The sequence below is a fragment of the Lathyrus oleraceus genome, chromosome 7 (assembly GCF_024323335.1).
Source record: "Lathyrus oleraceus cultivar Zhongwan6 chromosome 7, CAAS_Psat_ZW6_1.0, whole genome shotgun sequence".
NCBI lineage: Eukaryota > Viridiplantae > Streptophyta > Magnoliopsida > Fabales > Fabaceae > Lathyrus > Lathyrus oleraceus.
In genome coordinates, this window is record NC_066585.1 from 222,551,237 (window position 1) to 222,623,325 (window position 72,089).

The 72,089-nt window shown below is 35.7% G+C and overlaps 4 protein-coding genes, 1 long non-coding RNA gene and 3 pseudogenes across 5 annotated transcripts; 3 read left to right on the top strand and 5 right to left on the bottom strand.

The window, feature by feature from the left end:
- The first annotated feature begins 2,495 nt into the window (after nt 1–2,495).
- On the top strand, nt 2,496–18,315 carry LOC127106461 (uncharacterized). Its single transcript, XR_007795397.1, has 4 exons — nt 2,496–3,308; nt 3,422–3,997; nt 4,152–4,233; nt 18,264–18,315. It is a non-coding gene; the product is annotated as an uncharacterized LOC127106461 (long non-coding RNA).
- On the bottom strand, nt 4,709–5,652 carry LOC127106460 (gamma carbonic anhydrase 1, mitochondrial). Its single transcript, XM_051043752.1, has one exon. The coding sequence runs from the start codon at nt 5,243–5,245 to the stop codon at nt 4,838–4,840; it is 408 nt and encodes a 135-aa protein (XP_050899709.1). The 5' UTR covers nt 5,246–5,652; the 3' UTR covers nt 4,709–4,837.
- Nucleotides 18,316–18,654: 339 nt separating the features above from the next.
- Nucleotides 18,655–19,343, bottom strand: LOC127103030 (gamma carbonic anhydrase 1, mitochondrial-like). Its single transcript, XM_051040329.1, is given in 2 exon segments — nt 18,655–19,208; nt 19,313–19,343. Coding segments are annotated over 2 exon segments (585 nt in total).
- Nucleotides 19,344–32,412: 13,069 nt separating this feature from the next.
- LOC127106459 (gamma carbonic anhydrase 1, mitochondrial-like) lies at nt 32,413–32,964 on the bottom strand (annotated as a pseudogene).
- A 9,804-nt stretch (nt 32,965–42,768) lies between these two features.
- Nucleotides 42,769–43,356, bottom strand: LOC127103031 (uncharacterized; annotated as a pseudogene).
- Nucleotides 43,357–44,738: 1,382 nt separating this feature from the next.
- Nucleotides 44,739–49,446, top strand: LOC127103032 (uncharacterized). Its single transcript, XM_051040331.1, has 3 exons — nt 44,739–44,768; nt 48,439–49,275; nt 49,390–49,446. The coding sequence occupies exons 1-3, from the start codon at nt 44,739–44,741 to the stop codon at nt 49,444–49,446; spliced, it is 924 nt and encodes a 307-aa protein (XP_050896288.1).
- A 9,330-nt stretch (nt 49,447–58,776) lies between these two features.
- On the bottom strand, nt 58,777–61,005 carry LOC127103033 (uncharacterized; annotated as a pseudogene).
- A 388-nt stretch (nt 61,006–61,393) lies between these two features.
- On the top strand, nt 61,394–65,284 carry LOC127103034 (uncharacterized). Its single transcript, XM_051040332.1, has 2 exons — nt 61,394–61,408; nt 64,442–65,284. The coding sequence occupies exons 1-2, from the start codon at nt 61,394–61,396 to the stop codon at nt 65,282–65,284; spliced, it is 858 nt and encodes a 285-aa protein (XP_050896289.1).
- Nucleotides 65,285–72,089: the final 6,805 nt, after the last annotated feature.

The following is a 72,089-nucleotide window of genomic DNA, read 5'->3' on the forward strand; positions in this document are numbered from 1 at the left end:
CCCTCGCGATAGGACGCAGAAAAAATGTTGTTCGAAACAGAGTCGCCACCGAACTTTATTTATTCCTAATGAAGGAATAGGAAAATATCGAGAAAACCTTTAGAAATAAGAATAATGATCGTCGCAACCATATTCGGGTTCGGGAGTCGATTACGCAAGGGGAAGGTATTAGCACCCCTCAAGTTCGTTGTACTCAACGGGAGCCTCTTAGTCTAATTTTGCTATTTGACTGTTAGTTGAATGTTATTCGCTAGCTTCGAGTGATTAGAATTGATGATAGATATGGATGAAGACCTCAGGAGGGGGAAATGAGAGGTTTTTTATTAGTGTGCTCGCGAAGATACAACAATCTCCTGCCTACGTATCCTTATGGTGCAATAAGGAAATCAGAGCATTCGTAGTTCGGGCTACTACGAATATTTGGTGTGTTTTGTTTTGATGAACGACTGTGTAGGTCGGCGTTCTAACGGCTAAACGCTGGCTTGTCTACTCTCAGTGGAGGCTCTAGCACTGGTTTGTTGGGCGCATTAGAAAGGATTTACAGTGTTCTTTTTGAAAGGGTTTTGGTCACGTGGGGGTGACAAGTTAAATTGATGTGTTTCGGTGTTTTGGTTTGGTTTCGATCGCTCGGGGGCGAGAAGTTAGGTTTGATTTGTTGGAGATGTTTTTTGGAGAACGACGAAAGATTAAGCAATGTGGTGTACACCAATCGTTCAATTCTTTTGAGGAATAATAAGGCGACAGCCTCCTACTCCCTTTTCGTTTGAATTATTTTGAAAGTTTGTTTGTGGATGTTGAATACGCACGGTAGTGAGGCATACGCCCCCTACTTGCTTATTCAAGGAATAATAAGGCGTACGTCATTTATTCCTTTATCCAAGTTTATTTAGCGTGTTTTAGTCGGAAGTCGATAATTTGAGCAATGTGGCGTACGCCAATTATTCAAATAATCAAGAGATGGCGAGGCGAACGCCTCCCATCTTTTATCATCCAAGGTTTAAATTGTAAAAGATATGTTTAGATGTTTGTATTTGATTTGTGAAAATAGTTTGAATTTTAAATTGGTAGGTTTTGATCGATGATTTGAGCAATGTGGCGTACGCCAATTATTCAAATAATCAAGGGATGGTGAGGTGTATGCCTCCCATTCTCTATTGAAGTTTAAGTTGTTTATTTTGCAATTTTGTGTTTGATATAAAAGATGATTTGAGTTTATTAGATTGTGGTTTTAAATTTGATGACGAAAATTCGAGCAATGTGACGTACGCCAATTATTCGAATAATCGAAAGATAGTGAGGCGTACGCCTCCTATCCTTTTATTATCGGAAATTTAGAATTAAATGGTTGTAGAATTTGTAATTGATTTAGAAAATGTGATTTGAATGTGTATGATTAAGATTTAATCGGGTGACAAGAACTCGAGCAATGTGGCGTACGCCAATTATTCAAGTGCTTGAGAAATAGTGAAGCGTACGCTCCCTATATCTTTTTCATCCCAAAATTTATGTTTGAAAGAGAAAATTCTTTTGAAGTTAAATGGTTTGGAAAAAGGTTTGAATACGTGTTTATGAATGAAATGAATTTTATTTAGTGTATTATTCATTTACTCGATTAATCAATAACCAAATAGGTCTCATTGTAAGAAAGCCCAAGAGTAAGCTATGTGAGGTTGACGGCGATGCGAAGAGCAATCGACTTACAAGGGTGTTTAAAAAAATGGGCTCGATGTTTGAATCGAGAATTGTGGTTTGTGCTTTTTTGAAATTGGTTTGAATTGATGATGAATTGAAATTGAATTTATCAATAGATATTTAATTAATCAAATTAATTACTTAAGATTTTAATTGAATCGATTAATTAACTTAATTAAACTTAATTATCAAAATTATTTGTTTAAACTCAATAATCATGTTAATTAAAATTAATTAATGGTAATTAAGTAGTCAAACAAAACTTAAATTAATTGACTTATTTAATTAAAAGAGTAGAAATATGTGATAATGTTGATTGAATCGGAGTCGGTTACGAAATGTGCTCAAGAACCGGTTCATACATAGCAACAATGAATTGGAATGTCGTATGTGAGATAGAAACGCGGTGGAAAATGTACAATTAATGTATAGAAATTTTTGGTGGCATAACGACATTGAATTACCGAATCCATGGATTTAATCCGATTTGATCGCAATGAAAATGAAATAAAAACTCAATATTATATTGCATATTTACAACATTCACCTCATCACAGTATCAAAATCAAATACAAACAGATCTCAGTAGAATCAAAATCTACATACACTACAATACTTCAACCAACAACTAGAGAGATAATTACATTAGTATATTTAACATAAACTAGACATAAACTGAATTTCCAGTATGACATGTTCTAGTAACTAATTAGAACTACATACCAATTAATAAGTAATAATATAAAAGAAATTGAAGTTATACATATGTAAAAAAAATAATAATAATAATGTTTTGATGAATATGTATAAAGTATCAAAACGTTTGCCTTTACATTAGGAGGAAATTCGAAAAAGTTCAAGAAAACACAAACCTCAAGCCTCTCCAAATCTAGCCATTGAAATCCACGTTTCCAAGGTGGTGGTGGAAGTCTTACTGCAGTGATTCTCGGTTGAAATTTGAAGATCGTCAGGAGGCGGAGATGCTGGTTAGACAGACGTTGTATTCGCGTTTGTTCTTAGTGTTGGTGCCGAGTACGGGTTTTGATCAAGGGACCATCACATGGATCTCATCTCCAACAGTGGATATCCTTTTTCCATCAAAAACAATCAAAGACACAATAACAAAACACAGACTATCCCCAATCGATTTCCCTTCTTTCCTCTTTCTTAACAACTTTTCAAGAATAAAAGAAACCGGATCTGACGGATTCTTCGTGTACACAGGAAGTCGAAGAGGACGAACAATCCGGTGAGATATTCTTCTTGGGGTGGCGTCGCGGTCGGAGAGTGATGGAAGATTTTGAGGGTGGTGGTTAGATTTGGGTAGATCGTTATTGTGGTGGACGGTGTGGGTGGTTGTTGAGGTCGAAGAGGGTTGTTTTAGGTGAAGAAGATGAAGGTGTGAGGTGAGGTAGGGTTAGTGGAGACGGAGGCATGGTTGAAGTGGGATTTCGGCAAGGTAACGGTACCTTTCTTCCTTTTTTTCCCAATGATTCGACGCATCCTTTTATAGGCAAAGTCTGTGGTCCCTCTGAGTATGAGCTGGCTCAGATTGCATAATCAGTCGGTTAGAATTGGATCATTCCCAGATTTGGTGGGGACCAAATACGTGACAAGTAAGAATCTCTCTCTCTATAGTGTAATCTCAAATCCTTCTAGAACATGTGATCCCATAGGAGAAAATCTCACTGCTAGTTGTCATGTTATGCTTGTTGTTTGTTGAATGCAGGATCTCATTGGCGGCATGACAAGTCCTTATTCTCTGCCTTGGTTGTGAAGCGGCTTACGTTTTTGAATTGAGATTAGAGTGTGAGCATCTAAGAAGGGTGAAAACGATGGTGGACGTTAGCATTCGTCCACTTTCCGAGGCTTGGATTTGTTTTTGAGAAGAATTTCGGTTGAATTTCCCCTGTGAACCTTTACTTGTTAGCTTCTTGATTTTGGTTGAAAATCCAACTTTCTGTATGCATTGCCGGTGTTTGTTTTTATTGACTTTGGCTTGATCTCTTGGCTCTCATCAAGTCAATTGTTCATGCTGCTGGATTGTACATGTTTGTGTGTATGAATTACTATGATGTAACCTTTACTCACACACTTGATTTTGCAGGTTGCACTTGTGAAATTAGTTTGCAGGTTAAACAGTACTAAATGGATCTCCTCTTGCAAGCTTAAGTTTATTTTTGAAAGTGGTATTTGAGAAGAGTGAACTTATTAGCTCATTATGCATTCCTGTTCTTCGGATAACTTGCAGGCAAGGCCCCCATTAGGTTGAAGCAATTTCGTCTGCTATTTGGATGAGTCAGAGGTACCTATTTAAAAACTGCACAACCTAAATGTTCCTGTACTTTCGGAATCCATGTACATTTGTAGCATGAATTTGTGTTGTTGCTTGGTACTTTTGAGTTTGATCTGGTATACGACTTACCGCATGTTTTGCTGTGACCACTGATGTGTTGCAGAGTATTGATTATCTCATTCCTATTGGTAAGCCTGTGGTACTATCTGGCGGCAATCCTCCAAGAAGATTGACAAATGATGCAGGTATCATCGCCTACAGAGTTTAAACCATGTATTTGATTGTTTTGTATGATGATGTTACCGGTGTATTCAATCCGTGTTGGTAACCTGCTGCAGGTTTTGGTTGCATTTACTCTGCACATGGTTTAGACCTTGCAATTGGTTTTTTAACAAGATGAAAGGCAAGGGCCAGATGCTTCACACCACTACAGTTTGATAATTTGGATAAATTATTGCTAAAAGCATGGAAGACGCTAGTGTCGTCCTGTCACGGTCGGAGCGTGTTGAGTTTGGCTTCCATAGCCCTTGCTCCAATGTTATGGTCAAAGGATTCATTATAAAGCCGGAAATCTTGCAACTGCGGCGAATGTCCTGTGGCCACCTGTTGGCTTATGATAGTAGGTTGTTCCCTGATTTGAACTCCTTACCTTGGTGATAATCAGTTGTATCTCGTGTGTAATGAACTTTTGGTTGATTTCGTGTGATATAGGTTGAAACTTGCTAAAAATCAAGGTGTGCTTATGATGCTGCGGACCTGTGCAAGGTTACTGTAACTGATAACTGATTGGGAGATAAATGATATCTCTTCAGCAATGAGCTTTCTCAGGAATTTTGCTGGATTCCTTGCCTAAATCTCTCCAGATGGAATCCGTGAATTCTGTTTCACAAGAGCACCAGCAGCAACCATGGAATGTTTCTCAACAACAACACCATCAAGTAGTGTTGCACCCATACCAACAAAAGCCTCATCCTCAACAGTGCAACCATGTAAAACTGAACTATAACCTACAGTAACATTATCCCCAATAACAGTAGGCAACATCTTCCCACTTAATTTTGACTTTGCAACACGCAGCAAGGAGTTGTCCTGAATGTTTGTTCCGCTTCCAACACTAATGTTGTTCATGTCACCTCTCATGACACATCCATACCAAATAGACGATCCTCTGCCAATGTGAACATTACCAATTATGGAGGCACTTGGGGCAATAAATGCATCTTTATCAACAACAAGAGCCTTATCAAATACGTTCATCAGAGTTTGATGCCTGGACAGCTGTTCTTTTCACTTGCATACGCATACTCGCGTTTCATGTTGTTGACATTTAGCTTGAATTTCCACTGCAGCTTGACGCTTGTTTTTAGATGCAGCAGCTGAGCGGTGCGTCTTGGCTCCACGTGTTTGGTTAGCAACATCTTGAATGCTTGTGTTCTTTCCACTTGCAGCTGGCTTTGTAGCAGCTTTTGGAGTTGTACTGCTATGCTTGGTTTTTGTAGCCTGAATGTTGTTGTTTCGACTTTGGCGCAGCAGTCTTGTCTTGCAGCCGGAAGGTGTTTCTCCATGATTCCAACCGTTTTTGTAAACAACATCATTTTTCTTATGTCGAACCAATGTGGTTACACTACGGATTGTTCTTGCTTCACGGTTTTCATTGAATGGTTTTAGGATTTTCTTATTGAAACTTTGTGAATGATTAAAATCCATATTTGTAATGGGTATGATTACGAATTGTAATTGTGGAAATTAACAAGGATGCATGTTGTAATGAAATGAAAATGGGGTTATCATTTGAGTTAATTATGGATTTTGGATGTAATAACTATGTATGTATGGGAATGTTGTTGTAATTGTGTGATTTGGATATGTAGGTATAAAATTAAAAAAAATGCAGAATATGGTTATGATTTTGTGAAAATGTAGAACCTGGTTATGATTTTGTAATGTGGATGGTGAGTGTAATAGTGAATCAAGGGTTATGATTTTAAAAGGCAAGATGATTCATGATTTAAAAAAGTGAAAGATGATTTTGATTTTGAAATTGGTTTACCAATTTGAACATGAATCACAAAGAGTGAAATTTGATGGACATGATGAAAAGACGAATCAAAGATCATGCATTAAACTTAGAGGTAAATGGTGGGTTTTGGTCAATTGGTCGACCCATCAGTCGGCCCAAGTAACAGTGCCTATTTTCTCATGGGCGATCGAATATGGACAATAATATCCTAAATCAAATGACCCAAGCTAGTGATTATGAACCAAAACTGGATAAATGTCAACCAAACGACAGTTTGTACATAAGGCCTTTTAACTAGCAAAGTCATGAATCCAAGACACTTGTCTCCTTGAGTTGAGCCATGCATGTGCAGATGAAGTGAATGCTTATGATGCAGATTAAAAATGAAATCAATTTTATGAAAATTTAAATATGCCAGGACAAAATTGGGGTATGACAGCTGCCCCTATTTAATTATCTTGAACTGGAAAGTAAGAATGACGATAGTCTTCATACATTCGTGGTGGAAGGTAATTAAATACGAAAAGATCCAAATTTTGTCCTTTGGAATGCAATGGGATATACAAAAAGAAAATGCAATGGATTCTAACAGCACCAAGGTAATAAGGGTAGAACGTCCGATTAATGCCAACCCTTGAGTCGACACTCGATCTTGCAAAGGTCGTTTCTGATGTGAGAGCGGAAACCGAACGGGTTCTCTGGCACCAAAAGGATAACAGTAAAATTAATTTCCATCACCAAAAGGATGATAGGAATTCACCATGATTTTCAGGGTCTTCATCACCAAAAGGATGATGGATAAACCGAGCTTCAAAAGTAGTCATCACCAAAAGGATGATGGTTACAGTGGCTATAACAAAGATCACCTTTACCAAAAGGACAATGGTAAGATCAACAACAAATCTCGCTATCACCAAAAGGATGAAAGTTAGACCCAATCCAGATATTTCCCTTACCAAAAGGATGATGTCCGTCACCATAAGGATGATGGTTATTCTGATAAAGTTTCCCATGAACGAGAGTATAATATCAAGGCTATCACCAAAAGGATGATAGTTGACACATCAACTTCAAAGATCACCGTTACCAAAAGGATAAAGGTAAGATCCAACAACAAAACTTGTTATCACCAAAAGGATGATAATAAGTCGACAGTCACCATCACCAAAAGGATGAAGGTACTACAAACAACAGGACTCGTTATCACCAAAAGGATGATAATGAATCAACAATCACCATCACCAAAAGGATGAAGGTAAGATACAAGATAAAACTTATTACCACCAAAAGGATGATAATAAGTCAACAATCACCATCACCAAAAGGATGAAGGTATAATTAAAAGACAAAACTTGTTATCGCCAAAAGGACGATAATAAGTCGACAATCACCATCACCAAAAGGATGAAGGTAAGGTCAAACGATAAAACTTGTTACCACCAAAAGGATGATAATAAGCATACAACGCAATTGATCACCATCACCAAAAGGATGAAGGTAAGATCAAGACAAAAACTTGTTACCACCAAAAGGATGATAATAAGTCAATAACCTTAAATATCACTGACACCAAAAGGATGACAGTAAGATCAAACAAACCGAACTTGTTATCACCAAAAGGATGATAATAAGGACAGAACTTCAAAACTTGTTATCACCAAAAGGATGATAATAAGCTGAAACAGACTCAATGATCGCCATCACCAAAAGGATGAGGGTAAGATCAAAACAAAACTCGTTATCACCAAAAGGATGATAATGAGCCCATAACTCAAATGGTCACCGTTACCAAAAGGATGAAGGTAAGACCAATCAACAAAACTTGTTATCACCAAAAGGATGATAATAAGTCAATAGTCACCATCACCAAAAGTATGAAGGTACTACAAACAACAAAACTCGTTATCACCAAAAGGATGATAATAAGGACAAAACTTCAAAACTTGTTATCACCAAAAGGATGATAATATGTTGAAACAGACTCAATGATCACCATCACCCAAAGGATGAGGGTAAGATCAAAACAAAACTCGTTATCACCAAAAGGATGATAATGAGCCCATAATCCAAATGGTCCCCGTCACAAAAAGGATGAAGGTAGGATTAAACAACAAAACTCGTTACCACCAAAAGGATATTAATAAGTCGATAACTTTTACTAATCACCGTCACCAAAAGGATGAAGGTAGGATCAAACAACAAAACTTGTTATCACCAAAAGGATGATAATAAGCCGACAGTCACCATCACCAAAAGGATGAAGGTATTACAGTCAACAGGATTCGTTATCACCAAAAGGATGATAATGAATCAACAATCACCATCACCAAAAGGATGAAGGTGAGATCATAACTTCGAAACTTGTTACCACCAAAAGGATGATAATAAGTTATAATAACTTCAAATATTGCTGACACCAAAAGGATGACAGTGGGATTGGACTTTCCAAATGTCACCATCACCAAAAGGATGATAGCTTAAACCAAACTTCATAGTCTCTATCACCAAAAGGATGATATTTAGATTGAACTGGACGTCATCACCAAAAGGATGATGATTGAACTAGAATGACAAGGATTTCTTATCACCATAAGGATCGCCGACACCAAAAGGATGACGGTAGGCTGTAATAACTGTAGAGGTCACCATTCACCAAAAGGATGAAGGTTTGACCAAAACTCCAAGGATCTTCGACACCAAAAGGATGACAGTAAGATCACAAATGTCAAGGATTTACCATTACCAAAAGGATAACGGTTACCGTAAACAGGACAATGATCAATATTATTCCTCAATGGACTTTCACCAAAAGGATGATAGTGAGAAAAATATTGGAAAAACTAGGCTGCTGACAAAGTTCAGTAAACCTGACTTGCTGGGTAGTATTGGAACATTGTTGGGTAAGATTTGCTTGGGGTATCAACAACAAAAGGTTGCAAAACCAATATTCTATGGGGAGGTGTAATTTCCATTAACAAAAGGTTATGGGAAACGACTCATTGAGGTACGCTCAACGCGAAACAAGGTAAGTGTTTGGAGAAACATTGTTTGATTAAGCTGAGGATAACATCTTATCAACAAAAGGTTGAAGGATGTAACTCAATGGGGAACGCCCAATAGTAGGGTAAGAACTCACTTAGAGGAAGTGACAATGACTCAACTGAGGGTTGGCCTGGATGCCCACGACTAAACCTTGGATTTTGATTCATGATATATGTGTGAATGTCATGTATACGAAGATGTATGAGGTGATGCATGTGATGCATGTGATGCATGTTTGAATGCGAAGAATGATTGGTTTGATAGGGATTGGCCCCCCTTTCAAAGGCAATGTATTTTGTGGAAACCAGTGTTGGTTGTATCTGTTTTTGTGTGGGTGCCAGCAATATGGACTTTGGCTTTTCTGGTAATCGTCAACGTGACTTGGACTATTGGTGGGTGGAAAGGATCTGACTTCCCGACACTCGGTAGTTGATGATGTGATGAACACACAATAGATGCGGATACTCTTGGTGCCCCGAGTTTGATCTCTTGCTAATATGATGTGTATTTGTCTTTGAGAATAACTCGATTCTTCTTTTGAGATGTCTGGCCAGCCTGTAACTGAGCATAGCGACGTGATTAACGCATGATGATTGTGCTTTTGACATGCCCTAAGGATTCTTGTCAATACATGATGTTGTACTAATATGAACTTTCAATGTTTTTGTTGTGAATTCAAGCAGTTACTAGTGTCTGATGCAATCTGCTTGACTGACTTGAAGATAAGAATGGATTTGCCCCTTGCAACTTGTCTTGCCCCTGACTGTAGGGTACCAAATGGCATTCTCCCTGAAAGGAAGCCTTGGGAGTGGTTATCCAATGACACGGTCTGAGTTTTTTCGATGTCCAAATCTGGCTATGGTCTGCCCCTGATTAGCCTTTGAGGAACCTGCCCCGGACTGCCTGAGTATTTAAGTGTCTTTCCTCCCTGATCAACCGATGCTTGGAGGTTTGTCTTATACTGACTTCTTCTTAGGTCAATATAATCAAAAGATGCCATGCCCCTGATTTATGAGATGGTCTTGATTCGTGTCAGCACCAAAGATCAAGTGCCCCTTGAATTGCCCCTTGTTGGAATTTCCTTGATGTCAAGTACTGACTGACAATTAAGAATTGTTATTCAAGAAATGGTGATTTTAATGCAATAGTTATGCAAGTTTTGAAAACAATATTCACTTGGAGTGTTGTGGGAGTGTGTGGCAAGTGGATCATGAGTCCAAACGCGGTGCTGATTTTAGCTAGTGTGTGAGTGATATGGTGAGAATAGAATATTAGCAAATCTCTAGGAGTCAGTTTAATCAACCTTGCTATAGTATGCTTTCAGAACAAACCTTACTTCAATTAGGTCTTTTGAGGGTTGTAATGTGGCTTGGTTCATGGTTATTGAAACAAAAGGATATAAGGCTCAAAGTTTATTTTAACCCACCCCTTCTTCATGATGATCTCCAATCCTACGTTCAGTTAATTCACACACATTCATCTTTTGCAGGTGTAAGGATAAAGATGGTGATTCAAGGTCTCTTGGAATGGCAACCACCTTATTTCGTTTTTTGGATGTCGGTGACCCTTTGATTTTGGTATGATGGTCACTGAACCTTGTTTTGTTTTGTTGGAGACTTTCATTGTCTCTTTTGATTTTCGTTTTGATCCCTAACTTTTGCATGGACCGATTTGTTTGAAGCTTTAATCCATCGGGATTGCCCCTGTTTTTGCCTAGGTCTCCTTTTTAGGGTGTTTGACTTAGCGGGCTCTTTTTGGTTTGATTTTTTTGAAATTGTGACTGCCAAGTCATTGGTCATTGAAGAACAACCGACATAGATTTTGGATTTGTATGGTTTCTCCGACACTTCAAGATGTGTGCGCAGAATATCATGTGATTCATCCTTGTATGGGATATTTCATCTTGTAAATCTTATGTGTAGTCAGATCAACTGAACACTACCCTGCCCCAGGTTAAGCGTAAGGGTTTGTAGATCCAAAAGAAACTCCTACTTCTAGGCTCGAAGTGGTTGACTAGGGATTAACTCCTTATCTCTCCAGTGTTTGGGGATTTGAAACAATGCCTGTACATCATTAGCAGGATTTTATCCGAAAGCATACAATAAGCAATTATGGGTATTTTGTTTTCGTCATCCTCCTTCCAACATTTACTAACGATAATGTGATGAAGAAAGTGAGGTGAAAAAGTATGTGTTTGTGATTTGCAAATGTGATAATATGAGTGAATATGAAAGATTGATTCAAAGCATGCATAATCATCCCATTAATAAGACCAAATACAAATAACAATGTTTAAAGCATACAGTACTTAAACAATCAAGAACAAATTACGAAAGTGTGAAATGGTAAGAATGGCATAATGATCGCCTTCATTCAAAGCAACGGACTTCATCTCTTGATTCTTCGTCGGAATTGGTTTGCTTGTTTAGGCCGGTGGGAAGCTTTATCTTCGAGCTTCACTCGACTCTGCATGTGCTGGCATGGGATTTGTTACAACGTTTGGTCTCACTGGCGTGAATATAACTGCCTTGCTGTCAATCAAGTCTTGAACCTTGTGCTTGAAGGCTTTACAGTTATCTATTGTGTGTCCTGGATCACCCATGTGATACTCACAGTGAGCATTGGCGTCGTAGCCTGGAGGATATGGTGGAGTTGCAGGTGTTATCTCCTTCAGCATAATTGATCCATCCTTTAGCAGGTAGGGGAGGATCTTGCTATATGACACTGGCAAAGGATCGAAATGTCTTTCTGGCCTCCTTCCCCTATGCTGGTTAGGTGGACGTGGTTGAGCACGTCGTTGTTGATTCTGATGTTGTTGTTGGTGAGCCGATTGTTGATGAGGTTGCTGATATTGTTGTTGATAAGGTGGCTGATATGGTGTCGGGATGACCGCGGAAACCTGATGATAAGGCGTATGAGCATATGGAGGTGCCCTATATCCTCCTCCTCTCATTATGGCGTTGGTATGACCTTCTGGCTTCTTTGGGAGATTAGGATAAGGCTTCTTCATCCCACTTGAAGCATTAGCAACACAAGGTAGTTTTCCTTTCTTGATCTGGCTCTCGATTCGTTCTCCCACGGAGACAACCTCAGCAAAAGTCGGGAAACTGGATCCTACCATCTTCTCCATGTATTGAGTATGAAGAGTTCCCATAAACATGTCAATTAGCTCTTTGTCAAGGAGAGGAGGTTGGACACGAGTTGCTAGCTCTCTCCACCGCTGTGCGTATTCCTTGAATGACTCGTTGTTGCGTTGAGTCATGTCTTGCAGCTGGGTGCGGTTGGGTGCTAAATCAGTATTGTACTGATAATGCCTAAGGAAGGCTTCAGCAAGTTCTCTCCATGACTGGACCTGACCTCTCTCTAGTTGCATGTACCACTCCAAGGATGCCCCACTGAGGCTATCTTGGAAGTAATGAATCAGGAGTTGATCATTACTGATGTGGGCAGCCATCTTGCGGCAGTAAGCTCTGAGGTGTGTTCTTGGGCAGCTGATTCCTTTGTACTTGTCAAAGTCTGGGACTTTGAACTTCTGCGGAATCACGAGGCCTGGCACCAGGCACATATCAACAGCGTCTAAGTCGGGAGTAGTGTGAACCTCCAAGGACTTAAACTTTTCCTCTAAAGCATGGAGTCTATCAACAGATGGGTCTGGGAGACCTCCAACAACAGGTTTGGCGGGTTGTGGCATGAAGAAAGCATCATACGGATCTTCATCACCCATCATGGATCCATGTCGAGCATATGTAGCAGAATGCTCATGAGGGTTTTCATTGACCATTGGGATCGGAATAGGGATCGGTTCTCCTCTAGGCTGGGTGGGGTTACCATCAAGTTCAGTTACTCCAGGGATGCTAATTGATGGCGATCCAAACTGAGCAGTAACTTTCCTGGCTTCGGCGCTAGTCTCTGCATCCTTTTCCTTTTAGGCCAAGAGTAACATGGTCTCAAGCAAACGATCCATCTTTGCCTGCATGGAGTCAATGTTTGTTCTCATCGAAACCTGGTTTGCTTCCAATTGTTCAAGTGTCATCTTGTAGTTGCGGCGTGTCTCGTACCGGTGTCGAGTAGTCAGTGTTACTGGACAAAGGGTAGAATATGGTGTGAGTTTTTTGTTTCTGGACAATGATATGCAATGCATGTCGATGATATGCAAATGCATGAAATTCTGCCATGTTTTTCACAGAGGAATACAGACTCAAAATTATCCACATGTCGAGTACATCAGTATAACTGGAAGAAGCAAAGGTTTCTCTGATCACAAGAAATTCCCCAAAGGTAGGTTCTAAAGTTATGTTTTCAAGGAAGGAACTTAGACTCACGGATCAAGTTCAAAACTTCCTCGCAATGGTGGGCTAGCCACATCGTGATGGGAGTTCTGAAATGATCTAATCTAAGTGGGATTCTCGTATTGTTCGAACAGGGTGTAGACCCTTTGGTTCAATACTACACAATTGCCAATCATGAAAACAAAACTTGGGTTTAAGGCGAGGTCCCTAGAGTCACGGATCGTATTTAGAACCTCCCCACAATGATGGGCTAGCCATATTATGATGGAAACTCTAAACATATCTACTCTAGATGGAGTCTTCGTATTGTCCCAATGAGGTGTACACCCCTCGGTTCAATACTACACAACTCCGGGTTCTAAGTTCTTCTCGAAGCTCGGGTAGAGAGCTTATCTCATAGAATACACCAAGTCCCATATCAAAGTATCAACACATTACATACAACACAAGTAATTAGAATAAAATACAGAGAGATAAACATGGAAAGAAAGAATATCTTCCAACAGTCATAGCAAAATCAGACTAAGTTAGGCTAGACCCTCTCTTGCTTGGAGCAGGGTCCCAACAGAGTCGCCAGTCTGTCGCACCTCAAAAATGCGATCCCTCGCGATAGGACGCGGAAAAAATGTTGTTCGAAACAGAGTCGCCACCGAACTTTATTTATTCCTAATGAAGGAATAGGAAAATATCGAGAAAACCTTTAGAAATAAGAATAATGGTCGTCGCAACCATATTCGGGTTCGGGAGTCGATTACGCAAGGGGAAGGTATTAGCACCCCTCACGTCCATTGTACTCAACGGGAACCTCTTAGTCTGATTTTTCTATTTGACTGTTAGTTGAATGTTATTCGCTAGCTTCGAGTGATTAGAATTGATGATAGATATGGATGAAGACCTCAGGAGGGGGAAATGAGAGGTTTTTTATTAGTGTGCTCGCGAAGATACAGCAATCTCCTGCCTACGTATCCTTATGGTGCAATAAGGAAATCAGAGCATTCGTAGTTCGGGCTACTACGAATATTTGGTGTGTTTTGTTTTGATGAACGACTGTGTAGGTCGGCGTTCTAACGGCTAAACGCTGGCTTGTCTACTCTCGGTGGAGGCTCTAGCACTGGTTTGTTGGGCGCATTAGAAAGGATTTACAATGTTCTTTTTGAAAGGGTTTTGGTCACGTGGGGGTGACAAGTTAAATTGATGTGTTTCGGTGTTTTGGTTTGGTTTCGATCGCTCGGGGGAGAGAAGTTAGGTTTGATTTGTCGGAGATGTTTTTTGGAGAACGACGAAAGATTAAGAAATGTGGTATACACCAATCGTTCAATTCTTTCGAGGAATAATAAGGCGACCGCCTCCTACTCCCTTTTCGTTTGAATTATTTTGAAAGTTTGTTTGTGGATGTTGAATACGCACGGTAGTGAGGCGTACGCCCCCTACTTGCTTATTCAAGGAATAATAAGGCGTACGCCATTTATTCCTTTATCCAAGTTTATTTAGCGTGTTTTAGTCAGAAGTCGATAATTTGAGCAATGTGGCGTACGCCAATTATTCAAATAATCAAGAGATGGCGAGGCGAACGCCTCCCGTCTTTTATCATCCGAGGTTTAAATTGTAAAAGATATGTTTAGATGTTTGTATTTGATTTGTGAAAATAGTTTGAATTTTGAATTGGTAGGTTTTGATCGATGATTTGAGCAATGTGGCGTACGCCAATTATTCAAATAATCAAGGGATGGTGAGGCGTACGCCTCCCATTCTCTATTGAAGTTTAAGTTGTTTATTTTGCATTTTTGTGTTTGATATAAAAGATGATTTGAGTTTATTCGATTGTGGTTTTAAATTTGATGACGAAATTCGAGCAACGTGGCGTACGCCAATTATTCGAATAATCGAAAGATAGTGAGGCGTACGCCTCCTATCCTTTTATTATCGGAAATTTAGAATTAAATGGTTGTAGAATTTGTAATTGATTTAGAAAATGTGATTTGAATGTGTATGATTAAGATTTAATCGGGTGACAAGAACTCGAGCAATGTGGCGTACGCCAATTATTCAAGTGCTTGAGAAATAGTGAAGCGTACGCTCCCTATATCTTTTTCATCCCAAAATTTATGTTTGAAAGAGAAAATTCTTTTGAAGTTAAATGGTTTGGAAAAAGGTTTGAATACGTGTTTATGAATGAAATGAATTTTATTTAGTGTATTATTCATTTACTCGATTAATCAATAACCAAATAGGTCTCATTGTAAGAAAGCCCAAGAGTAAGCTATGTGAGGTTGACGGCGATGCGAAGAGCAATCGACTTACAAGGGTGTTTAAAAAAATGGGCTCGATGTTTGAATCGAGAATTGTGGTTTGTGCTTTTTTGAAATTGGTTTGAATTGATGATGAATTGAAATTGAATTTATCAATAGATATTTAATTAATCAAATTAATTACTTAAGATTTTAATTGAATCGATTAATTAACTTAATTAAACTTAATTATCAAAATTATTTGTTTAAACTCAATAATCATGTTAATTAAAATTAATTAATGGTAATTAAGTAGTCAAACAAAACTTAAATTAATTGACTTATTTAATTAAAAGAGTAGAAATATGTGATAATGTTGATTGAATCGGAGTCGGTTACGAAATGTGCTCAAGAACCGGTTCATACATAGCAACAATGAATTGGAATGTCGTATGTGAGATAGAAACGCGGTGGAAAATGTACAATTAATGTATAGAAATTTTTGGTGGCATAACGGCATTGAATTACCGAATCCATGGATTTAATCCGATTTGATCGCAATGAAAATGAAATAAAAACTCAATATTATATTGCATATTTACAACATTCACCTCATCACAGTATCAAAATCAAATACAAACAGATCTCAGTAGAATCAAAATCTACATACACTACAATACTTCAACCAACAACTAGAGAGATAATTACATTAGTATATTTAACATAAACTAGACATAAACCAAATTTTCAGTATGACATGTTCTAGTAACTAATTAGAACTACATACCAATTAATAAGTAATAATATAAAAGAAATTGAAGTTATACATATGTAAAAAAAATAATAATAATAATGTTTTGATGAATATGTATAAAGTATCAAAACGTTTGCCTTTACATTAGGAGGAAATTCGAAAAAGTTCAAGAAAACACAAACCTCAAGCCTCTCCAAATCTAGCCATCGAAGTCCACGTTTCCAAGGTGGTGGTGGAAGTCTTACTGCAGTGATTCTCGGTTGAAATTTGAAGATTGTCAGGAGGCGGAGATGCTGGTTAGACAGACATTGTATTCGCGTTTGTTCTTAGTGTTGGTGCCGAGTACGGGTTTTGATCAAGGGACTATCACATGGATCTCATCTCCAACAGTGGATATCCTTTTTCCTGCAAAAACAATCAAAGACACAATAACAAAACACATACTATCCCCAATCGATTTCCCTTCTTTCCTCTTTCTTAACTGCTTTTCAAGAATAAAAGAAACCAGATCTGACGGATTCTTCGTGTACACAGGAAGTCGAAGAGGACGAACAATCCGGTGAGATATTCTTCTTGGGGTGGCGTCGCGGTCGGAGAGTGATGGAAGATTTTGAGGGTGGTGGTTAGATTTGGGTAGATCGTTATTGTGGTGGACGGTGTGGGTGGTTGTTGAGGTCGAAGAGGGTTGTTTTAGGTGAAGAAGATGAAGGTGTAAGGTGAGGTAGGGTTAGTGGAGACGGAGGCATGGTTGAAGTGGGATTTCGGCAGGGTAACGGTACCTTTCTTCCTTTTTTCCCAATGATTCGACGCATCCTTTTATAGGCAAAGTCTGTGGTCCCTCTGAGTATGAGCTGGCTCGGATTGCATAATCAGTCGGTTAGAATCGGATCATTCCCAGATTTGATGGGGACCAAATACGTGACAGGTAAGAATCTCTCTCTTTGTAGTGTAATCTCAAATCCTTCTAGAACATGTGGTCCCATAGGAGAAAATCTCACTGCTTGTTGTCATGTTATGCTTGTTGTTTGTTGAATGCAGGATCTCATTGGCGGCATGACAAGTCCTTATTCTCTGCCTTGGTTGTGAAGCGGCTTGCGTTTTTGAATTGAGATTAGAGTGTGAGCATCTAAGAAGGGTGAAAGCGATGGTGGACGTTAGCATTCGTCCGCTTTCCGAGGCTTGGATTTGTTTTTGAGAAGAATTTCGGTTGAATTTCCCCTGTGAACCTTTACTTGTTAGCTTCTTGATTTTGGTTGAAAATCCAACTTTCTGTATGCACTGCTGGTGTTTGTTTTTATTGACTTTGGCTTGATCTCTTGGCTCTCATCAAGTCAATTGTTCATGCTGCTGGATTGTACATGTTTGTGTGTATGAATTACTATGATGTAAACTTTACTCACACACTTGATTTTGCAGGTTGCACTTGTGAAATTAGTTTGCAGGTTAAACAGTACTGAATGGATCTCCTCTTGCAAGCTTAAGTTTATTTTTGAAAGTGGTATTTGAGAAGAGTGAACTTATTAGCTCATTATGCATTCTTGTTCTTCGGATAACTTGCAGGCAAGGCCCCCATTAGGTTGAAGCAATTTCGTCTGCTATTTGGATGAGTCAGAGGTATCTATTTAAAAACTGCACAACCTAAACGTTCCTGTACTTTCGGAATCCGTGTACCTTTTTAGCATGAATTTGTGTTGTTGCTTGGTACTTTTGAGTTTGATCTGGTATACGACTTACCGCAGGTTTTGCTGTGACCACTGATGTGTTGCAGAGTATTGATTATCTCATTCCTATTGGTAAGCCTGTGGTACTATCTGGAGGCAATCCTCCAAGAAGATTGACAAATGCTGCAGGTATCATCGCCTACAGAGTTTAAACCATGTATTTATTGTTTTGTATGATGATGTTACCGGTGTATTCAATCCGTGTTGGTAACCTGCTGCAGGTTTTGGTTGCATTTACTCTGCACATGGTTTAGACCTTGCAACTGGTTTTTTAACAAGATGAAAGGCAAGGGCCAGATGCTTCGCACCACTACAGTTTGATAATTTGGATAAATTATTGCTAAAAGCATGGAAGACGCTAGTGTCGTCCTGTCACGGTCGGAGCTTGTTGAGTTTGGCTTCCATAGCCCTTGCTTCAATGTTATGGTCAAAGGATTCATTATAAAGCCGGAAATCTTGCAACTGCGGCGAATGTCCTGTGGCCACCTGCTGGCTTATGATAGTAGGTTGTTCCCTGATTTGAACTCCTTACCTTGGTGACAATCAGTTGTATCTCGTGTGTAATGAACTTTTGGTTGATTTCGTGTGATATAGGTTGAAACTTGCTAAAAATCAAGGTGTGCTTATGATGGTGCGGACCTGTGCAAGGTTACTGTAACTGATAACTGATTGGGAGATAAATGATATCTCTTCAGCAGTGAGCTTTTTCAGGAATTTTGCTGGATTCCTTGCCCAAATCTCTCCAGATGGAATCCGTGAATTCATTTTCACAAGAGCACCAACAGCAACCATGGAATGTTTCTCAACAACAACACCATCAAGTAGTGTTGCACCCATACCAACAAAAGCCTCATCCTCAACAGTGCAACCATGTAAAACTGAACTATAACCTACAGTAACATTATCTCCAATAACAGTAGGCAACACCTTCCCACTTAATTTTGACTTTGCAACACGCACCAAGGAGTTGTCCTAAATGTTTGTTTAGTTTCCAACACTAATGTTGTTCATGTCACCTCTCATGACACATCCATACCAAATAGACGATCCTCTGCCAATGTGAACATTACTAATTACGGAGGCACTTGGGGCAATAAATGCATCTTTATCAACAACAGGAGCCTTATCAAATACGTTCATCAGAGTTCGATGCCTGGACAACTGTTCTTTTCACTTGCATACGCATACTCGCGTTTCATGTTGTTGACATTTAGCTTGAATTTCCACTGCAGCTTAACGCTTGTTTTTAGATGCAGCAGCTGAGCGGTGCGTCTTGGCTCCACGCGTTTGGTTAGCAACATCTTGAATGCTTGCGTTCTTTCCACTTGCAGCTGGCTTTGTAGCAGCTTTTGGAGTTGTACTGCTATGCTTGGTTTCTGTAGCCTGAATGTTGTTGTTTCGACTTTGGCGCAGCAGTCTTGTCTTGCAGCCGGAAGGTGTTTCTCCATGATTCCGACCGTTTTTGTAAACAACATCATTTTTCTTATGTCGAACCAATGTGGTTACACTACGGATTGTTCTTGCTTCACGGTTTTCATTGAATGGTTTTAGGATTTTCTTATTGAAACTTTGTGAATGATTAAAATCCATATTTGTAATGGGTATGATTACGAATTGTAATTGTGGAAATTAATAAGGATGCATGTTGTAATGAAATGAAAATGGGGTTATCATTTGAGTTAATTATGGATTTTGGATATAATAACTATGTATGTATGGGAATGTTGCTGTAATTGTGTGATTTGGATATGTAGGTATAAAATTAAAAAAAATGCAGAATATGGTTATGATTTTGTGAAAATGTAGAACCTGGTTATGATTTTGTAATGTGGATGGTGAGTGTAATAATGAATCAAGGGTTATGATTTTAAAACGCAAGATGATTCATGATTTAAAAAAGTGAAAGATGATTTTGATTTTGAAATTGGTTTACCGATTTGAACATGAATCACAAAGAGTGAAATTTAATGGACATGATGAAAAGACGAATCAAAGATCATGCATTAAACTTAGAGGTAAATGGTGGGTTTTGGTCAATTGGTCGACCCATCAGTCGACCCAAGTAACAGTGCCTATTTTCTCATGGGCGATCGAATATGGACAATAATATCCTAAATCAAATGACCCAAGCTAGTGATTATGAACCAAGACTGGATAAATGTCAACCAAACGACAGTTTGTACATAAGGCCTTTTAACTAGCAAAGTCATGAATCCAAGACACTTGTCTCCTTGAGTTGAGCCATGCATGTGCAGATGAAGTGAATGCTAATGATGCAGACTAAAAATGAAATCAATTTTATGAAAATTTAAATATGTCCAGACAAAATTGGGGTATGACAGCTGCCCCTATTTAATTATCTTGAACTAGAAAGTAAGAATGACGATAGTCTTCATACATTCGTGGTGGAAGGTAATTAAATACGAAAAGATCCAAATTTTGTCCTTTGGAATGCAATGGGATATGCAGAAAGAAAATGCAATGGATTCTAACAGCACCAAGGTAATAAGGGTAGAACGTCCGATTAATGCCAAACCTCGAGTCGACACTCGATCTTGCAAAGGTCGTTTCTGATGTGAGAGCGGAAACCGAACGGGTTCTCTGGCACCAAAAGGATAACAGTAAAATTAATTTCCATCACCAAAAGGATGATAGGAATTCACCATGATTTTCAGGGTCTTCATCACCAAAAGGATGATGGATAAACCGAGCTTCAAAAGTAGTCATCACCAAAAGGATGATGGTTACAGTGGCTATAACAAAGATCACCTTTACCAAAAGGATAATGGTAAGATCAACAACAAATCTCGCTATCACCAAAAGGATGAAAGTTAGACCCAATCCAAATATTTCCCTTACCAAAAGGATGATAGTTGACTCATCAACTTCAAAGATCACCGTTACCAAAAGGATAAAGGTAAGATCCAACAACAAAACTTGTTATCACCAAAAGGATGATAATAAGTCGACAGTCACCATCACCAAAAGGATGAAGGTACTACAAACAATAGGACTCGTTATCACCAAAAGGATGATAATGAATCAACAATCGCCATCACCAAAAGGATGAAGGTAAGATACAAGATAAAACTTGTTACCACCAAAAGGATGATAATAAGTCAACAATCACCATCACCAAAAGGATGAAGGTATAATTAAAAGACAAAACTTGTTATCGCCAAAAGGACGATAATAAGTCGACAATCACCATCACCAAAAGGATGAAGGTATAATTAAAAGACAAAACTTGTTATCGCCAAAAGGATGATAATAAGTCAACAATCACCATCACCAAAAGGATGAAGGTAAGGTCAAACGATAAAACTTGTTACCACCAAAAGGATGATAATAAGCACACAACGCAATTGATCACCATCACCAAAAGGATGAAGGTAAGATCAAGACAAAAACTTGTTACCACCAAAAGGATGATAATAAGTCAATAACCTTAAATATCACTGACACTAAAAGGATGACAGTAAGATCAAACAAACCGAACTTGTTATCACCAAAAGGATGATAATAAGGACAGAACTTCAAAACTTGTTATCACCAAAAGGATGATAATAAGCTGAAACAGACTCAATGATCGCCATCACCAAAAGGATGAGGGTAAGATCAAAACAAAACTTGTTATCACCAAAAGGATGATAATGAGCCCATAACTCAAACGGTCACCGTCACCAAAAGGATGAAGGTAAGACCAATCAACAAAACTTGTTATCACCAAAAGGATGATAATAAGTCAATAGTCACCATCACCAAAAGGATGAATGTACTACAAACAACAAAACTCGTTATCACCAAAAGGATGATAATAAGGACAAAACTTCAAAACTTGTTATCACCAAAAGGATGATAATAAGCTGAAACAGACTCAATGATCGCCATCACCAAAAAGATGAGGGTAAGATCAAAACAAAACTCGTTATCACCAAAAGGATGATAATGAGCCCATAACCCAAATGGTCCCCGTCACAAAAAGGATGAAGGTAGGATTAAACAACAAAACTCGTTACCACCAAAAGGATGATAATAAGTCGATAACTTTTACTAATCACCGTCACCAAAAGGATGAAGGTAGGATCGAACAACAAAACTTGTTATCACCAAAAGGATGATAATAAGCCGAAGTCACCATTACCAAAAGGATGAAGGTACTACAGTCAATAGGATTCGTTATCACCAAAAGGATGATAATGAATCAACAATCACCATCACCAAAAGGATGAAGGTGAGATCATAGATTCGAAACTTGTTACCACCAAAAGGATGATAATAAGTTATAATAACTTCAAATATTGTTGACACCAAAAGGATGACAGTGGGATTGGACTTTCCAAATGTCACCATCACCAAAAGGATGATAGCTTAAACCAAACTTCATAGTCTCTATCACCAAAAGGATGATATTTAGATTGAACTGGACGTCATCACCAAAAGGATGATGATTGAACCAGAATGACAAGGATTTCTTATCACCATAAGGATCGCCGACACCAAAAGGATGACGGTAGGCTGTAATAACTGTAGAGGTCACCATTCACCAAAAGGATGAAGGTTTGACCAAAACTCCAAGGATCTTCGACACCAAAAGGATGACAGTAAGATCACAAATGTCAAGGATTTACCATTACCAAGAGGATAACGGTTACCGTAAACAGGACAATGATCAATATTATTCCTCAATGGACTTTCACCAAAAGGATCAAAGTGAGAAAAATATTGGAAAAACAAGGCTACTGACAAACTTCAGTAAACCTGACTTGCTGGGTAGTATTGGAACATTGTTGGGTAAGACTTGCTTGGGGTATCAACAACAAAAGGTTGCAAAACCAATATTCTCTGGGGAGGTGTAATTTCCATTAACAAAAGGTTATGGGAAACGACTCATTGAGGTACGCTCAACGCGAAACAAGGTAAGTGTTTGGAGAAACATTGTTTGATTAAGCTGAGGATAACATCTTATCAACAAAAGGTTGAAGGATGTAACTCAATGGGGAACGCCCAATAGTAGGGTAAGAACTCACTTAGAGGAAGTGACAATGACTCAACTGAGGGTTGGCCTAGATGCCCACGACTAAACCTTGGATTTTGATTTGTGATATATGCGTGAATGTCATGTATGCGAAGATGTATAAGGTGATGCATGTGATGCATGTTTGAATGCGAAGAATGATTGGTTTGATAGGGATTGGCCCCTCTTTCAAAGGCAATGTATTTTGTGGAAACCAGTGTTGGTTGTATCTGTTTTTGTGTGGGTGCCAGCAATATGGACTTTGGCTTTTCTGGTAATCGTCAACGTGACTTGGACTATTGGTGGGTGGAAAGGATCTGACTTCCCGACACTCGGTAGTTGATGATGTGATGAACACACAATAGATGCGGATACTCTTGGTGCCCCGAGTTTGATCTCTTGCTAATATGATGTGTATTTGTCTTTGAGAATAACTCGATTTTTCTTTTGAGATGTCTGGCCAGCCTGTAACTGAGCATAGCGACGTGATTAACGCATGATGATTGTGCTTTTGACATGCCCTAAGGATTCTTGTCAATACATGATGTTGTACTAATATGAACTTTCAATGTTTTTGTTGTGAATTCAAGCAGTTACTAGTGTCTGATGCAATCTGCTTGACTGACTTGAAGATAAGAAGGGATTTGCCCCTTGCAACTTGTCTTGCCCCTGACTGTAGGGTACCAAATGGCATTCTCCCTGAAAGGAAGCCTTGGGAGTGGTTATCCAATGACACGGTCTGAGTTTTTTCGATGTCCAAATCTGGCTATGGTCTGCCCCTGATTAGCCTTTGAGGAATCTGCCCCGGACTGCCTTAGTATTTAAGTGTCTTTCCTCCCTGATCAACCGATGCTTAGAGGTTTGTCTTATACTGACTTCTTTTTAGGTCAATATAATCAAAAGATGCCATGCCCCTGATTTATGAGATGGTCTTGATTCGTGTCAGCACCAAAGATCAAGTGTCCCTTGAATTGCCCCTTGTTGGAATTTCCTTGATGTCAAGTACTGACTGACAATTAAGAATTGTTATTCAAGAAATGGTGTTTTTAATGCAATAGTTATGCAAGTTTTGAAAATAATCATTCACTTGGAGTGTTGTGGGAGTGTGTGGCAAGTGGATCATGAGTCCAAACGCGGTGCTGATTTTAGCTAGTGTGTGAGTGATATGGTGAGAATAGAATATTAGCAAATCTCTAGGAGTCAGTTTAATCAACCTTGCTATAGTATGCTTTCAGAACAAACCTTACTTCAATTAGGTCTTTTGAGGGTTGTAATGTGGCTTGGTTCATGGTTATTGAAACAAAAGGATATAAGGCTCAAAGTTTATTTTAACCCACCCCTTCTTCATGATGATCTCCAATCCTACGTTCAGTTAATTCACACACATTCGTCTTTTGCAGGTGTAAGGATAAAGATGGTGATTCAAGGTCTCTTGGAATGGAAGCCACCTTATTTCGTTTTTTGGATGTCGGTGACCCTTTGATTTTGGTATGATGGTCACTGAACCTTGTTTTGTTTTGTTGGAGACTTTCATTGTCTCTTTCGATTTTTGTTTTGATCCCTAACTTTTGCATGGACCGATTTGTTTGAAGCTTTAATCCATCGGGATTGCCCCTGTTTTTGCCTAGGTCTCCTTTTTAGGGTGTTTGACTTAGCGGGCTCTTTTTGGTTTGATTTTTTTGAAATTGTGACTGCCAAGTCATTGGTCATTGAAGAACAACCGACATAGATTTTGGATTTGTATGGTTTCTCCGATACTTCAAGATGTGTGCGCAGAATATCATGTGATTCATCCTTGTATGGGATATTTCATCTTGTAATTCTTATGTGTAGTCAGATCAACTGAACACTACCCTGCCCCAGGTTAAGCGTAAGGGTTTGTAGATCCGAAAGAAACTCCTACTTCTAGGCTCGAAGTGGTTGACTAGGGATTAACTCCTTATCTCTCCAGTGTTTGGGGATTTGAAACAATGCCTGTACATCATTAGCAGGATTTTATCCGAAAGCATACCATAAGCAATTATGGGTATTTTATTTTCGCCATCCTCCTTCCAACATTTACTAACGATAATGTGATGAAGAAAGTGAGGTGAAAAAGTATGTGTTTGTGATTTGCAAATGTGATAATATGAGTGAATATGAAAGATTGATTCAAAGCATGCATAATCATCCCATTAATAAGACCAAATACAAATAACAATGTTTAAAGCATACAGTACTTAAACAATCAAGAACAAATTACGAAAGTGTGAAATGGTAAGAATGGCATAATAATCGCCTTCATTCAAAGCAACGGACTTCATCTCTTGATTCTTCGTCGGAATTGGTTTGCTTGTTTAGGCCGGTGGGAAGCTTTATCTTCGAGCTTCACTCGACTCTGCATGTGCTGGCATGGGATTTGTTGCAACGTTTGGTCTCACTGGCGTGAATATAACTGCCTTGCTGTCAATCAAGTCTTGAACCTTGTGCTTGAAGGCTTTACAGTTCTCTATTGTGTGTCCTGGAGCACCCATGTGATACTCACAGTGAGCATTGGCGTCGTAGCCTGGAGGATATGGTGGAGTTGCAGGTGTTATCTCCTTCAGCATAATTGATCCATCCTTTAGCAAGTAGGGCTCATCTTGCTATATGACACTGGCAAAGGATCGAAATGTCTTTTTGGCCTCCTTGCCCTATGCTGGTTAGGTGGACGTGGTTGAGCACGTCGCTGTTGATTCTGATGTTGTTGTTGGTGAGCCGGCTGTTGATGAGGCTGCTGATATTGTTGTTGATAAGGTGGCTGATATGGTGTCGGGATGACCGCGGAAACCTGATGATAAGGCGTATGAGCATATGGAGGTGCCCTATATCCTCCTCCTCTCATTATGGCGTTGGTATGACCTTCTGGCTTCTTTGGGAGATTAGGATAAGGCTTCTTCATCCCACTTGAAGCATTAGCAACACAAGGTAGTTTTCCTCTCTTGATCTGGCTCTCGATTCGTTCTCCCACGGAGACAACCTCAGCAAAAGTCGGGAAACTGGATCCTACCATCTTCTCCACGTATTGAGTATGAAGAGTTCCCATAAACATGTCAATTAGCTCTTTGTCAAGGAGAGGAGGTTGGACACGAGCTGCTAGCTCTCTCCACCGCTGTGCGTATTCCTTGAATGACTCGTTGTTGCGTTGAGTCATGTCTTGCAGCTGGGTGCGGTTGGGTGCTAAATCAGTATTGTACTGATAATGCCTAAGGAAGGCTTCAGCAAGTTCTCTCCATGACTGGACCTGACCTCTCTCTAGTTGCATGTACCACTCCAAGGATGCCCCACTGAGGCTATCTTGGAAGTAATGAATCAGGAGTTGATCATTACTGATGTGGGCAGCCAGCTTGCGGCAATAAGCTCTGAGGTGTGTTCTTGGGCAACCGATTCCTTTGTACTTGTCAAAGTCTGGGACTTTGAACTTCTGCGGAATCACGAGGCCTGGCACCAGGCACATATCAACAGCGTCTAAGCCGGGAGTAGTGTGAACCTCCAAGGACTTAAACTTTTCATCCAAAGCATGGAGTCTATCAACAGATGGGTCTGGGAGACCTCCAACAACAGGTTTGGCGGGTTGTGGCATGAAGAAAGCATCATACTGATCTTCATCACCCATCATGGATCCATGTCGAGCAGATGTAGCAGAATGCTCATGAGGGTTTTCATTGACCATTGGGATCGGAATAGGGGTCGGTCCTCCTCTAGGCTGGGTGGGGTTACCATCAAGTTCAGTTACTCCAGGGATGCTAATTGATGGCGATCCAAACTGAGCAGCAACTTTCCTGGCTTCGGCGCTAGTCTCCGCATCCTTTTCCTTTTGGACCAAGAGTAACATGGTCTCAAGCAAACGATCCATCTTTGCCTGTATGGAGTCAATGTCTGTTCTCATCAAAACCTGGTTTGCTTCCAATTGTTCAAGTGTCATCTTGTAGTTGCAGCGTGTCTCGTACCGGTGTCGAGTAGTCAGTGTTACTGGACAAAGGGTAGAATATGGTGTGAGTTTTTTGTTTCTGGACAATGATATGCAATGCATGTTGATGATATGCAAATGCATGAAATTCTGCCATGTTTTTCGCAGAGGAATACAGACTCAAAATTATCCACATGTCGAGTACATCAGTATAACTGGAAGAAGCAAAGGTTTCTCTGATCACAAGAAATTCCCCAAAGGTAGGTTCTAAAGTTATGTTTTCAATGAAGGAACTTAGACTCACGGATCAAGTTCAAAACTTCCTCGCAATGGTGGGCTAGCCACATCGTGATGGGAGTTCTGAAATGATCTAATCTAAGTGGGATTCTCGTATTGTTCGAACAGGGTGTAGACCCTTTGGTTCAATACTACACAATCGCCAATCATGAAAACAAAACTTGGGCTTAAGGCGAGGTCCCTAGAGTCACGGATCGTATTTAGAACCTCCCCACAATGATGGGCTAGCCATATTGTGATGGAAACTCTAAACAGATCTACTCTAGGTGGAGTCTTCGTATTGTCCCAATGAGGTGTACACCCCTCGATTCAATACTACACAACTCCGGGTTCTAAGTTCTACTTGAAGCTCGGGTAGAGAGCTTATCTCATAGAATACACCAAGTCCCATATCAAAGTATCAACACATTACATACAACACAAGTAATTAGAATAAAATGCAGAGAGATAAACATGGAAAGAAAGAATATCTTCCAACAGTCATAGCAAAATCAGACTAAGTTAGGCTAGACCCTCTCTTGCTTGGAGCAGGGTCCCAGCAGAGTCGCCAGTCTGTCGCACCTCAAAAATGTGATCCCTCGCGATAGGACGCGGAAAAAATGTTGTTCGAAACAGAGTCGCCACCGAACTTTATTTATTCCTAATGAAGGAATAGGAAAATATCGAGAAAACCTTTAGAAATAAGAATAATGGTCGTCGCAACCATATTCGGGTTCGGGAGTCGATTACATAAGGGGAAGGTATTAACACCCCTCACGTCCGTTGTACTCAACGGGAACCTCTTAGTCTGATTTTGCTATTTGATTGTTAGTTGAATGTTATTCGCTAGCTTCGAGTGATTAGAATTGATGATAGATATGGATGAAGACCTCAGGAGGGGGAAATGAGAGGTTTTTTATTAGTGTGCTCGTGGAGGCTCTAGCACTGGTTTGTTGGGCGCATTAGAAAGGATTTACAGTGTTCTTTTTGAAAGGGTTTTGGTCACGTGGGGGTGACAAGTTAAATTGATGTGTTTCGGTGTTTTGGTTTGGTTTCGATCGCTCGGGGGAGAGAAGTTAGGTTTGATTTGTTGGAGATGTTTTTTGGAGAACGATGAAAGATTAAGCAATGTGGTGTACACCAATCGTTCAATTCTTTCGAGGAATAATAAGGCGACCGCCTCCTACTCCCTTTTCGTTTGAATTATTTTGAAAGTTTGTTTGTGGATGTTGAATACGCACGGTAGTTAGGTGTACGCCCCCTACTTGCTTATTCAAGGAATAATAAGGCGTACGCCATTTATTCCTTTATCCAAGTTTATTTAGCGTGTTTTAGTCAGAAGTCGATAATTTGAGCAATGTGGCGTACGCAAATTATTCAAATAATCAAGAGATGGCGAGGCGAACGCCTCCCATCTTTTATCATCCGAGGTTTAAATTGTAAAAGATATGTTTAGATGTTTGTATTTGATTTGTGAAAATAGTTTGAATTTTGAATTGGTAGGTTTTAATCGATGATTTGAGCAATGTGGCATACGCCAATTATTCAAATAATCAAGGGATGGTGAGGCGTACGCCTCCCATTCTCTATTGAAGTTTAAGTTGTTTATTTTGCATTTTTGTGTTTGATATAAAAGATGATTTGAGTTTATTCGATTGTGGTTTTAAATTTGATGACGAAATTCGAGCAACGTGGCGTACGCCAATTATTCGAATAATCGAAAGATAGTGAGGCGTACGCCTCCTATCCTTTTATTATCGGAAATTTAGAATTAAATGGTTGTAGAATTTGTAATTGATTTAGAAAATGTGATTTGAATGTGTATGATTAAGATTTAATCGGGTGACAAGAACTCGAGCAATGTGGCGTACGCCAATTATTCAAGTGCTTGAGAAATAGTGAAGTGTACGCTCCCTATATCTTTTTCATCCCAAAATTTATGTTTGAAAGAGAAAATTCTTTTGAAGTTAAATGGTTTGGAAAAAGGTTTGAATACGTGTTTATGAATGAAATGAATTTTATTTAGTGTATTATTCATCTACTCGATTAATCAATAACCAAATAGGTCTCATTGTAAGAAAGCCCAAGAGTAAGCTATGTGAGGTTGACGGCGATGCGAAGAGCAATCGACTTACAAGGGTGTTTAAAAAAATGGGCTCGATGTTTGAATCGAGAATTGTGGTTTGTGCTTTTTTGAAATTGGTTTGAATTGATGATGAATTGAAATTGAATTTATCAATAGATATTTAATTAATCAAATTAATTACTTAAGATTTTAATTGAATCGATTAATTAACTTAATTAAACTTAATTATCAAAATTATTTGTTTAAACTCAATAATCATGTTAATTAAAATTAATTAATGGTAATTAAGTAGTCAAACAAAACTTAAATTAATTGACTTATTTAATTAAAAGAGTAGAAATATGTGATAATGTTGATTGAATCGGAGTCGGTTACGAAATGTGCTCAAGAACCGGTTCATACATAGCAACAATGAATTGGAATGTCGTATGTGAGATAGAAACGCGGTGGAAAATGTACAATTAATGTATAGAAATTTTTGGTGGCATAACGGCATTGAATTACCGAATCCATGGATTTAATCCGATTTGATCGCAATGAAAATGAAATAAAAACTCAATATTATATTGCATATTTACAACATTCACCTCATCACAGTATCAAAATCAAATACAAACAGATCTCAGTAGAATCAAAATCTACATACACTATAATACTTCAACCAACAACTAGAGAGATAATTACATTAGTATATTTAACATAAACTAGACATAAACCGAATTTCCAGTATGACATGTTCTAGTAACTAATTAGAACTACATACCAATTAATAAGTAATAATATAAAAGAAATTGAAGTTATACATATGTAAAAAAAATAATAATAATAATGTTTTGATGAATATGTATAAAGTATCAAAACGTTTGCCTTTACATTAGGAGGAAATTCGAAAAAGTTCAAGAAAACACAAACCTCAAGCCTCTCCAAATCTAGCCATTGAAGTCCACGTTTCCAAGGTGGTGGTGGAAGTCTTACTGCAGTGATTCTCGGTTGAAATTTGAAGATCGTCAGGAGGCGGAGATGCTGGTTAGACAGACGTTGTATTCGCGTTTGTTCTTAGTGTTGGTGCCGAGTACGGGTTTTGATCAAGGGACCATCACATGGATCTCATCTCCAACAGTGGATATCCTTTTTCCTTCAAAAACAATTAAAGACACAATAACAAAACACAGACTATCCCCAATCGATTTCCCTTCTTTCCTCTTTCTTAACAGCTTTTCAAGAATAAAAGAAACCGGATCTGACGGATTCTTCGTGTACACAGGAAGTCGAAGAGGACGAACAATCCGGTGAGATATTCTTCTTGGGGTGGCGTCGCGGTCGGAGAGTGATGGAAGATTTTGAGGGTGGTGGTTAGATTTGGGTAGATCGTTATTGTGGTGGACGGTGTGGGTGTTTGTTGAGGTCGAAGAGGGTTGTTTTAGGTGAAGAAGATGAAGGTGTGAGGTGAGGTAGGGTTAGTGGAGACGGAGGCATGGTTGAAGTGGGATTTCGGCAGGGTAAGGGTACCTTTCTTCCTTTTTTCCCAATGATTCGACGCATCCTTTTATAGGCAAAGTCTGTGGTCCCTCTGAGTATGAGCTGGCTCGGATTGCATAATCAGTCGGTTAGAATCGGATCATTCCCAGATTTGGTGGGGACCAAATACGTGACAGGTAAGAATCTCTCTCTCTGTAGTGTAATCTCAAATCCTTCTAGAACATGTGGTCCCATAGGAGAAAATCTCACTGCTTGTTGTCATGTTATGCTTGTTGTTTGTTGAATGCAGGATCTCATTGGCGGCATGACAAGTCCTTATTCTCTGCCTTGGTTGTGAAGCGGCTTACGTTTTTGAATTGAGATTAGAGTGTGAGCATCTAAGAAGGGTGAAAACGATGGTGGACGTTAGCATTCGCCCGCTTTCCGAGGCTTGGATTTGTTTTTGAGAAGAATTTCGGTTGAATTTCCCCTGTGAACCTTTACTTGTTAGCTTCTTGATTTTGGTTGAAAATCCAACTTTCTGTATGCATTGCCGGTGTTTGTTTTTATTGACTTTGGCTTGATCTCTTGGCTCTCATCAAGTCAATTGTTCATGCTGCTGGATTGTACATGTTTGTGTGTATGAATTACTATGATGTAAACTTTACTCACACACTTGATTTTGCAGGTTGCACTTGTGAAATTAGTTTGCAGGTTAAACAGTACTGAATGGATCTCCTATTGCAAGCTTAAGTTTATTTTTGAAAGTGGTATTTGAGAAGAGTGAACTTATTAGCTCATTATGCATTCCTGTTCTTCGGATAACTTGCAGGCAAGTCCCCCATTAGGTTGAAGCAATTTCGTCTGCTATTTTGATGAGTCAGAGGTATCTATTTAAAAACTGCACAACCTAAACGTTCCTGTACTTTCGGAATCCATGTACCTTTGTAGCATGAATTTGTGTTGTTGCTTGGTACTTTTGAGTTTAATCTGGTATATGACTTACCGTAGGTTTTGCTGTGACCACTGATTGGTTGCAGAGTATTGATTATCTCATTCCTATTGGTAAGCCTGTGGTACTATCTGGAGGCAATCCTCCAAGAAGATTGACAAATGTTGCAGGTATCATCGCCTACAGAGTTTAAACCATGTATTTGATTGTTTTGTATGATGATGTTACCGGTGTATTCTATCCGTGTTGGTAACCTGCTGCAGGTTTTGGTTGCATTTACTCTGCACATGGTTTAGACCTTGCAACTGGTTTTTTAACAAGATAAAAGGCAAGGGCCAGATGCTTCGCACCACTACAGTTTGATAATTTGGATAAATTATTGCTAAAAGCATGGAAGACGCTAGTGTCGTCCTGTCACGGTCGGAGCGTGTTGAGTTTGGCTTCCATAGCCCTTGCTTCAATATTATGGTCAAAGGATTCATTATAAAGCCGGAAATCTTGCAACTGCGACGAATGTCCTGTGGCCACCTGCTGGCTTATGATAGTAGGTTGTTCCCTGATTTGAACTCCTTACCTTGGTGATAATCAGTTGTATCTCGTGTGTAATGAACTTTTGGTTGATTTCGTGTGATATAGGTTGAAACTTGCTAAAAATCAAGGTGTGCTTATGATGCTGCGGACCTGTGCAAGGTTACTGTAACTGATAACTGATTGGGAGATAAATGATATCTCTTCAGCAGTGAGCTTTCTCAGGAATTTTGCTGGATTCCTTGCCCAAATCTCTCCAGATGGAATCCGTGAATTCATTTTCACAAGAGCACCAGCAGCAACCATGGAATGTTTCTCAACAACAACACCATCAAGTAGTGTTGCACCCATACCAACAAAAGCCTCATCCTCAACAGTGCAACCATGTAAAACTGAACTATAACCTACAGTAACATTATCCCCAATAACAGTAGGCAACACCTTCCCACTTAATTTTGACTTTGCAACACGCACCAAGGAGTTGTCCTAAATGTTTGTTCCGCTTCCAACACTAATGTTGTTCATGTCACCTCTCATGACACATCCATACCAAATAGACGATCCTCTGCCAATGTAAACATTACCAATTACGGAGGCACTTGGGGCAATAAATGCATCTTTATCAACAACAGGAGCCTTATCAAATACGTTCATCGGAGTTCGATGCCTGGACAGCTGTTCTTTTCACTTGCATACGCATACTCGCGTTTCATGTTGTTGACATTTAACTTGAATTTCCACTGCAGCTTGACGCTTGTTTTTAGATGCAGCAGCTGAGCGGTGCGTCTTGGCTCCACGCGTTTGGTTAGCAACATCTTGAATGCTTGCGTTCTTTCCACTTGCAGCTGGCTTTGTAGCAGCTTTTGGAGTTGTACTGCTATGCTTGGTTTCTGTAGCCTGAATGTTGTTGTTTCGACTTTGGCGCAGCAGTCTTGTCTTGTAGCCGGAAGGTGTTTCTCCATGATTCCAACCGTTTTTGTAAACAACATCATTTTTCTTATGTCGAACCAATGTGGTTACACTACGGATTGTTCTTGCTTCACGGTTTTCATTGAATGGTTTTAGGATTTTCTTATTGAAACTTTGTGAATGATTAAAATTCATATTTGTAATGGGTATGATTACGAATTGTAATTGTGGAAATTAACAAGGATGCATGTTGTAATGAAATGAAAATGGGGTTATCATTTGAGTTAATTATGGATTTTGGATGTAATAACTATGTATGTATGGGAATGTTGTTGTAATTGTGTGATTTGGATATGTAGGTATAAAATTAAAAAAAATGCAGAATATGGTTATGATTTTGTGAAAATGTAGAACCTGGTTATGATTTTGTAATGTGGATGGTGAGTGTAATAGTGAATCATGGGTTATGATTTTAAAAGGCAAGATGATTCATGATTTAAAAAAGTGAAAGATGATTTTGATTTTGAAATTGGTTTACCAATTTGAACATGAATCACAAAGAGTGAAATTTGATGGACATGGTGAAAAGACGAATCAAAGATCATGCATTAAACTTAGAGGTAAATGGTGGGTTTTGGTCAATTGGTCGACCCATCAGTCAGCCCAAGTAACAGTGCCTATTTTCTCATGAGCGATCGAATATGGACAATAATATCCTAAATCAAATGACCCAAGCTAGTGATTATGAACCAAAACTCGATAAATGTCAACCAAACGACAGTTTGTACATAAGGCCTTTTGACTAGCAAAGTCGTGAATCCAAGACACTTGTCTCCTTGAGTTGAGCCATGCATGTACAGATGAAGTGAATGCTTATGATGCAGATTAAAAATGAAATCAATTTTATGAAAATTTAAATATGCCCGGACAAAATTGGGGTATGACAGTATGAACACAATCAACATGACTATTGGAAGAAGTAGCATGATTAGTCAATCTTTTAAAACAAAAAAATATGGTAAACAAAATGCTAGGTCCTTAGATTCACTATAATCAATCCAGTCATACAAATAAAACCAATTTTTATAAAATCGATGTCTTTGTTTACCTTGAACAGAACAAGGATAAACAAAATTGTGAGGAGGTTGATGACGGATTTTTAAATAAACTTTCCTTATCTCGTTTTGGATGTCACAATGATAGCTTGAAATTGGAGGCCTAATTCCTTGACCCGTTCCAACAATTCATAATCAACAAGTTTAATACTCTCACTTAGATATTAAGTTTCCGCTGCTTTTAGATTTTCCGAATAAGTAGTTTTGTCTCGAGAAATCACTGGAAAAACTTCTCTATCCTATAAAGAGAATAATGAAATCATTTAAAATAGTTATTCAAACTATAAAGAAAACAGTAAAATCAATTAATTATAAAGAAAATCATTTATCAGAAATTGAAAAAATTGATTTTTTTTTAACAAATGGAGTTTTTAGGGTTCATCTCAAAAAGGAGAAAAGAGTAAGGTAAAATTGAAATACTCATATTACTTTTGATTTTCAATCATCTATAAATAAATGTAACCAAACCAAGTGAAAAAATTGAAGAAAAAAAATATTGACAAATATGAGAGGAAGAAACAAGCATGAGAGATGGTGAGATTTGAAAAAAGCAGAAAAATAAGTTACTGTGTGTATGTGTGTGAGAGAGAGAGAGAAGTGAGGGAAATAGTTAGTATGAGAGAGAGAAAAGTGAGTTAATAATATTTGTTTTCTTTTATTAATTATTCCGTGTTTATATATAATTTGAAAAATAATAATTATTCTAATAATAATCTTTAATATATATAATATTAAAAAAAAAACTAATGTGGCTATAACCACACCCAACCTAAACATGTATTCGCATGTGCATAAAGCTTTTAATACAAGACCACCCTTCAATCTTCTTACACTAAATTTTTACCTCAAGTGCAGTTTGGAATTTTTAACTAACCAGAATTCAAAGAGAACAATCATCACTAGATTTATAATTATATATCAAAATAGTTTAGAAGTGATTACACAAATTCTCTCATCACTAAAATTATATTTCAAATGAGTATGAGAATATGAAACGATGTGAGAGTAGAGAAGAAAGTGTTTTTCTAAAATCTTGTATTTTCGAATGAACAACATCTATCCTTTTATAGTAAAAGATCTAGACTAAAAAAAACTTTAGAAGGTCGGGATCTAGTCCATAATCGATTAGCCTACTACAATAATCAATTGTGGCCTATCTAAAATGGATTTTTTTTTCTAAATTAGAAGCATAATTGTTTACAAGGCTTCCCTAACTGGTTACATAGCAAGTTTCCCCTCTTAATCGATTATAGGTCAAGTATCGCGACATTATCGATTACAAAGGTTTCCTAACCGATTATGTCCAAAGTGATTTTCTAAAATAGATGATGTTTTTGAAAAATAAGTTTGGTACGTGTGTGTATGACTTTAGTACATTGGAAAATAACACACTCAACTTACAATATTGATCTTATAAAAAGTAAGATAGTTAAACATATGATCAGATGTCAAGCTTTAAGCTCATATGTCTGTTTCTTGATGTTGTTCTTTATCATTTGATTATTTTAATCCATTTGTAATAAACTTCTCACTTTTTTATTTGATTCGATCTTTGTTCTTCATTTGATGATATTTGTGATATTTTACGTGGATCCCCTATGTCATCATAAAAATCGGTTATAGCTTTTAAGAACATAAAACTATATTTCCCAATTTTTGATGATAAACACATTTCTCAGGAAGGTGGCTTAGAAGAGAAAGTAGGTCGTTCTTACCCAGTAACCGGTAATGGATATGTCTCATTTTCCTCAGTGAGTCATCCTCGTTATGTTTTCCCTAACCGGTAATGGATGTCCCTCTGTCAGAGTATAATATCTTCTTACCAAGTAACCGGTAATAATATATCTCCTTTTACTTCTGTGTTGAATTTTGTCTTCCCCAGTTGAGTTTGGTTTCGTATTTCTTAATGAAGTTGAATCCCCTTTTGCATGGGTATTTCAACTTTGTTCTGATTTACGTATTTCCCTAGCGAGTGTTTCTTGTTGTATTGGTGTTATCCTGATACACGCAGATTCCCTTTCTCCCATGTCCGAGTCTTTCCATTGATTTATTTTCATGAAAATCCCCTCGCGTCTTCAACAATTTTTTCAAGTCGTAGCCTGGCCTACGCGTGAATTTTATCCCTAGAGTCTCTATCCCCTAGTGAGTTTTCCTTATGGAATGTAGTATGCTCCTGTGGACTTTCAGTCACTCCGGATTCTTTTCCTTTGTGGCAATATATTCCCCACAAAGATTATTTTTGCATTCATATCATATGCATCATGAGGTCTCTTAGGGACCAAAATTTGTTTCTAGATGTTGTTATTTAAGTCCATTCTGCTGAGTTGATACAAAGATTTTAACCTTCACATCCTCAGCAAGAATGTCCTTAAATAGGGGCAGCTGTAAGACCCTAATTTTGACCCTAAGATCCCTCATGTTATCTCATCATTTGCATTGGCTTTTGGGATCACACCTTGGTATCCTCCTCACCCATGATTCATTGGGCTTGCTTGAGAGAGATCACCAAACATATTTGATTTTACCATACTTTATTTTCTTTTGTTTACTAACTAAAATACTAAAAATATGTCTATGGGTAGTGTTGTTTCTTTTGTAGGTAGTGTGTGTCAACCTGTGCCTTACCAAGCTCACAACTAGGGTTTGAGACTCTCAATGCAAAGAGATCAGTCAATGAAAGGTTCTCATTGGTTTAAAACATCATATATGGATCCCAATGTTCATCATTTGTCATTTTGATTAAGAATGCATCAAGAGTTTGAAGCTTATTTGCCTTTGAAGCCCTAATTCATCTAGGTATCTTGTGTGACTTCCTTAGCAAGTTTCTTTAACACTTCGTCAAAATGGATACTTCATTATACACCATATCAATCACATATGATCCTCCATGAGTCCAAAATATCAAAGGAACCTCGAGTTTGCAAGTTGGTTCAAGGAGGTTGATCAGAGAAAGTCAACTAGTCAAAACCGGGGTTTCCTAGACCCTATATCCTACCATTTTTGTCATATGGAAATGATTATAAGAGATAAGTTACTCTTTATGACATTGCAAACAACTTTAATATTGACATCATGATCTATTTTTGCATGGAAAGTAATTTTTTATGGTGAAAGATTATAGGTCATTTTGTTTGTGCGCTAGTTAGGAGGTAAACTTCCAAGGACCATAACTGAAGGAGAATTGCGGTCCAAAACGCAGCGGAAATAAAAATTTCTCCTTTAGAGATCCTTACGAATGGTCATGATCAGTGATAGAATATTTACCTCTTATGACGGTTGAAACCTTTGGTGCAGATCTCTTGTGACGATCAAAACCTTTGATGCAGATCCACGGAAACGATCACGAACGTTGAACGATGACAACGTCTCTACTCAGTCCACACGAACGGGTTCCTTCAATCTCAGTGCTAGCTGGTACGAATGAAGGCTTTGAGTGAGAGAGAGAGAGAGAGAGAGTGAAAACGAAAAGAATACAACCGCAAATTTTTGCTTCTGCACAAGGGTTCTATTTATAGAACCACTTGTGTGGGCTTCAAGCTAAAAGCCCACTTAAGTGTATTTTGGCCCATATCTTATAATATGCCCAAAATCACTTAAGCCCATGGTACCTTACCATATTTCGTATTCTACTCAAGTACACCGTACCTTACGATGTTCTATAATTCACTTAAGGTTACCGTACCTTACGATATTCCTTAGTTACTCTATCTCTCATCAATCCGTCCTTTGTGTGTGACCCTGTAGGTTTTCCTGACGTTGGCAATTATATTAAATCACGCATTTAACATAATAAACAGTGAGCGGTATCTAGCAACACATCACTGCTACCCAAGACACGAAAATGTCATGTGATCTGACAATTCCTTCTGTGATAATACTTATGTGTATAATTACCCTTTTGCCCTTATGTCTATATTGAACACAAGGCATAGACCGTGTCATCCTTGTCCAATTTAATATTGGGCCCATAGACATTTATCCTGTTATGCAGGATGGGCAAATTCCATCTAGGTCACTCATGTCCCTCAACATGCTTTGTGGAGTACCCATCAACTGTCTTTATGGTTATCCAGTTACGGACAACGTTGGATCAACAATAAAGCACTCGACTCTACATCTAGGATCCATAGTGGTTTCAGGTCGAAGAGTGGAATACACTATTATCACCATGAGAATAACTTATGACACCTTGCATAACTTTCTATATAGTATTCTCATAGCGGGTCAATCCGGTATAAATATTACTCCTAATATTCATACCTATGTTTAAGACTTGATAACTCTTTATCCATGATCCATGAGATGTGATCATCAGTCTACAAACATAATAGTCTTAATGCTTTAATGTTATCCCACTTCACACTAAAGCTCAACTACGGATACTTTAGGAATAATGTCCTTATGTTTAATGTGTTCTCATGATTAAGTCACGCTTAATACATTAAACGGACTATCTATTCCAGGGACTTTATTAATCAACCATAATAAAGAGAATGCCTTTTATTATTCGATACAAGTACCAAAATGCATTGGCCTCTAGGGCTTACACCAACAATAACTTGCTCGTTTTTTATGATATGAAGGTCATCCAAGTTTCATGATCAATTTCACGATGTCTTTTCCAACTTTTATTCTTTGAGAAATGTAAAATTCAACTTGAAAGGGCATATGCCAAGAGGAAACATTATAGGTCATTTTGGGCCATTAGCATTGAACAAGCAATTTTCCTCAACTTCTAAAATCCATAACTGCCTCATACCAAATCCAAATTATGTCAAATTTGTGACCAAATTGAAGAGGAATGGAAGAGGTACAACTTTGGTGAATAAACCATTTTCATTTGGAACTCATAGCAAAAGTTATTCAAGGTGGAAGAAGTGGTCTTTTGATTTCTCCAACTTCCACCTCAAAATTCATCATGATCCAAGTTCCAAATGGAAAAGTGTTCAACATCAAAGTTGTTCCCCTTGACGTCACCTTTCCAAATTATCCAATATCACTCCATTTGGACGAAAATTGAGGGAATTTCGCATGGGTTCTTCTCATTGTTTGTTTTGGCAACATTTGAATGCAATTTTCATTTAGCTTTGCATGGCTCCATGTGGTGACATCAGTAACATTTGTGCATAAATTGGAGTGATTTGCAATGATAAATTTGGACCTAGCGTATTCCCATGCACCCATGCACTTGGATTTCTATTTTTGGCTCAAAATTCAAATGGTGTAGAAAGCATTTCCCTTGCCTATAAATACAAATGCATTGCTTCATAAATGGAACACACATATTGCCCAAGCCTTGCCAAGCTAAACCAGAACCCTACTTCATAGAATTCCTTGAAGATTTCTTTGAAATCGAGTTTGAATTTCTCCTTCTATTTTGAGATTCAAACTCCAAGGATTCATTGTCATCTTCATCTCAATTAATCACTACAAGCAAGAGGAGGAAGAACCAAGTGGATTCACATTGAGATTAAGCCAAATCACTACTACCCGAAGGTAGATTTTTAGAAACTTCAAGCCTTCGATTCTCTCTCAATTCTCCATTATTCTTTTTGTTTATTGGTTGTCTGAAGACCTACCAATATAGGCAACAAGATTGAGTTGTTTTGAGGTCAAAGCGAAGCAACTCAGATCGTGTACCTCAAAGTTCAATTCCTCATATCTCTCAATATATTTGGAATTGGACAAAATTGAGGCCAAATTCGAGCTACTGAGTTTTTTCTCTTTAAAATATTATCCTTACTTTTCATTTTCTTGTTGGTTGAGGGTCGACCAGTCCGGTGAGGTCCACCAGAGAAGATGACCGGAGCTAGGGCTTCGGTGGTGTGTCGGTATTGTCCAGACCATCTAATCAAGAGGCCACGTTCTAATCCTGATCATCCATTTTGATTACCATTGCTACATGCGCGTTGACTAGGGTGTTGGATCGATAGTGTGTGTTGGCCATCAGATCTGCCACCTCAATTAATAAGGGAGATCTTATGGCCCTCATTTTTTTCTATTTTTCTCTTTTATTTCGGATTTTACTTTTAGATGGGACTTTCATCAAGAATCTTTAAATATTTTCCTCTTCCATATTTTGAATTAAAATCATTTTTTGGATTAATTTTGATATTTTTCATGAATTAAATGATTTTTGACTTATTTTTAAATATTTTAAAATACTTCTGACTTTCCAAAATTGTGAATTTTTTTTCTAAGGTCCTTTAACCTTGTTTGACCTAGGATAAATCCCTTGGTCATTTATTTGCTGTTTTGAAGGGATTTGAGGTTTTGTCCATTTAAATTCATTTTAAAATTGATTATTAATTAAATAATTGTTTAAAAATTATGTTGAGCCATTTTTATGGTCTTGTGATGTTTGACTTTCTGTTTGGCCTTGGTCATGGTTGATTTGAATTTTGTTTGATCAATACCATTGGATTTAGGGGATTGATGAAATGTACATTTCATCTTCCAAAATAAATGGATAGTATTGATCAGGTGAAATTCCTCTTATGATCAATTTGGATTTCTATTTTACCCTTCCCTCTTTATCTCCATCCCTATTCTTTCCTAATCCTTCATTTGACCAATGATTTTCTCATGTCTAAATGCTAGTTGATTCATCAATAACCCTGTGTCAGATGAATCAACATGAGTCTGACTGAGATAGGTCTTCCTCTTTTTTTAGTGTGTGGTTTGTTTTAGGAGTTTGGTTCTTTGCACCAAATCTCTAACATGCATCAACACTTATATTTTTATTTTCGACCTCAGATAGTGTGACTTATACAAAAGTCCAATTACGATTGCTTAACATAGAGCTAAATTTGTCCCTCAATGCATAGCATTCTAGTAAGTGAGATTGTAAGTCTCTCATTCTTCATGGTATTGTGTGGGAACTTGACCTTTTTTCCATTCATGAGGGCTAGTGGCATACTTATTAATTTATCCAAGTTAGAGCCCTTCTCATGGATGATGTCTTGATTCAAGAATTCATACTTGTGAATGCATGGTTAAGTGTTCTCCGAAGAATGACTTAATCAATTAAAACTCATCACTAAATTTTGACTAACACTTGACTAATTTTTATTCAGGTTGCTTTATTTTTTTTAGTCATTTACTTTATGCACTTTATATTTCATCATCTTTATCCTTCATTACCATTTACATTTCATGCAACTTGTCTATGTTTTAGTCCTTTTTCACCTTGCTCACTTGAGCCATATCTTGAGATTGTATATATTGTTTGGTTGTCTTTGTTTTTATTTATGGTCTTAGGACCTTAAAATACCTAATAATAATAAAAAACCCTAAAAACATCTTGGTGGACTGTTGGACTTTATCTGAACTTTTGGACTTAGAATTAGGCAACATTCCCTATGCTAAAGGACTTGGTTAATGCCACAATTTGAGACTGAGATATCCTTGACTATGGTTTTCATCTGATGCAGGACCTTGAGTGCCTTTGATTCATCTATTACTCTACGCTTAATTGTTATATTGTTATTATTGTTTATGTCTAATGATTATTCTGAGTTGATCAAGGAATATTTCATCTGATATATTGGAAGATATTAAGGACTGCTAGCTATTGGAGTGCTTGCTTGAATATTATGCTATCTTTATTGATGTCTTGGTCTTTATATAGTTTTTTTGGATATTTCTTATGTTTGTTGCTTGCTCAAAAGTCCAAAGGAAAATGGGTTTTTATATGACATTCTTGTCTGTTGGATTGCATCCCATTGGTTAGATCTTTTCAACTCTTAAATTTTAAATTTTTTGTCTAGGATAGTCCCTTCATCTCCTCCCACTTATTTAATTTCAAAATCTCTCCCTCTTTTCAAAAACCTTCTTTGCCTGTGATTTCAAACATAGACATGTTTAATTATTAGAAACATTGGCCTTATGCCATTTAATTTTCAAATATTTTCTTTAATCAAATTTGTAAATAAAGTTAACCATATTGACTTGAATTTAAAAAAGACAAAAATAACTAACAACCTCATTCAAATCTTCGGCCCTTTGTGCGTTTTCATTTAAACCTTTGTTAAAATCAATTCACCAACTTCTTTGAAATTTTTGCCACGAACTACGGGGTTTTGATCCCTCATTTTTATGTTAGTACGTAGGCATAAGACCGAAGGTCTTGTCAAACACAAAAATATAATTAATGAAGTCTTTTTCTCATCCCCCATTCTATATTTTTTCAAACATCATTTAGATTAAATCACTTGCACACAAAAAAGGGCTCCCTAGGAGTATCTAGGATACTTTGGGTGCTAACACCTTTCCTCTGTGTAACCAACCCCCTTACCTATAATATCTGACATTTTATTAGTTTTTATTTGAAAACTTCTTATCTTTGGGTTTTGTTCTTACTTTTCCCTTTTCCTTTGGAAACAATAAAAGCGTGATGGCGACTCTGGTTTTACAGACGTCAAGTTTATCCATAGCTTGATGGTCATGAATTTACCGTTACACATCTCTTTCTATAAAAGTTACAAGACGATCATTTAACCATTGATCGCTCATTATATTACATAGTCGACTCTTCACAAACTTCATAGCTGAAAGAACATGTTCCACGCTTGTAGTTGCTACCGGTAAGACTAAAGCTAACTTCAGAAGTTTATAAAAACTATCAAATGTGTTGCAAATTTAGGGTCACATCGAACATTTTTAACATAATTCTGAAGTTGATGTCACACCACCACTTCCAGCATATCTAAAAAAATCATTTGGATAAAGCTCAACTATCCTTAATAGTTTTTTCACATCAAAAGCTGCAAATGACGATGAGGGACTCAAACATGAAACACATTGTAAAATTTCAGTATTCTCTTCATCAAACCTAGCATTGAGTTTATGCAATTGCAGATCTAAAATACTAAACAAATAATCATGCTTATAATGATTCAAATTAAAAACACTAGAAGTTATAGCATATCGTCTAGGTTTCTTCCCTTGCACATACGATACATCCATATCAGACACATCAATATCATGCTTATTGCAAATTTCTATAACATTAGATATAAGTTCTTCCCATCCATCATTCCTCATTTCTTGTAATTCTTGTTTGGTAGCATTGACAAGTGACAAAGCATTCAAAAGATCTTGATCATGCTTTTGTAGTGCTAAACTCAAATCATTTATAAATCCTAAAATCTCAACCATAATATAAAATGAAAATCAAATCAAACGACTGAAGCATATCTAGCAAAAGTATAGTCTCACCATATTTTCAAATGACGTATCCTTCCTGACTTCTTAAAGTACCCCAATAATGGTACCGTACAAACTCATCAAACTAGTGAGATTCCTAGAGTGGGAAACCCAACGAGTGTCACATGCTCTAGAAATAGATGATTCTTAATTTGATCCATTACCAGTCTCTATTTGACCCTCTTCAATCAATTTCGAAAATTGAGTTACTTATTTTTCCCAAAGCAATTCTTGTCTCTTGTTAGAAGATCGTATGAAATTAACAAGAATATTGACCTTACTGAAAAACCCACTAACATCTTTGTGAGTCTTAGCACATGCATCAAGTGCCAATTCAAGTTGATGGGCCAAATAATGCACATAACAAGTAGATAGATTCTCATTTAGGATTAAAGTTCTCAAACCACCAAACTTACCTTGCATTTTGTTGGCTCCATCATACCCTTGCCCCATAATTCTAGATAAACTCAAGCCGTTAATAGACAAAAAAAAAATTCAAGTGCCTCATTAAGTGACTTAGTACTTGCTTCTTTAACACTTACAATGCCAATAAACCTTTCCTTTAGCAAACATTCATTATTTATATAGCGAACAACAACAACCATTTGTTCTTTACCAGCAACATCACCACATTCATCAATCAAAACAAAAAACATATCATCCACAATATCACATACAATTTGTTGAGTTATTTCATATGCATAAGTAGTAACAAGATCCTTTTGAATCTTAGGGGCACTAATAAGGTTATTTCCTGGAGCACAATCTATTACACTAGTTATCTCTGGGTTAATTTCCTTCAGAGTGTCCACCAACTCAAGAAATGACCCCTTAAAGTAAGAGTTAATGGACTCGTCACTTCCTCTAAATGGCACATACCACATCAAAAGAAACTTAGTAGCTATAAGAGAAGTGTTTACACGAACATGATATTCGACATTCATTTGCTTAGTTTGATTGACAAACGGAGCCTTAATATTTTGGTTTGGATTCATGAGAGCGTAACTCATATGCACACAATCAACATGACTATTGGAAGAAGTAGCATGATTAGCCAATCTTTTAGCATTCTTCCAATCACCAAAACCTTCTCCCACAAAGTGATCTCCCCCGTATTTAGATACATTTTAAAACAAAAAACATGGCAAACAAAATGCTAGATTCTTATATTCATTATAATCAATCCGGTCATACAAATAAAACCAATTTTTACAAAATCGATGTCTTTGTTTAACTTGAATAGAAAAAGGGTAAACAAAATAGTGAGGAGGTTGATGACGAATTTTTAGATAAGCTTTCCTTATCTTGTTTTGGATGTCAGGATGATATCTTCAAATTGGAGGCCTAATTCCTTGAACCTTTTCCAACAATTCATAATCAATAACTTTAATACTCTCACTTAGATGTTAAGTTTCCGTTGCTTTTATATTTTCCGAATAAGTAGTTTTGTCTCGAGAAAGCATTGGAAAAACTTCTCCATCTTATAAAGGGAATAATGAAATAATTTAAAATAGTTATTCAAACTATAAATAGAACAGTAAAATCAATTGATTATAAAGAAAATCATTTATGAGAAATTGAAATTTTGATTTTTTTTTAACAAATGGGTTTTTTAGGGTTCATCTAAAAAAGGAGAAAAGAATAAGGTAAAATTGAAATACTCATATTACTTTTGATTTTCAACCACCTGTCAATAAATGTAACCAAGCCAAGTGAAAAAATTGAAGAAAGAGAAAAAAAAGATTGACAAATATGAGAGGAAGAAACAAGCATGAGAGATGGTGAGATTTGAAAAAAAATAGAAAAATAAGTTATTGTGTGTATGTGTGTGTGAGAGAGAGAGAAAAAAAAGTGAGGGAAATAGTTACTATGAGAGAGAGAAAAGTGAGTTAATAATATTTGTTTTCTTTTATTAATTATTCCATGTTTATAAATAATTTAAAAAATAATAATTGTTCTAATAATAATCTTTAGTATATATAATATTAAAAAAATTAAAAAAAATTGGTGTGGCTATAGCCACACCCAACCTAGACATGTATCCGCCTGTGCATACAGCTTTTAATACAAGACCACCCTTCAATCTTCTTAGATTAAATTTTTACGTCAAGTGCAGTTTGCAATTTTTAACTTATCAGAATTCCAAGAGAACAATCATCTTTAGATTTATAATTACATATCAAAATAGTATATAAGTGATTACACAAATTCTCTCAGCACTAAAATTATATTTTAAATGCGTATGAGAATATGAAATGATGTGAGAGTAGAGAAGAAAGTGTTTTTCTAAAATCTTGTATTTTCGAATGAACAACATCTATCCTTTTATAGTAAAAGATTTAGACTAAGAAAACTTTAGAAGGTCGGGATCTCGTCCATAATCGATTAGCCTACTACAATAATCAATTGTGGCCTAGCTAAAATGGATTTTTTTTAAATTAGAAGCATAATTGTTTACAAGGCTTCCCTAATTGATTATTAAGCAAATTTCCCCTCTTAATCGATTATAGGTCGAGTTTCGCCACATTATCGATTACAAAGGTTTCCTAACCGATTATGTCCAAAGTGATTTTCAAAATATTTTTGAAAATAGATGAAGTTTTTGAAAAATAAGTTTGGTATGTGTGTGTATGACTTTAGTACATTGGAAAATAACACACTCAACTTACAATATTGATCTTATAAAAAGTAAGATAGTTGGACATATGATCAGATGTCAAGCTTTAAGATCATATATCTGCTTCTTAATGTTGTTCTTTATCATTTGATTATTTTAATCCATTTGTAAGAAACTTCTCACTTTTTTATTTGATTCGATCTTTGTTCTTCATTTGATGATATTTGTGATATTTTACTTGGATCCCATATGTAATCATAAAAACCAGTTATACCTTTTAAGCACATAAAACTATATTTCCCAATTTTTGATGATAAACACATCTCTCAGGAAGGTGGCTTAGAAGAGAAGCCCATTTTTTTATGATAAACACATCTCTCAGGAAGGCGGCTTAGAAGAGAAGTTAAGAAGAAGAAAATATTGGAGTGTTAACTTGTTGTAAAGTGAATCCAAACACAAAAAGAAGGTGATTTGAAAAACGATGCCCAATTATAAATTCTTTGATAAATGAAAGAGATTAAAATAATTTTGTAAAACAAATAGAGAATAGACAGGGAAATAAATAAAGAAATGGAAATCAGAGTAAATAGAGGAAATATAAAGAGATAATGGTTGAGAGAATTACATCAATATTTAACAAGTTCGACCTAACCACCTTGCCTACTCATGTCCCCTTGAATTTCTTCTTAAGAGTTTCCAGTATATCGGATGTGGGTTTTTCACAAGTTATGCCCACAAACCTTCTTACAAACAAACATGAGTTTTACAATGGCTATTATCCAATTCAACACACAAGATTTTATTCCAGGACAACCTCAAAATCATATAGAGATTTTACACTAGGCTAAGCTTAGGAACCAGACGGAGATTTTAACAGACAATCTCACGAACCAAACGAGAGATTTTACATTGGGTTAAGCTCACGAACCAAACAAAGATTTTGACTGGTTAATCTCAAAAACCAAACAAGAACATTTATTGTTTATCTCATGAACCAAATAACAAATTCTCATAAAAGATATTACACAATAGATAAAGTTCTCTTGAGTAAATTACAAGAATAACCCCAACAACTGAACAAACAAAAACCTCATTATTACTTTTCACTCTCAAAGCGCTAAAGTAATTTAGTGAGAAATAAACAAATGAAATGGAGAGAGAGAGAGAGAGAGAGAGTAGAAAGTGAGAAAGTATATATAAATATGGTTTCTGGTGTGTTTTGAAAGTATGGAAAACCATCTATTTATAAGATAAAAATTTGGCTCAAAAAGGAAAAATATCCATGATATTTTAATTGAAATAAGGATTAAGCCATAAGGTTATCGATTATGAGCTTCAAGATACAACAACCCTAATTCCCCAAAAGAAAACCCTATAATAGCTATGTGTCTTAATAGATTAGGATTGTAATTAAACAATTAAAAAGCTCTATTCCTTGTTCCAATTGATTGGTTATGGTCCCTAATCAATTAGGCAATGTATACAAGCTTCATAAATATTTAGGAACATCATTGGTCAATCCAACAAGCACCTTGATGGTTCATATATAGGTTTTAAGGTGTTTTAGAAAATTTAGAGAGGTTTGAAACACTTTTAGGTAAGTTTGTGTGTTTATTTAATAATGTAAGAATTATTCTAATATCTATTATAATATTTTGATCACTCAGACACATATCAGACGAGCTTTCACACTTCCTCTCTTTCACAAACTTTGAAGCTTTAATATCCCTTACTTGATTATTCATTGATTCAACACTTCATATGAGAATTTACTTCTTCTAACTAATAATACTTAATAAATCTTCTTGATAGACACCATCATTAGAGATTGCTTGACTAGAGACCATCAGGGATTATACCGAACACTGCTAGACATTAGGTGTTTTCCTTATTGGGATTTCCTTTGATATCTTGATCTCGCAAACGAACAACTTCATCTTGATATAACATCTAGATCATTATTTCTAATGAAAAATTCACGTTATAATGTTTGATGTGTGCAAGGCCTCAAGTGCAAACGCCTAAAAATCATTGAATTTGTATATGTAGCTAGGTGCAACATAGTTGTGTCACCTGACCGTGTCAGGTAACACGACTCATATCATAGGACACTGCCAACCCATGTTGCCACCGGTTCTTTTGTTTGACACCAAAACGTAAAACTTCAAAAACCAAATAGTCATGCAAAATAGGCAGCGGAAATTAAATAAAGTCTAAGATAAGGTATCATAAACAACTCCTACAAAACAAAATAAAACATCACACAATGACTGAAGGTTGTTGTTGGACCTGCTAAAGGTTAGAGCAAGGTTGTGGCTCATACTAAGAAAAGGAAGGAAGCACCTTCAAGTGACTCTGAGTATGATGTCGAACAGAAAGTTCAAGACATCACGCCTCTAAAGAAAGATGTTGGGAAAAAGGTCACTGCTAATGTGCCTGAAGTTCCCATTTACAACATCTCTTTTCACTCTGTTGAGAATGTTGAAAAATGGAAGTTTGTGTACCAAAAGAGATTGGCTTTGGAAAGATATCTTGGGAAGGATGCCCTTGAATGTAAGGAGGTAGTAAGTCTTATTGAGAATGCGGGATTAATGAAGAGTGTTGATGGTTTTAACAAGTGTTATGAGATGCTTGTAAAGGAGTTCATTGTGAACATTCCTACGGATTGTGACAATAAGAAGAGTAAGGAGTACAAAAAGGTGTATGTGAGAGGTGTGGAGTTTTCTCCTGAGGTGATTTACAGGTTTAAGGGAAGGTGTGAGGATGAGCAGGCTGAAGTAGAAGTAACTGATAACACTATATATAAAGAAATCATTGTCAAACATGTGTCACAATGGTCAAGAAAGGGCAAGCTATCAGATAGCAAGTTGAGTGTGAAGTATACTGTGAAAATGCCTATTGTTTTTCCCTCTCTAATTTGTGGAAAAATTCTGAGTCAGCACCCTGGGATCTTGATCAGTTCTGATGCAACAAGTAAGAGGGAATCTCTTATATCCTTAAATTATAGGTTATTCGCAGGGACACATGTCCCACACATTGTCATGCCATCTGGTAAGGAAACTGTAGCTCAACCTCAAAGGATGAGAATGTTGATGCAGATGTTGCTACTGAAACATTTTCCAGTTCTGACATTTGATATGGTTTGATTATTTCTTATGTATTTTTTTGTGGGTTATGCCATGCATATTTGAGCGCTTTTAGTGCTTTTAGTATGTAACATAATTTTTTGTATGCTCTGCTACCTCAATTTTCAGTTTTTCTCTGCTACTTCTATGGTTGTTTGTCAATTTTTGGCTAAAAACGGGGAGTAGTGGTGTGTGTGTGGTTATTTGGTATTTTGCTCACTTTTGTCTATGCCTAGTTATGCCTTTTTACCCTTGACGGGAGTACTAATGGAGGGGGAGTAGTTATTGCCTTTGTTATGGTGTTTAGGGAGAGCATGATATTTTGATGTTGTCATGACTGTGAGATGCTTTAGGGGGAGCAGGATGTTTTGATGTTGTCATAGTTGTGAGATGCTTGATGTCATACCTGATATCTTGACATCCTATCTGGGAGAATTTATTTTTCTCTTCAAAAAGTTTGTGTTGTGAGAGGTCATTTCTCTCTCATGTGACATTCTGTATGAGGCTAGTTTTATCTTATTATACTATGTATGCCTCTGTTGTATCTCAAAGAAGTTCTCGTATGTTTATTGGTGTTTACACGATATGTTTTACAAAGGTTATTTTAGCCAAAATTTGCCAAAGGGGGAGATTGTTAGGTCTAGTATGTTAGTGATTGGTTGCATTTTAGGAAAATAAAGATGTTGGGCAAAATGTCTTGTATATATATATATATATATATATATATATATATATATATATATATATATATATATATATATATATATATATATATATATATATATATATATATATATATATATATATATATATATATATATATATATGTTACGTCTGGTGTGTTAGTGATTGGCTGCACTTTGGGAAAACAAAGATATTGGGCAAGATGTCTTGACTTGTTGGCACGACATCATAGTGAGCCCTGTTTTAGTTTTTCTGAACCTTTAAGGAAACTTCTGAAGACTCTCTAAAGCTTTAAATAAGCTTCTTAAGACTCTCTGAAGATTTGTTTCACGTATTATATGGCCTAAGAAACATGTATTTTAGAAGCAAATGACAGGTTGTGCTTTGCCTTGCTTATGACGAAAAGATGTCAAAATATTTTATGAAAACTTCTTATATATGTTGTTTCTGCAGAAGGTTATGCATATGTCAAAACATTTACAGAAACTTCATATATGTTTTGTTTATGCATAAGGTTATGCAGATGTCAAAACATTTACAAAAACTTCTGATATGATTTAATTGATTTTGTAGAAGATTGTGTGGATGTCGAAACATTTAAAGAAAAATTTGATTTGATTTTGCAGAAGTTATGCAGAATAGATGTCAAAACATTTAAGAAGACATCAAATTTGATTTGATTTGAGTTGTTTTGGATCTGCTGATTTTTTAGCCCGAAGCCCATGTTATTCTAGGGCTATTTAAAGAGTGATCTAAACCTAAGAAAACAACTAAGGTGCGCTGGAAATTGTCATTGTTAGGGTTTAGTTGTCATTGTTATTTGTTAGCTATTCTAGTATCTCTTTGATACTTGAATTGGACTTGTTATTTTGTTTCATTGGAAATGTGTCTTCTGTTTATTGTTAGAAGTTTCTATCATTGTTATGTGATTGAAGGGAAGTGAGAAGAGTCTCATATCTAGGAGAGTCTTAGATAGAAATTCCAAGAGTAATGATTATGTGAGAAGTTTGTAAAATCAGAGGTTGTTTAGAACTTTTGCTGGCTTAGATGACCTTATATGTAGGTGACGTTGCACCGAACTGCGTTAACAATTGATCTATGTTATTTACTTCCTGCTTTTTACTGTAATTGTTTTTGGTGCGACATGTTTTGATCCTGGTATCGTGACACCGTATAAACATCTATTATCTGCGTACTAGAATTTCAATTATATATATATATATATATATATATATATATATATATATATATATATATATATATATATATATATATATATATATATATATAGAGAGAGAGAGAGAGAGAGAGAGAGAGAGAGAGAGAGATAGAGATTAATTGAAATACACTAACAGTGTAAAAGGATTTTACACCGTCAGTTAATTATAGACGTTGGATATTATAAGAAGTTTGACTTTTATTTTAAAAATCTATAAAGTAATACAAACGGGTGATGGTGATGAACCGACGGTGTAAAACTTTTTACACTGACAGTGTATAGTATTTAATCATATATATATATATATATATATATATATATATATATATATATATATATATATATATATATATATATATATATATATATATATATATATAATATATATATATATATATATATATATATATATATATATATATATATGCGCGCGCGCAACATAAAAGATAATAAACATATAACATATTAAAAAAAGATATAATATATTATCTGTTTTTTAAAAAACATATATAATACATTATGTTTTTAATTATATTTTGTTTATACATATATAATATATTCTTGCGTGAACAATTCATTTGAAATGGACATTGTTTTGCATGAACACAACCCTTGCGTAGTCACAAAACAGGAACCCCAAAATTTTGACTCTGGGAGTGTGACGACCGTCACAGGCGTGTGACGACCGTCACAGGCAATGTGAGTGTGACGACCGTCATGGGCGTGTTACGACCGTCACGCATCCAGTTTGTTACGCCTGTTACGCTCGTCACACGAGCTTCACGCGGCCAAACTAATAGAACTTTGAAACAGTCTTCGGACCTCTTCCAAAAAGCCCTAAATTCACAACTCCTCGACGGCACAACCCTTGCGCCGTCACCAACCCTAATGCGCCAATTTCAGACCGTCAAACACACCTCGATTGTTGATTCAGTTTGATTGATCAACAGGTCATTGCTTCACCATACTAATTTCGGATTCCGAAGCAAATGACCATTGATCGCTCAAAGGAAAACAATCATTTAGTGTTCGAATGAACGAAACAGAAACAGTATATCACATATACCGTATTTTGCATTAGGATTACTTATATCATATATAAGTTGATCGGTCTCAATTGCGTAACCTATGGACGATCGATGTATCGCTGCTTCACCATACTAATGTTGGATTCCGAAGCATAGTCAACATCAATCATCCAACTCGTACACTCATGACGCCAAATTTAATTACTCGTTTAATTAATTGATTCATTCTGTCTTTTAATCATATTAATACAGAAAATAAACAGCTATCCGAGTCATGGTTTCGTAAGTGGCTCTGATACCACTGAAGGAGAATTGCGGTCCAAAACGCAGCGGAAATAAAAATTTCTCCTTTAGAGATCCTTACGAATGGTCATGATCAGTGATAGAATATTTACCTCTTATGACGGTTGAAACCTTTGGTGCAGATCTCTTATGACGATCAAAACCTTTGATGCAGATCCACGGAAACGATCACGAACGTTGAACGATGACACCTTAAATAGGGGCAGCTGTAAGACCCTAATTTTGACCCTAAGATCCCTCATGTTATCTCATCATTTGCATTGGCTTTTGGGATCACACCTTGGTATCCTCCTCACCCATGATTCATTGGGCTTGCTTGAGAGAGATCACCAAACATATTTGATTTTACCATACTTTATTTTCTTTTGTTTACTAACTAAAATACTAAAAATATGTCTATGGGTAGTGTTGTTTCTTTTGTAGGTAGTGTGTGTCAACCTGTGCCTTACCAAGCTCACAACTAGGGTTTGAGACTCTCAATGCAAAGAGATCAGTCAATGAAAGGTTCTCATTGGTTTAAAACATCATATATGGATCCCAATGTTCATCATTTGTCATTTTGATTAAGAATGCATCAAGAGTTTGAAGCTTATTTGCCTTTGAAGCCCTAATTCATCTAGGTATCTTGTGTGACTTCCTTAGCAAGTTTCTTTAACACTTCGTCAAAATGGATACTTCATTATACACCATATCAATCACATATGATCCTCCATGAGTCCAAAATATCAAAGGAACCTCGAGTTTGCAAGTTGGTTCAAGGAGGTTGATCAGAGAAAGTCAACTAGTCAAAACCGGGGTTTCCTAGACCCTATATCCTACCATTTTTGTCATATGGAAATGATTATAAGAGATAAGTTACTCTTTATGACATTGCAAACAACTTTAATATTGACATCATGATCTATTTTTGCATGGAAAGTAATTTTTTATGGTGAAAGATTATAGGTCATTTTGTTTGTGCGCTAGTTAGGAGGTAAACTTCCAAGGACCATAACTGAAGGAGAATTGCGGTCCAAAACGCAGCGGAAATAAAAATTTCTCCTTTAGAGATCCTTACGAATGGTCATGATCAGTGATAGAATATTTACCTCTTATGACGGTTGAAACCTTTGGTGCAGATCTCTTGTGACGATCAAAACCTTTGATGCAGATCCACGGAAACGATCACGAACGTTGAACGATGACAACGTCTCTACTCAGTCCACACGAACGGGTTCCTTCAATCTCAGTGCTAGCTGGTACGAATGAAGGCTTTGAGTGAGAGAGAGAGAGAGAGAGAGTGAAAACGAAAAGAATACAACCGCAAATTTTTGCTTCTGCACAAGGGTTCTATTTATAGAACCACTTGTGTGGGCTTCAAGCTAAAAGCCCACTTAAGTGTATTTTGGCCCATATCTTATAATATGCCCAAAATCACTTAAGCCCATGGTACCTTACCATATTTCGTATTCTACTCAAGTACACCGTACCTTACGATGTTCTATAATTCACTTAAGGTTACCGTACCTTACGATATTCCTTAGTTACTCTATCTCTCATCAATCCGTCCTTTGTGTGTGACCCTGTAGGTTTTCCTGACGTTGGCAATTATATTAAATCACGCATTTAACATAATAAACAGTGAGCGGTATCTAGCAACACATCACTGCTACCCAAGACACGAAAATGTCATGTGATCTGACAATTCCTTCTGTGATAATACTTATGTGTATAATTACCCTTTTGCCCTTATGTCTATATTGAACACAAGGCATAGACCGTGTCATCCTTGTCCAATTTAATATTGGGCCCATAGACATTTATCCTGTTATGCAGGATGGGCAAATTCCATCTAGGTCACTCATGTCCCTCAACATGCTTTGTGGAGTACCCATCAACTGTCTTTATGGTTATCCAGTTACGGACAACGTTGGATCAACAATAAAGCACTCGACTCTACATCTAGGATCCATAGTGGTTTCAGGTCGAAGAGTGGAATACACTATTATCACCATGAGAATAACTTATGACACCTTGCATAACTTTCTATATAGTATTCTCATAGCGGGTCAATCCGGTATAAATATTACTCCTAATATTCATACCTATGTTTAAGACTTGATAACTCTTTATCCATGATCCATGAGATGTGATCATCAGTCTACAAACATAATAGTCTTAATGCTTTAATGTTATCCCACTTCACACTAAAGCTCAACTACGGATACTTTAGGAATAATGTCCTTATGTTTAATGTGTTCTCATGATTAAGTCACGCTTAATACATTAAACGGACTATCTATTCCAGGGACTTTATTAATCAACCATAATAAAGAGAATGCCTTTTATTATTCGATACAAGTACCAAAATGCATTGGCCTCTAGGGCTTACACCAACAATAACTTGCTCGTTTTTTATGATATGAAGGTCATCCAAGTTTCATGATCAATTTCACGATGTCTTTTCCAACTTTTATTCTTTGAGAAATGTAAAATTCAACTTGAAAGGGCATATGCCAAGAGGAAACATTATAGGTCATTTTGGGCCATTAGCATTGAACAAGCAATTTTCCTCAACTTCTAAAATCCATAACTGCCTCATACCAAATCCAAATTATGTCAAATTTGTGACCAAATTGAAGAGGAATGGAAGAGGTACAACTTTGGTGAATAAACCATTTTCATTTGGAACTCATAGCAAAAGTTATTCAAGGTGGAAGAAGTGGTCTTTTGATTTCTCCAACTTCCACCTCAAAATTCATCATGATCCAAGTTCCAAATGGAAAAGTGTTCAACATCAAAGTTGTTCCCCTTGACGTCACCTTTCCAAATTATCCAATATCACTCCATTTGGACGAAAATTGAGGGAATTTCGTATGGGTTCTTCTCATTGTTTGTTTTGGCAACATTTGAATGCAATTTTCATTTAGCTTTGCATGGCTCCATGTGGTGACATCAGTAACATTTGTGCATAAATTGGAGTGATTTGCAATGATAAATTTGGACCTAGCGTATTCCCATGCACCCATGCACTTGGATTTCTATTTTTGGCTCAAAATTCAAATGGTGTAGAAAGCACTTCCCTTGCCTATAAATACAAATGCATTGCTTCATAAATGGAACACACATATTGCCCAAGCCTTGCCAAGCTAAACCAGAACCCTACTTCATAGAATTCCTTGAAGATTTCTTTGAAATCGAGTTTGAATTTCTCCTTCTATTTTGAGATTCAAACTCCAAGGATTCATTGTCATCTTCATCTCAATTAATCACTACAAGCAAGAGGAGGAAGAACCAAGTGGATTCACATTGAGATTAAGCCAAATCACTACTACCCGAAGGTAGATTTTTAGAAACTTCAAGCCTTCGATTCTCTCTCAATTCTCCATTATTCTTTTTGTTTATTGGTTGTCTGAAGACCTACCAATATAGGCAACAAGATTGAGTTGTTTTGAGGTCAAAGCGAAGCAACTCAGATCGTGTACCTCAAAGTTCAATTCCTCATATCTCTCAATATATTTGGAATTGGACAAAATTGAGGCCAAATTCGAGCTACTGAGTTTTTTCTCTTTAAAATATTATCCTTACTTTTCATTTTCTTGTTGGTTGAGGGTCGACCAGTCCGGTGAGGTCCACCAGAGAAGATGACCGGAGCTAGGGCTTCGGTGGTGTGTCGGTATTGTCCAGACCATCTAATCAAGAGGCCACGTTCTAATCCTGATCATCCATTTTGATTACCATTGCTACATGCGCGTTGACTAGGGTGTTGGATCGATAGTGTGTGTTGGCCATCAGATCTGCCACCTCAATTAATAAGGGAGATCTTATGGCCCTCATTTTTTTCTATTTTTCTCTTTTATTTCGGATTTTACTTTTAGATGGGACTTTCATCAAGAATCTTTAAATATTTTCCTCTTCCATATTTTGAATTAAAATCATTTTTTGGATTAATTTTGATATTTTTCATGAATTAAATGATTTTTGACTTATTTTTAAATATTTTAAAATACTTCTGACTTTCCAAAAATTGTGAATTTTTTTTCTAAGGTCCTTTAACCTTGTTTGACCTAGGATAAATCCCTTGGTCATTTATTTGCTGTTTTGAAGGGATTTGAGGTTTTGTCCATTTAAATTCATTTTAAAATTGATTATTAATTAAATAATTGTTTAAAAATTATGTTGAGCCATTTTTATGGTCTTGTGATGTTTGACTTTCTGTTTGGCCTTGGTCATGGTTGATTTGAATTTTGTTTGATCAATACCATTGGATTTAGGGGATTGATGAAATGTATATTTCATCTTCCAAAATAAATGGATAGTATTGATCAGGTGAAATTCCTCTTATGATCAATTTGGATTTCTATTTTACCCTTCCCTCTTTATCTTCATCCCTATTCTTTCCTAATCCTTCATTTGACCAATGATTTTCTCATGTCTAAATGCTAGTTGATTCATCAATGACCCTGTGTCAGATGAATCAACATGAGTCTGACTGAGATAGGTCTTCCTCTTTTTTTAGTGTGTGGTTTGTTTTAGGAGTTTGGTTCTTTGCACCAAATCTCTAACATGCATCAACACTTATATTTTTATTTTCGACCTCAGATAGTGTGACTTATACAAAAGTCCAATTACGATTGCTTAACATAGAGCTAAATTTGTCCCTCAATGCATAGCATTCTAGTAAGTGAGATTGTAAGTCTCTCATTCTTCATGGTATTGTGTGGGAACTTGACCTTTTTTCCATTCATGAGGGCTAGTGGCATACTTATTAATTTATCCAAGTTAGAGCCCTTCTCATGGATGATGTCTTGATTCAAGAATTCATACTTGTGAATGCATGGTTAAGTGTTCTCCGAAGAATGACTTAATCAATTAAAACTCATCACTAAATTTTGACTAACACTTGACTAATTTTTATTCAGGTTGCTTTATTTTTTTTAGTCATTTACTTTATGCACTTTATATTTCATCATCTTTATCCTTCATTACCATTTACATTTCATGCAACTTGTCTATGTTTTAGTCCTTTTTCACCTTGCTCACTTGAGCCATATCTTGAGATTGTATATATTGTTTGGTTGTCTTTGTTTTTATTTATGGTCTTAGGACCTTAAAATACCTAATAATAATAAAAAACCCTAAAAACATCTTGGTGGACTGTTGGACTTTATCTGAACTTTTGGACTTAGAATTAGGCAACATTCCCTATGCTAAAGGACTTGGTTAATGCCACAATTTGAGACTGAGATATCCTTGACTATGGTTTTCATCTGATGCAGGACCTTGAGTGCCTTTGATTCATCTATTACTCTACGCTTAATTGTTATATTGTTATTATTGTTTATGTCTAATGATTATTCTGAGTTGATCAAGGAATATTTCATCTGATATATTGGAAGATATTAAGGACTGCTAGCTATTGGAGTGCTTGCTTGAATATTATGCTATCTTTATTGATGTCTTGGTCTTTATATAGTTTTTTTGGATATTGCTTATGTTTGTTGCTTGCTCAAAAGTCCAAAGGAAAATGGGTTTTTATATGACATTCTTGTCTGTTGGATCGCATCCCATTGGTTAGATCTTTTCAACTCTTAACTTTTAAATTTTTTGTCTAGGATAGTCCCTTCATCTCCTCCCACTTATTTAATTTCAAAATCTCTCCCTCTTTTCAAAAACCTTCTTTGCCTGTGATTTCAAACATAGACATGTTTAATTATTAGAAACATTGGCCTTATGCCATTGAATTTTCAAATATTTTCTTTAATCAAATTTGTAAATAAACTTAACCATATTGACTTGAATTTAAAAAAGACAAAAATAACTAACAACCCCATTCAAATCTTCGGCCCTTTGTGCGTTTTCATTTAAACCTTTGTTAAAATCAATTCACCAACTTCTTTGAAATTTTTGCCACGAACTACGGGGTTTTGATCCCTCATTTTTATGTTAGTACGTAGGCATAAGACCGAAGGTCTTGTCAAACACAAAAATATAATTAATGAAGTCTTTTTCTCATCCCCCATTCTATATTTTTTCAAACATCATTTAGATTAAATCACTTGCACACAAAAAAGGGCTCCCTAGGAGTATCTAGGATACTTTGGGTGCTAACACCTTTCCTCTGTGTAACCAACCCCCTTACCTATAATATCTGACATTTTATTAGTTTTTATTTGAAAACTTCTTATCTTTGGGTTTTGTTCTTACTTTTCCCTTTTCCTTTGGAAACAATAAAAGCGTGATGGCAACTCTGGTTTTACAGACGTCAAGTTTATCCATAGCTTGATGGTCATGAATTTACCGTTACACATCTCTTTCTATAAAAGTTACAAGACGATCATTTAACCATTGATCGCTCATTATATTACATAGTCGACTCTTCACAAACTTCATAGCTGAAAGAACATGTTCCACGCTTGTAGTTGCTACCGGTAAGACTAAAGCTAACTTCAGAAGTTTATAAAAACTATCAAATGTGTTGCAAATTTAGGGTCACATCGAACATTTCTAACATAATTCTGAAGTTGATGTCACACCACCACTTCCAGCATATCTAAAAAAATCATTTGGATAAAGCTCAACTATCCTTAATAGTTTTTTCACATCAAAAGCTGCAAATGACGATGAGGGACTCAAACATGAAACACATTGTAAAATTTCAGTATTCTCTTCATCAAACCTAGCATTGAGTTTATGCAATTGCAGATCTAAAATACTAAACAAATAATCATGCTTATAATGATTCAAATTAAAAACACTAGAAGTTATAGCATATCGTCTAGGTTTCTTCCCTTGCACATACGATACATCCATATCAGACACATCAATATCATGCTTATTGCAAATTTCTATAACATTAGATATAAGTTCTTCCCATCCATCATTCCTCATTTCTTGTAATTCTTGTTTGGTAGCATTGACAAGTGACAAAGCATTCAAAAGATCTTGATCATGCTTTTGTAGTGCTAAACTCAAATCATTTATAAATCCTAAAATCTCAACCATAATATAAAATGAAAATCAAATCAAACGACTGAAGCATATCTAGCAAAAGTATAGTCTCACCATATTTTCAAATGACGTATCCTTCCTGACTTCTTAAAGTACCCCAATAATGGTACCGTACAAACTCATCAAACTAGTGAGATTCCTAGAGTGGGAAACCCAACGAGTGTCACATGCTCTAGAAATAGATGATTCTTAATTTGATCCATTACCAGTCTCTATTTGACCCTCTTCAATCAATTTCGAAAATTGAGTTACTTATTTTTCCCAAAGCAATTCTTGTCTCTTGTTAGAAGATCGTATGAAATTAACAAGAATATTGACCTTACTGAAAAACCCACTAACATCTTTGTGAGTCTTAGCACATGCATCAAGTGCCAATTCAAGTTGATGGGCCAAATAATGCACATAACAAGTAGATAGATTCTCATTTAGGATTAAAGTTCTCAAACCACCAAACTTACCTTGCATTTTGTTGGCTCCATCATACCCTTGCCCCATAATTCTAGATAAACTCAAGCCGTTAATAGACAAAAAAAAAATTCAAGTGCCTCATTAAGTGACTTAGTACTTGCTTCTTTAACACTTACAATGCCAATAAACCTTTCCTTTAGCAAACATTCATTATTTATATAGCGAACAACAACAACCATTTGTTCTTTACCAGCAACATCACCACATTCATCAATCAAAACAAAAAACATATCATCCACAATATCACATACAATTTGTTGAGTTATTTCATATGCATAAGTAGTAACAAGATCCTTTTGAATCTTAGGGGCACTAATAAGGTTATTTCCTGGAGCACAATCTATTACACTAGTTATCTCTGGGTTAATTTCCTTCAGAGTGTCCACCAACTCAAGAAATGACCCCTTAAAGTAAGAGTTAATGGACTCGTCACTTCCTCTAAATGGCACATACCACATCAAAAGAAACTTAGTAGCTATAAGAGAAGTGTTTACACGAACATGATATTCGACATTCATTTGCTTAGTTTGATTGACAAACGGAGCCTTAATATTTTGGTTTGGATTCATGAGAGCGTAACTCATATGCACACAATCAACATGACTATTGGAAGAAGTAGCATGATTAGCCAATCTTTTAGCATTCTTCCAATCACCAAAACCTTCTCCCACAAAGTGATCTCCCCCGTATTTAGATACATTTTAAAACAAAAACATGGCAAACAAAATGCTAGATTCTTATATTCATTATAATCAATCCGGTCATACAAATAAAACCAATTTTTACAAAATCGATGTCTTTGTTTAACTTGAATAGAAAAAGGGTAAACAAAATAGTGAGGAGGTTGATGAAGAATTTTTAGATAAGCTTTCCTTATCTTGTTTTGGATGTCAGGATGATATCTTCAAATTGGAGGCCTAATTCCTTGAACCTTTTCCAACAATTCATAATCAATAACTTTAATACTCTCACTTAGATGTTAAGTTTCCGTTGCTTTTATATTTTCCGAATAAGTAGTTTTGTCTCGAGAAAGCATTGGAAAAACTTCTCCATCTTATAAAGGGAATAATGAAATAATTTAAAATAGTTATTCAAACTATAAATAGAACAGTAAAATCAATTGATTATAAAGAAAATCATTTATGAGAAATTGAAATTTTGATTTTTTTTTAACAAATGGGTTTTTTAGGGTTCATCTAAAAAAGGAGAAAAGAATAAGGTAAAATTGAAATACTCATATTACTTTTGATTTTCAACCACCTGTCAATAAATGTAACCAAGCCAAGTGAAAAAATTGAAGAAAGAGAAAAAAAAGATTGACAAATATGAGAGGAAGAAACAAGCATGAGAGATGGTGAGATTTGAAAAAAAATAGAAAAATAAGTTATTGTGTGTATGTGTGTGTGAGAGAGAGAGAAAAAAAGTGAGGGAAATAGTTACTATGAGAGAGAGAAAAGTGAGTTAATAATATTTGTTTTCTTTTATTAATTATTCCATGTTTATAAATAATTTAAAAATAATAATTGTTCTAATAATAATCTTTAGTATATATAATATTAAAAAAATTAAAAAAATTGGTGTGGCTATAGCCACACCCAACCTAGACATGTATCCGCCTGTGCATACAGCTTTTAATACAAGACCACCCTTCAATCTTCTTAGATTAAATTTTTACGTCAAGTGCAGTTTGCAATTTTTAACTTATCAGAATTCCAAGAGAACAATCATCTTTAGATTTATAATTACATATCAAAATAGTATATAAGTGATTACACAAATTCTCTCAGCACTAAAATTATATTTTAAATGCGTATGAGAATATGAAATGATGTGAGAGTAGAGAAGAAAGTGTTTTTCTAAAATCTTGTATTTTCGAATGAACAACATCTATCCTTTTATAGTAAAAGATTTAGACTAAGAAAACTTTAGAAGGTCGGGATCTCGTCCATAATCGATTAGCCTACTACAATAATCAATTGTGGCCTAGCTAAAATGGATTTTTTTTAAATTAGAAGCATAATTGTTTACAAGGCTTCCCTAATTGATTATTAAGCAAATTTCCCCTCTTAATCGATTATAGGTCGAGTTTCGCCACATTATCGATTACAAAGGTTTCCTAACCGATTATGTCCAAAGTGATTTTCAAAATATTTTTGAAAATAGATGAAGTTTTTGAAAAATAAGTTTGGTATGTGTGTGTATGACTTTAGTACATTGGAAAATAACACACTCAACTTACAATATTGATCTTATAAAAAGTAAGATAGTTGGACATATGATCAGATGTCAAGCTTTAAGATCATATATCTGCTTCTTAATGTTGTTCTTTATCATTTGATTATTTTAATCCATTTGTAAGAAACTTCTCACTTTTTTATTTGATTCGATCTTTGTTCTTCATTTGATGATATTTGTGATATTTTACTTGGATCCCATATGTAATCATAAAAACCAGTTATACCTTTTAAGCACATAAACTATATTTCCCAATTTTTGATGATAAACACATCTCTCAGGAAGGTGGCTTAGAAGAGAAGCCCATTTTTTTATGATAAACACATCTCTCAGGAAGGCGGCTTAGAAGAGAAGTTAAGAAGAAGAAAATATTGGAGTGTTAACTTGTTGTAAAGTGAATCCAAACACAAAAAGAAGGTGATTTGAAAAACGATGCCCAATTATAAATTCTTTGATAAATGAAAGAGATTAAAATAATTTTGTAAAACAAATAGAGAATAGACAGGGAAATAAATAAAGAAATGGAAATCAGAGTAAATAGAGGAAATATAAAGAGATAATGGTTGAGAGAATTACATCAATATTTAACAAGTTCGACCTAACCACCTTGCCTACTCATGTCCCCTTGAATTTCTTCTTAAGAGTTTCCAGTATATCGGATGTGGGTTTTTCACAAGTTATGCCCACAAACCTTCTTACAAACAAACATGAGTTTTACAATGGCTATTATCCAATTCAACACACAAGATTTTATTCCAGGACAACCTCAAAATCATATAGAGATTTTACACTAGGCTAAGCTTAGGAACCAGACGGAGATTTTAACAGACAATCTCACGAACCAAACGAGAGATTTTACATTGGGTTAAGCTCACGAACCAAACAAAGATTTTGACTGGTTAATCTCAAAAACCAAACAAGAACATTTATTGTTTATCTCATGAACCAAATAACAAATTCTCATAAAAGATATTACACAATAGATAAAGTTCTCTTGAGTAAATTACAAGAATAACCCCAACAACTGAACAAACAAAAACCTCATTATTACTTTTCACTCTCAAAGCGCTAAAGTAATTTAGTGAGAAATAAACAAATGAAATGGAGAGAGAGAGAGAGAGAGAGAGTAGAAAGTGAGAAAGTATATATAAATATGGTTTCTGGTGTGTTTTGAAAGTATGGAAAACCATCTATTTATAAGATAAAAATTTGGCTCAAAAAGGAAAAATATCCATGATATTTTAATTGAAATAAGGATTAAGCCATAAGGTTATCGATTATGAGCTTCAAGATACAACAACCCTAATTCCCCAAAAGAAAACCCTATAATAGCTATGTGTCTTAATAGATTAGGATTGTAATTAAACAATTAAAAAGCTCTATTCCTTGTTCCAATTGATTGGTTATGGTCCCTAATCAATTAGGCAATGTATACAAGCTTCATAAATATTTAGGAACATCATTGGTCAATCCAACAAGCACCTTGATGGTTCATATATAGGTTTTAAGGTGTTTTAGAAAATTTAGAGAGGTTTGAAACACTTTTAGGTAAGTTTGTGTGTTTATTTAATAATGTAAGAATTATTCTAATATCTATTATAATATTTTGATCACTCAGACACATATCAGACGAGCTTTCACACTTCCTCTCTTTCACAAACTTTGAAGCTTTAATATCCCTTACTTGATTATTCATTGATTCAACACTTCATATGAGAATTTACTTCTTCTAACTAATAATACTTAATAAATCTTCTTGATAGACACCATCATTAGAGATTGCTTGACCAGAGACCATCAGGGATTATACCGAACACTGCTAGACATTAGGTGTTTTCCTTATTGGGATTTCCTTTGATATCTTGATCTCACAAACGAACAACTTCATCTTGATATAACATCTAGATCATTATTTCTAATGAAAAATTCACGTTATAATGTTTGATGTGTGCAAGGCCTCAAGTGCAAACGCCTAAAAATCATTGAATTTGTATATGTAGCTAGGTGCAACATAGTTGTGTCACCTGACCGTGTCAGGTAACACGACTCATATCATAGGACACTGCCAACCCATGTTGCCACCGGTTCTTTTGTTTGACACCAAAACGTAAAACTTCAAAAACCAAATAGTCATGCAAAATAGGCAGCGGAAATTAAATAAAGTCTAAGATAAGGTATCATAAACAACTCCTACAAAACAAAATAAAACATCACACAATGACTGAAGGTTGTTGTTGGACCTGCTAAAGGTTAGAGCAAGGTTGTGGCTCATACTAAGAAAAGGAAGGAAGCACCTTCAAGTGACTCTGAGTATGATGTCGAACAGAAAGTTCAAGACATCACGCCTCTAAAGAAAGATGTTGGGAAAAAGGTCACTGCTAATGTGCCTGAAGTTCCCATTTACAACATCTCTTTTCACTCTGTTGAGAATGTTGAAAAATGGAAGTTTGTGTACCAAAAGAGATTGGCTTTGGAAAGATATCTTGGGAAGGATGCCCTTGAATGTAAGGAGGTAGTAAGTCTTATTGAGAATGCGGGATTAATGAAGAGTGTTGATGGTTTTAACAAGTGTTATGAGATGCTTGTAAAGGAGTTCATTGTGAACATTCCTACGGATTGTGACAATAAGAAGAGTAAGGAGTACAAAAAGGTGTATGTGAGAGGTGTGGAGTTTTCTCCTGAGGTGATTTACAGGTTTAAGGGAAGGTGTGAGGATGAGCAGGCTGAAGTAGAAGTAACTGATAACACTATATATAAAGAAATCATTGTCAAACATGTGTCACAATGGTCAAGAAAGGGCAAGCTATCAGATAGCAAGTTGAGTGTGAAGTATACTGTGAAAATGCCTATTGTTTTTCCCTCTCTAATTTGTGGAAAAATTCTGAGTCAGCACCCTGGGATCTTGATCAGTTCTGATGCAACAAGTAAGAGGGAATCTCTTATATCCTTAAATTATAGGTTATTCGCAGGGACACATGTCCCACACATTGTCATGCCATCTGGTAAGGAAACTGTAGCTCAACCTCAAAGGATGAGAATGTTGATGCAGATGTTGCTACTGAAACATTTTCCAGTTCTGACATTTGATATGGTTTGATTATTTCTTATGTATTTTTTTGTGGGTTATGCCATGCATATTTGAGCGCTTTTAGTGCTTTTAGTATGTAACATAATTTTTTGTATGCTCTGCTACCTCAATTTTCAGTTTTTCTCTGCTACTTCTATGGTTGTTTGTCAATTTTTTGGCTAAAAACGGGGAGTAGTGGTGTGTGTGTGGTTATTTGGTATTTTGCTCACTTTTGTCTATGCCTAGTTATGCCTTTTTACCCTTGACGGGAGTACTAATGGAGGGGGAGTAGTTATTGCCTTTGTTATGGTGTTTAGGGGGAGCATGATATTTTGATGTTGTCATGACTGTGAGATGCTTTAGGGGGAGCAGGATGTTTTGATGTTGTCATAGTTGTGAGATGCTTGATGTCATACCTGATATCTTGACATCCTATCTGGGAGAATTTATTTTTCTCTTCAAAAAGTTTGTGTTGTGAGAGGTCATTTCTCTCTCATGTGACATTCTGTATGAGGCTAGTTTTATCTTATTATACTACGTATGCCTCTGTTGTATCTTAAAGAAGTTCTCGTATGTTTATTGGTGTTTACACGATATGTTTTACAAAGGTTATTTTAGCCAAAATTTGCCAAAGGGGGAGATTGTTAGGTCTAGTATGTTAGTGATTGGTTGCATTTTAGGAAAATAAAGATGTTGGGCAAAATGTCTTGTATATATATATATATATATATATATATATATATATATATATATATATATATATATATATATATATATATATATATATATATATATATATATATATATATATATATATATATATATATATATATATATATATATATGTGTTACGTCTGGTGTGTTAGTGATTGGCTGCACTTTGGGAAAACAAAGATATTGGGCAAGATGTCTTGACTTGTTGGCACGACATCATAGTGAGCCCTGTTTTAGTTTTTCTGAACCTTTAAGGAAACTTCTGAAGACTCTCTAAAGCTTTAAATAAGCTTCTTAAGACTCTCTGAAGATTTGTTTCACGTATTATATGGCCTAAGAAACATGTATTTTAGAAGCAAATGACAGGTTGTGCTTTGCCTTGCTTATGACGAAAAGATGTCAAAATATTTTATGAAAACTTCTTATATATGTTGTTTCTGCAGAAGGTTATGCATATGTCAAAACATTTACAGAAACTTCATATATGTTTTGTTTATGCATAAGGTTATGCAGATGTCAAAACATTTACAAAAACTTCTGATATGATTTAATTTGATTTTGTAGAAGATTGTGTGGATGTCGAAACATTTAAAGAAAAATTTGATTTGATTTTGCAGAAGTTATGCAGAATAGATGTCAAAACATTTAAGAAGACATCAAATTTGATTTGATTTGAGTTGTTTTGGATCTGCTGATTTTTTAGCCCGAAGCCCATGTTATTCTAGGGCTATTTAAAGAGTGATCTAAACCTAAGAAAACAACTAAGGTGCGCTGGAAATTGTCATTGTTAGGGTTTAGTTGTCATTGTTATTTGTTAGCTATTCTAGTATCTCTTTGATACTTGAATTGGACTTGTTATTTTGTTTCATTGGAAATGTGTCTTCTGTTTATTGTTAGAAGTTTCTATCATTGTTATGTGATTGAAGGGAAGTGAGAAGAGTCTCATATCTAGGAGAGTCTTAGATAGAAATTCCAAGAGTAATGATTATGTGAGAAGTTTGTAAAATCAGAGGTTGTTTAGAACTTTTGCTGGCTTAGATGACCTTATATGTAGGTGACGTTGCACCGAACTGCGTTAACAATTGATCTATGTTATTTACTTCCTGCTTTTTACTGTAATTGTTTTTGGTGCGACATGTTTTGATCCTGGTATCGTGACACCGTATAAACATCTATTATCTGCGTACTAGAATTTCAATTATATATATATATATATATATATATATATATATATATATATATATATATATATATATATATATATATATATATATAGAGAGAGAGAGAGAGAGAGAGAGAGAGAGAGAGAGAGATAGAGATTAATTGAAATACAATAACAGTGTAAAAGGATTTTACACCGTCAGTTAATTATAGACGTTGGATATTATAAGAAGTTTGACTTTTATTTTAAAAATCTATAAAGTAATACAAACGGGTGATGGTGATGAACCGACGGTGTAAAACTTTTTACACTGACAGTGTATAGTAATTAATCATATATATATATATATATATATATATATATATATATATATATATATATATATATATATATATATATATATATATATATATATATATATATATATATATATATATGCGCGCGCGCAACATAAAAGATAATAAACATATAACATATTAAAAAAAGATATAATATATTATCTGTTTTTTAAAAAACATATATAATACATTATGTTTTTAATTATATTTTGTTTATACATATATAATATATTCTATTTTTAATTATATATTATCAAAAAATATATAAAAAATATAATATATTCTGTTTTCAATAAAAATAATATAATCTATTTTTAAAAAATAATATATTTTGTTTATGATAAAAATATAATATATTATGCTTTTTAATATATCTATATATTTTGTTTTTAATATATCTATATAATATATTCTGTTTTTAATATAAATAAAAAATAATATATTCTATTTATAATAAATTTATATTCTGTTTTTAATAGAAATATAACATATGATGTTTTAAAAAATATATATATTCGGTTTTTAATAAGAATATTAAATATTCTATTTTAAGAAAAATAATATATTATGTTTTTAATATATTTATAAATTTTGTTTTAATAATAAATTTTAAACATAAAAAATATTTTGGGAATATTATATTTATATATTAATTAATAAAATAATCTCTCTCTATATATATATCTATCTATCTATCTCTATCTATCTATCTATCTATCTATATATATATATATATAATGTTTTTATGTATAAAAATATGACTAAATCACATAATTAAAATGTGAAAAAGTTTGAATATCAACAACCAAATAATAATCTTAACTACAACAACAACCAACAACCCAATAACTTTCCATATAAAATTCTGAAAAAAATATATAATAACTAAAATACATCAATGAAACACAACAAATCTTGAAAAATCTTCTTGAATCTTAATCAAAGATTAAATCCATAATTCAAAAAACGAAAATCAACAAGAAAAATCAACATGAAAAAAATGAAAAAAATAAAATACATTCAAGTGAAATTGAAAGAACGTGAAAACTTAGATCAAGAGAATATACGAAGAAATTGTTGGAATTGGGGAGAGTGGTGCGAAATAAGTTGGAAAGGAATAGGAGAAATGAAGAAATGAAAAAAGTCTAATAAGGTGAGCCTGGAAAGTGAGGTGGGCATTAAATATCCAATTTAGGACCGTGTTAATCATATCACAAAATAAAATATATTTGTTGAGTAGCGGCATGAAAAACATGTCGCAACTCTAAAAAGTCATAAGAGTCAATTGTGACATCACTTACATGAATATCACGACATTATCAAAAAATTGTCGGTTAACCTACAATTTTATTAATTCGTCCAGTCAAACTTTTCATCTAAATTTTTTATTTCTTAAATGTTGTTTGCGACTTGTTTTACACGTTACAAATAAAATTTAGAAAATTTCAAACTTCCCCAATAATCTAACTATTTTATTTTTATTTTTAAAATGTTATAAATAGGTTTTTCGCACCACAATATTTTTTTAAAAATTATTCATTCTTTCTCTACTTTATAATATGAGTTTTAATTTTTTATTATTTAAAATATATAACGACGTAAAAAATACGTCGCAATATGTGTTTTTCAAGTCACCAAATTATGTTGCTAGAAAATGCTTTTTTTTAGTGAAAATCTTTTTTAATCAAGATGAAATGTGATTTTCGGAATAGTGTTATAACGAGGCTTCAAGCGCATATATATATATATATATATATATATATATATATATATATATATATATATATATATATATATATATATATATATATGGGAGAAGAAGGTAGAATGACAACTACAACAAGAAGAATTTCCATATACCACAATTATCAAAATGCAATGTTTCTCTCTATAAAATTTCTTTCTTTTTTTTTAAACATCAAAATCAACTAACTACATTGACATGTCTAGAAGATATGCATTGTGAAGTATCAAAGGTGTCTAAAGAAGATTGTAACCAACATTTTAACCTGAAATATCAAAATTACCAAAATTTCAAAAAATATACCAAGAATAACCACGTTTTTTAACTGATGCGCCAATTGAATTGGCGCATCCAATTAAGATCCAAATGAGGTGATCATAATACAAGTGCATGCATGCAAAACCAATGCATGTAGGCGGCACATGCATTGGTGCATACATGTCTTGGTGCCACATGCATACACTACATAGTGTATGCACCAATGCATGTGCCGCATGCATCTTTAATTTTTTTTCTTCTAAATTTTAAATGTTAAATTTATAATTAATTAAAAAAATACTGAAAATAAAAATTATATTTATATTATAATGAAAAATTACATAGAATTGACAAGAAGTTCAATGACGCGCCCGATTAAAACGTCCACCTGTTCCACATCCAAGTGCGTTAGTCTGTCTTCGAGGCCTCCCACGATTTTCCTGAGGTGTTTGGGATCTTTGAGTCTAACATGACCCAATGGTGGCTGGTGTGAACGTTCGGTGGTATTTGATAGATTTGTCATCATTTGTCCTCAATAGCTAAGGGAGGGGTGTCGCCAACGGTGCTTTCGTAATTGAGTTTGGTGCCTATGTTGTCGTAGTTTGGTTGTTGTGGTTGGGTGCATTGTGGACGGTATGGTTGCCTGAATTAGGACATTGGATCGGTTTAGAAACGAATCAATGGTTTCTGGGGTGTATTATAATTAAACAATGGTTGGGTGTTGTGACAATGTGATGTTTAGGTGGTCATTGGTGGGGGGCTACAATGGCATGAATCATATGAATCATCTGGGTTATAGACTGTTGTGGTGGTTGCGTATGGTTGTTGGTGGTTAGGGTTTGATTCTTGGTTTTGATTTTGGGTGTGTGGCATGAATGAGTTACAAGGTTGTGTGTTTGGTTGTTAGGTGTATATGGTAGGTTGATGGTGTGAGGTTGATCGTTGGGTTTGGGTGGGTTGACATTGTTCTTGGACGGGGATTTGTTTTTGGGCGTATGATAATGAAGATAGTTGGCGTGGATCAATCAAATACCTTGACTCAAACACAAATTATGGCGTTGTAACCAACCTAAACCATGCCATATACTGTTGAGTTGGTCTAGCACCATGTATGACTGGTTCATTTAAGATGTGTTGTTGTCGATTCCTCCATTGATGACACATCTCTTTTCTGAAGTCTCTCCAATCGGAATAATCCCATTGGGCATCGACTCTTTGTTGATGCCAATCTCCTAAACACGTCGGAGGTTCTGGAATTTGTTGCTGCATGTCGAACTGCAGTTTTACACGGTCACTCTGGTGCATGTCAACAGTAGTAAACCAGATAATTGGTGTTTTTGTTGTCCAAACTGCACCATCATCATGGTTAACCTGATGATCAAGACCCAGATATGGTCTCCAGATAAATTGTACAAGAATATGACATGATTAAATGATATGTAATTTGATCATTATTTTTAAATCAAAAGTAGAGTTGTGCAGTGGTATTACATAATTTGGTCCAATGTGGTCCAATAGATTACGATATACTACTACAGTGTGTTTCAAATACCTGTTGTAGTTCATCCCTTTAACTGACCACCTAGATCAAAAATATTTGAAAAATATTATATACAGTTAGTTGTAATATAGAGTCTAATAAATTAGATGGTAAAGTTTTAAACTTACTTTGTTGCAAAGGGGAATATGAATGACTTCTCGTTTACCGGGGCGAGTGATGACATTCTTGACCAACCCCATGCTTGTAGAAAATATGCGTATGAATAAAACATATAGGTATTTTTTGGCATTTTTACACAACGCACTATATAGATGGGCCAAAACAGCTGAACCCCAACTATACGTGCTTACCTTATTTATTTTTCGTAACAACGGTAAATACATAATATTTACCGTATTAACAGTACTTTCAAGAAATAAAAAATTACCAAATAGAATCATAATATAACACTGAGCTTTAACTATTTTTTCATACTCGGTAGATTCTTCGGTTAATGTTATACTCGCATAATATTGTTTGAGATATTTTAAGTTAATACCTTAACCCCTAGCTTGACCAGAAGTATCTTCCGTATTTGTGTCGTCACACAAAGGGGCATCCAACAATTTATTGCATATAGAGTTATCCTGGTTAACTCTACCATTTACGGCCTTACCATCGATACGTAGACCTAACAACATGTAGACATCCTCAACTGTGATGGTACACTCACCAAAGGAAGGTGAAATGTGTGAGTCTCGGGTCTTTATCTCTCTAATAAAGCAAGAATAAATTTGTAGTCAACCGAGTATGAAACTATGTTGAGGAGATTACAAAAACCGCATCCTCGAATATATGGTTCTATCAAAGGATCATGGGTTACATATTCATGTACACGACACCGAAATCGTTTTGGGTCCTAATAAAACATAAGTAAGAAAAAAGTAAGAAGAAGGAATAAACAATAGAAACATAAGTAAGAAATAAGTAAGAAGAAGTAATAACATACAAATGTCGTGATATTGTCGATTGCCCCTCAATGTTCATCACCCATAGTCAATAGAGACATAATGCATGGTTATATGCGTCAAGGTTAGTGGCACATGGATGCCTTTTTATGCATTCAAGGAAGAGGCGCC

What these genes read in the sequence shown, in the direction of transcription:
- LOC127103032 (XM_051040331.1), top strand. Translation starts at nt 44,739, where the DNA reads ATGTCTTTGTTTAACTTGAATAGAAAAAGG. An exon ending in TTAACTTGAATAGAAAAAGG is followed by an intron (nt 44,769 to 48,438) that starts GTAAACAAAATA and finishes GCTAAAGGTTAG; the next exon opens with AGCAAGGTTGTGGCTCATAC. An exon ending in CAGTTCTGACATTTGATATG is followed by an intron (nt 49,276 to 49,389) that starts GTTTGATTATTT and finishes CTCAATTTTCAG; the next exon opens with TTTTTCTCTGCTACTTCTAT.
- LOC127106460 (XM_051043752.1), bottom strand. Translation starts at nt 5,245, where the DNA reads ATGAACGTATTTGATAAGGCTCTTGTTGTTGATAAAGATGCATTTATT.